At 40.4% G+C, this 72,089-nt stretch overlaps 1 protein-coding gene across 1 annotated transcript; it reads left to right on the forward strand.

Moving 5' to 3' along the window:
- The first annotated feature begins 9,366 nt into the window (after window positions 1-9,366).
- On the forward strand, window positions 9,367-34,371 carry TMEM47 (transmembrane protein 47). Its single transcript, XM_051638549.1, has 3 exons — window positions 9,367-9,851; window positions 23,869-24,009; window positions 30,538-34,371. The coding sequence occupies exons 1-3, from the start codon at window positions 9,626-9,628 to the stop codon at window positions 30,714-30,716; spliced, it is 546 nt and encodes a 181-aa protein (XP_051494509.1). The 5' UTR covers window positions 9,367-9,625; the 3' UTR covers window positions 30,717-34,371.
- The last annotated feature ends 37,718 nt before the right edge of the window (window positions 34,372-72,089 follow it).

Genomic DNA, 72,089 nt, shown 5'->3' on the forward strand with positions numbered 1-72,089 from the left:
TACTCTTAACATTGTCATAGGGATTACAAATTCTATTTTATTGCTTTGACATTTCTGTGGTTTGAGTTTAGCAGTTCAACCTTGCTACTTCTTCTTGCACATTCTGAATACCTCCTTGTACATAGTCATCCATTTTTTGGCATTCCTGGTGTTACATTTTTTTCTTTATTTTTACAATTTCTGTTCAGGATCCTTGACATTTAATCCCCACTCTTCTGCAGCTTCCACTCCAGCCTTCTTAACTTTCTACTGCAGTTCTCTGTATTAATTCTCCAACTTTTCATCAGCTTTCCCAATATCTAGCAGTGCAAAGGGATTTGAGAAGCTTTCCTATTATTATTATTCTTTTTAATTTCTCTGTACTCTATTTTTGAAGAAAAAGACACATAGTTCTGAAGCAAGGAAAATGCAGAGTTCCCGGCCTCCTAAGCATGAAAGGTCAGCCTGATCTAGGAGATTTCAGAAAACCTTATTAAACTTCTGCTGCACGTTACATTGTCTTTTAAAGTTCCCAAATGCAAATGTAACAGCCACCAAAAGCAAGAAAAAATGCGTATGGCTCATTAATATAAGAAATAAAGGATGGAGTGGAATAATACATAAGTGGAAGTCAGTCATCATTTTAAAGTGCTTTGAGATAGGAAGGCCGCTGAATATCTTGATAGAAATTATTGTCTCCAAATTGCATGGCTATTTCTAAATCTCACAACAGTCCTTTGTGTCCTCCCCTCACTGGGAAGTATTATTCTTGTCACTGAATTAATTAATTTGAATTAAGAAATCAATTTGAAAACAAACAAACAAACAAACCCCACATTTTGTTCCTACATTTTGAAATTCACTTTTTTTTTTTCTTCTTTCAATTCAGTATGACAAACCTTAATTTGCATAGTTTTGAAGCCAGGGACATGGAGTCACTCCACCTCAATATGGAGATGGTAGTTTATCATGTTCACATACACTTGCTTATACACAGCACCATCTGATGCTTATGTGTTAAACAGAAATACTGGTGTTAAGCTAAAGTTGTCACACAATTCAGCGAGCCTTGAAAATAATTATAGCACAGACAGTTTGGATCTGATCCAAATCCACAAGGATGTCACACAGTTTACATAAAGCTGAAACAAACCAAAAAAGCCCAAACAAAAAACCCCATAAATGTAAAACTTTGGGTGGTTGTAGACAACAAAACAGAGTAACTTGCTTAAAATAGCAAGAGTGGAGAACCACGGGTAAATACTTTGAAGTTAACTTCTGTTTTCATTGGTAATAGGCAGGCCAAATTCTGCATTGTTTAAAAGCTTGTGGTCTCTGCTAACTTTCTTCTGGCAGCCTGTGAGGCTGGTTTCAATCCTGTTCTCTGGGCAGAAAGAGCACAGAGAGGGAAACATCTCCCTCTGTGTGCCCGGGCACTGAAGACATCTAACCTAAACTATGTGAATACTTCTTCCAGAGTGGGAATCAGTGCTGTTAAGCACAAAAGAGGCCAGACATTCTTTTCTATCAGGATACCTTTATGTCCCTGCACTCTACCAAAACAGTGTGACTTGCTATAGATGAGAAGCTGACCCAGCACAGCTGTAAAATCATTAACATTCACATGGAGAACTTCTCTATCAGGCACACTATTTCAGGAGGAAGGCAGCGTAGTGGGATACAAGCTGATGTAGGCTATAAAGAAGAACAAACTCTTCCAACCAACTTCCATTTCACATCTTTCTTTCACAGTGCTGGGAACTAATTTCTTTTTGGTATAGAGCCACTAGTCAGTTTTTGGATGCCAAATGCCATTTTTAGAGAGCCAGACACAAGATGTTACACAGGCAAGGAATTTGTTCTCCTTGGACCCCAGGCCTGCACTGTCAATCTACAGTTGTTTCCAGGCAAAGGCAAGCACCCAGCACATGGCTCCCTGTGTCCTCATGCTCCTTGTACATTCAGGATCCTTGTTCACCCTTTGTGAATTGATTCCTTCATTTGTCACGCTGATGGGGCTCTTCAAACAGCTGAATCCTACTCAAAAGGCAGTTTCTAACCCACATTTTGGAGTTGGAGGGATGTACAGTGTGAAAGGCCTGTAACAGTCCCTCTCAAAATGTGCCGGGTACCACAGGCATCTGTGCTCAGTGTGCCTCTGAGTTTGCTGTCTACAGCCAAGGCTCCAGCAGCAGGGCAAAACCAGCAGTGCTGGTGCCAGCTGTTGGCTGTCATCCCAGTGTGGTTCCACAAGGACATAAAGCTGTGGGGATTATATAATATTTCTCTAAGTAATAAGGGAAAAGGAAAAAAACCCCAACAACTCAGTGCACCCGTGCACTCCTGAAATTGAAAAGGAACTTGAATTTTTTATTTATTGATTTTAAAAAGCAATACCAAAACACAAATATTTCAAGGGGCTGTGGAGGGGAGAAAGGGGAATGAAATGATGCTGCAAAAAAGGTATGGGATATTTATTCCTAGAGCTTGTTCTGCACCTAGTCTGCATTCTTAGTGTATTCATCTACTCAAATCAATAAGAGTTTGGGGTATGTGAAGAACCTGGGACTGGGTTTAATTTTCATGCTAGTCAAAGTGATTTTTCTTCAATCTATCATATACTGTATTTGACATATATCTTTTCTCTCAATCAGTAATTGACTGGTACATGCTCTGTGCTCCATTGAAGGAAGATTTAATACACTGAACATCAGTGTGAGCTATTTTTGTCTTTTGAAAAACAAATTTATTTTTAGTTTTACTGTACTATTGTTTCTACTAATTTCACATTCTTTACCAGCTCTTGGGTCCTTTGTTTCCTAACTAATGTTTTACTTCAAATGATCAAGGATCTTGAAGACATCAAAGGTGCCTTCACATTGCCCAATAGACTATAACAGCCTCCTTCATTCTCCATACTTCTTAATGTGAGACACCCAGTGAAGGAATAAACACAGGACTGTGACTCATTGTTTTTTCAGTGATGTTACCAGATGATTTCTGTTGCCTAGATTAAGTGGACTAGGAGACTGAGAAATTACCAAACCAGCCAGTGGAGACTCACCTTCCATGAGATCTTTTTTTTTCCCTCAAACTGAATTTTTTGTTCAAACTTAAATTTGGTTTGTTTGTTTGTTTGTTTGTTTTCAGTGAGTTCTAAAACTTAACTTTGTGTGTGTTGTTTCTTTATGGAAATGAAGCACTTTGATTAAAAAAAAATATTTAAAATAGATCTAGAGAAATGTCCTAATTAACATCCACTATCTTCTCAGTCTTCTGAAAATTTGCCCATTTTTTTCCCTATACAAAGCTGAAGCTTTGTATTCGACTGTCTTAAAAATTTATTTTAAGTTCTTAAGACTGCTCACTGAACGCTTTTTTTGGCCGTATTTCTGATTGCAAGCTTCCCTTTACTTTTGTTTTTACTGGTTCTTATATGATTGAGAGAAGCCAAATGAAAATCTTTTACTGGCAGTCTTAATATCAATAACAGCAACTGGAGCTATAGAACACTACTTCTTGGCTAAAAACAAGTGATAAGTGTGCAATGTGGGGGAGGGAGCAGGGGGAAAGGGAACTGCTAGGTTTCAATTTTCTTTTTCTTAAATGTTAAACATGCATGAAGTTAATCTGATAGAAGAGGAGATTAGAAGAAGTATGTTGGGTCCAAAACACCTGTTTGATATTCTCAGGGTATCAAAAAAAACGGCCAGGGTATTAAAACAAAACCAAAAACCAAACCAGCCAGGAGACTGTCCTTTCCCTCATTTAGGAGAATGATCTGAACAATTTGCTTAAAGGCAGTGCAAAGAGTAGCCTACAGGACTGTCCTCAACAAGCATTAGCTTCCCTTGTTCATCTGTTTTTCTACTTAAGGCCAACAAAGAAAGGGAGGAAATGTAAGGAGACAAAAGGGCTGGAACTTAGGAAGAGGGAACTGCAGGACTGCTGCTGGGGAACGTCTTGTGCCTGGTATTTGCCATGCCAAATGCACCACGGGAAGGTTAAAGCCTGAGGGAGAACAGACCTGGGACTGGTCTCACACCTGGAACAGCAGCGAAACTTCCAGCCTTGGCTGTCCTTCTCACCAGCAGGGGAGCTAGATTCATAGTATGGATGCTGGGTAGAAATGGCTTTCTATGTGATCTTCACATTTAGCAAAATAAACAAGGTGCATAGATACAGCACAAACCCTGACTTCTTGCTGTGTTTTGTTATTTCCCATATATCTCATTTTTGAAATGCTGATTTTTGTCATTAATTTTCCCTAGATTAGCACTAACATTGCAGTTAAAGGCGGTCTCTTAACACAACAGAATAAAATTAACCAGGTTACTCTCTCTCTAATTACTTTACCATTTTAAATGGAGTACAAGGAGAAAAAAACAAAACAAAACAGAAAACAAAACAACCACATGAAACAAAACAAAAACTGATGTCACCTTACAAATGCAAAAAAACCCAAAACCCAGCAACATCAATCCAGCCAATGAAAAATGCATTTCTGTTGATGCTTGAGGGCACATGAGAAGTGTTAAAATATATGAGTGAGAAAATGCACTCAGTCAGATGTACAAATGACAACAATTTGGAGAAAGATTCAAAACATTGTGAAAGAAATTCCAACGGGCATCAACAAGCAGAACAAGTACACTTTCTCAGATGTGATGTCTGGGAGGTTTTGCAGTAGCTCATTTGACCATATGAGGTGACAATATATCAAGAGATAACATTTTTACAATCCCAGCCTCTGCAGAAAAAAAAAAAAAAAAAGAAAAGAAAAAAAAGGATAGTAAAATTTGCAGTAACGATGCTCATCTTCTTAGTTTTGGATAAGTTGGTGACATTGAATTTTATGTGTGTCACTATCTTAACCATACATTTCCCTCTGGTATATCTACCACCTGTTGCAAAAAGTAGATTTTACTTAATTTTTTCTTCTTTAATATCTCATACTCAGCTTCATCACAGTCTTCAAAAGGCATTTTGTTTTCTTGCATGGAAATGAAATTATTTTCTAGTCCTACTAAGATAAATTTTTCCCATGCTTTTTCAGAATAAGCCTTATTTGGTTTTTTTTGTTGGTTTTGGTTTTGTTGTTTGTTTGTTTGTTTGTTTGTTTTTCTCAGTGACTGTGCACTTTGTTGCAGAGCCAGTACTAAACCACTACTTAGAAACTAAAAGTTTCCTTCTGCAGCATAGTGGCAGGTTCACTGCGGTTAAGGAGAATGTAGTAGCTCTTAGGTGGTGATGTACTTCCCAGTTTGGGCACTCTTTGGCTTTAGAATCTAATTTAAACCCAAGCATTCTGGCTTAATGCATAATTCAGATCCTAACCCACTTCAGGGAAAGATAACTGCTGCCTCAGTGCTACTGCTATTATGGCAGGGTCTATGTATACTAAGATACTATGTATAAAGGAAGAAGTTCAGGGAAATCCACTTGCTTGCATGGATATTCATTAAAAGGTCGCGAGGCTGGAACCTTCTCAGGGGACCTCCCCCACACAGCCCTTCCTGTTGACTTGGCAAAGGACTAAAAACAGAGGCAGCAGGCAGCTCAGTATATATGGGACTGGGCTTCAACTGCTTGTTACTGCTCACATGTAAAAGTCTTATTCGTGACTGAGGGGACAAAGGCTTGTCTCCCTCTGATTTCTGTAAGTAGAGTCTATCACAATCAGGTCAATCTCTTCAGTTCTTTGACTTGGAAGCACCCTTGTCTACATACACTGTTGCAGCAGCTGTGATTTAGGACTGCATGAGCAGTACTCTCTGCAAATTTGCAGACTGGAGGGGAAGTGCACTGGAGGGCAGAACAGTGATTTTGAAGGACCTGGTCAGGCAGGAACCTCACAAAGCTCATGAGTGCAAATTAAAACCTGGCACCCTGGGAGGAATTATCCCACGCACCAGTACAGGCTGGGCTGGAGCGGACCAACATGTAGGCAGCTCTGCACAAAAAGACTTGGTGGCCCAGGTGGGCAGCAAGCTGAAGAAGAGTCAGCAAGGACCCTTCCAGCAAAGGCAGCCAAAACATTCTGGTCTGTTTTAGCAACAAGGTAGCCAGCAAGGCCAGGAGGGTAATCTGCCGCCTCTAGTCAGCATTTATGAGATTATGTCTGTAGTGCTTTGTCCAGAATGTTGGCTCCTCAGTTCTCATAAAAAAAAAAATGAACATCTCTATTAGATTTGGAGATGGTATGTCTTAAGAGGGATTTCATGTGCAGGCTGATTGAGATTCACAGAAACTGCCTTATGATGTTTAAGTGAAACTTGTGTGCTTTACACATGATATTTGGGAATATTTAAGAAGCTCATATCTTCGACAGTAAAAACATCCTTGTACTTTATTTTATTTGTCAACATGAACTCCACACCTGAATCTGAGTCAATTAGACATTTCAAAAATGCATAATTTGTACAATGGAAGTGCCCGTTGTGTGGAAATGCACACTGACCTGCAACTTATTTCATAAGCAAAGGTCAGGCCTTCATAGTGATGCAGTGGAGATCCTTATTTCTTAAATTTACAGCTCAGTAGCTGTTCCTTCCCTGGATGGATCCCCCAGGGAGACAGGACAGAGACTTTTCCAGTTGATTTCATATCAATTCACTCAAGGAAAAGAGATAGTCCTTAAGTTAAAGATAAATTTCTGAGGCAATGGTGCTTGATGCTTTTTTATGAAGTCTGCTATTTCAGTTTTTCCTTGCTGCCTTTTCCCATTTTGCCTCTAGTCACTTAATTTTTGTTTGTACATTTACAGTCTCTGCCTCCTTTCCAGCTGTCCTTGCCCTCTGTGAAGCTCAGGCTACCTTCCTAGCCCTTGAACCCAAGATGTCTGATGGTGCCTGACACGTGGGCTGTTTCTCCAGTGGAGTGGATGGCCAGAAGGCAGAGGCTGCAGCATGTCCAACCATCCATTTCCTGATACACCGTTCATTTACACAGCAGCTGTAAATAGATGCAGCACACTCAGTACAGGTGAAATCCTTGGAGAATTTAAGATGCAAACACATCTCTCTTGAGCATAGCAAACTGCAGAGCAGTGCACAGGTTGTGGATGAGTTTGGTTTGGGGGGCTGTATGTCAACTTTCTGCTTCTCAGTGAGAAACTTGCTGAACTGGTGGTGTTGTGGGGTTTTTGTTTGCTTGTTTGTTTTTGTAGACAGTGAAAGCATACTTTTCAGACTACATATAACTGAACTTTAGCTGGAATTAAAACAAACAAAAAAATAATCAACTGGAGGCAGGTATCTCACAACTCCAACCCAAAGACCAAATGTTTAATAAAGTAAAAAACCCTCAAGTCTTGCAGAGAAAGTGCTGGCAACATTAACTATAGGTGCCAACGCTATTTCTGTATATAATATCACAAGCTTTCATATATACTGGGAAACTGTTGACATTTTCTTTTCCTTTTTATTAAATACTAGAACAGAACCATGATTCTGTATTTCATACAGTTTTGAGATAGTGTGTTTAGCTTGGCACACTGATGCTCTTTTATAAACGTTTTAACTTTCTCTTTTTTTTTTTTTTTAATTTATTTTTGCTACATTCTTCCAATGATTAATATTTTACAATTGGGAGGCAATAGAAACGTTACTCAAACTAATTGGCCAATGTATTAATGTCTGGTACATACCTACTGAAGCTATAATAGACATTAAAATACAAAAACAAAACCAAACCCAATAACAACAACAACAACAAAACACACACACAAAAAAACCCCTCCACAAAACCCAAAATACAAACATCTATTTTCCTTCCAAGTGGTAGGAGTAACAGGTCAAGGAAATGCATTTCTCCTTCAGGATTAATGGCAAACTGGTGTTAGCTGGTTCACAGACTCCTATGCCTTAGAGCCCTTAGAAATACATCTAACTTCTGCTACCATCACTGTTTTTATACTTACTCTGATATACCTACTACAGTATCAGGGCACTGACCTTTGGTTGTGATTTTAATAGAGGAGGCACCTACACACTTAAGGAGAAACTGTTGCAATATATTTAAGTGTTCTTAAATGTAGCCCCACTGTGAAATCAGGACTAGACCTCGTAGTCTTAACTCCTATAAACAGCTGTAAGAGCAATGCTGTTTGTCCTCGGAGGACCTTGTAACATAAATAACATTTTTTTCTTTCTGTTTCTGCCCTAAAGGACTATGGACAGAGTGAAACAAAACTTGGAAGTAAGTTGTGTAAACCATTAGGATTTAATCATGCACCTTTTGAAAAAAATGAGAAGATTCCCACAGGAAAAAGATGGAGATAAGGAAACAAGGCAAATAATGTTAATAGATATATAATAATTAGTACTTATAAGATTGATGGCTTTCCTAGCTTCCCTTCTCTGTACCCATTTTTTGTAGTTCTGCCTCAAATGTAAACAGCAGCATTTGCTTTCAAATCTGCAAGTTGAATCTTCCTTCTTTTCTTCTTTAATAACCCTTAATGGACATTATCCTCTACCTTTGCGTCTGTGTTTGAGTATCCTGAGGGAGAGCTGTTTTAGACTGAATTATACTAGCACCCATGTTTAATAACCAAAACATTTGCCCTTGACATTCTCAGCACCGCAACGCTAACTAAGCAAAATAAACAGAGATGAAATGAAAACCAAGCGAAGTACTCATCCTTCCTCAAGATTTAATTTGGGATCAGAAACGCCGCTGAACGGGAGAGAGAAGCAGAAATTGCAAGTACATCCGCGCACGAAAAATGAAATGCTGCATTGTTTAATTTATTATTATTATTTTTTTTTCAATCTCCCACTAACAACTTCTGTTTTAAAGGTCACTTGAGAAAAGGAATCAAGGTCGGACACAGCTAATCCGACATCCCAGCCGGACTTCGGTTTCCCGCGGGTCCTCGCCGTAGAGGCGCGGTAGCGGGGAGCCGGCCGCGGCGGCGGCTGGAGCCGCTGTGTCCCGGTGCCGCTGTGTCCCGGAGCCGCTGTGTCCCGGAGCCGCTGTGTCCCGGTGCCGCTGTGTCCCGGTGCCGCTGCCCTCCCTGCCTCGGCCAGGCTGGGACACTCTTCGCTTCACGCGTCAGGCCCGGCCACACCCGCGGGGCTGTGGGGCGCACGATGCCGGATCCGCCGGCCAAACCGGTGCCCGCTCCCCCCCCCCCTCCCGCCGCTGCCGGCGCAGCAGAGGAGGCCGCTCGGGGCGCCGCAGCGGGGCAGGCCAGGATGCGCGGTGATGGGCTCTTCGCGCCGCCTGCGGCGGGGGAAAAGTTCCCCAAACTTGTCCGCGGAGGAGATGCGCGGGGCGGAGCGGCCCCGCTCCCAGTTCCCGCGCACACAGCCCGGCGGCTGCCGCCCCTTCCTCGGCGGAGAGAGGGCCGGGCAGGGCCCAGCCGCGGCCACCGCCTCCCCCAGCAGGGGCGGGCAGGGGGAGGAGCGCGTCGGGCCGGGCCGGGCGGCGCCGGGGGGACTAGGGGGAGCTGCTGCACCTGATCCAGCGGGGCGTGAGCGGCGCTGCCCGCCGCCTGCCACCGCCTCTCGTCGCCGTTAGTCAGCGCTGGTCTCGCTGCTTCTCCCTCCTCCCGCCCCTCTGCGTGGACCTGGGTTCTCGCTCCTGTTTCCCTCGGGGCCGGCGGCAGCGCGTCCTTCTCCTCCTTCTCCCCTCGGGCCCCATGGCTTCGGCCGGCAGCGGCATGGAGGAGGTGCGAGTCTCGGTGCTGACCCCGCTGAAGCTGGTGGGGCTGGTGTGCATCTTCCTGGCGCTGTGCCTGGACCTGGGAGCCGTGCTGAGCCCCGCCTGGGTGACGGCGGACCACCAGTACTACCTGTCCCTCTGGGAGTCCTGCCGCAAGCCTGGCAACTTGGACAGCTGGCTCTGCGAGTCGACGCTGCACAGCGGTGAGATACGGCTGCCCCGGGGCTCGCCCTGGCCGCCCCCTACCCCGGCTCCGCTCTCCACCCGCCGGCGGCGCCTCGACCCGGCTGCCGCCCTCCTCCGCCCCCCCCTCGGCGCTTTCTGCCTCCTCTCTCGACCTCGGCCGCTTCCCGCTCCCCCGGGACCACCCCGGGCGCTGGGACTCACCTCGCTCCCTTCCCGCCCACCCTCCCTCCCCCGTGTCCTGGCTGCCCTGCGAGCATCCCCCGAGCCGCCTCTCCTTCACCCGTGTGTCGTGCAGGACCGTGTCTCAGCCCCTTCCTGAGGTCAGCTCGCCCCGGACAGAAACACTGCCCGGGGTCCCGCCAGGCCATTCCCGCTCCCCCTCCGTGCTCCTCGCCCGCTGCCGCCCGGCTCCACGCTCCGGCCGCCGCCCAGAGAAGTCCCCGGTAGCTTTGTCCTCCCGCCCTCCACACCTCTCCCGTTCCCGAACCGCTGCGTCCTACATCCCCATCTTTCTCATCCTTCTCCCTGCTTCCCCGGTCCCGGCGCTTGCCCTTCCCGGGCCGCCGTGTCCACTGCCGGCCTTCCCGCCCCGACCCCGCGTGTCCCGGCTGGCCGGCTGGGGCGCAGGCGGCGGCGGTCCCTGTTACTCGCGTGTGCTGGAGCGGGGAGCACGGAGAGCCCGTGCTCGGCTCGTCCCTCTGCCTGCGTGTTAGTCTTAAGGTGCAGGAGAGATGGGAGATTGGCTTCTGAGAGCGAAAGGGGTGACTGATTTCCGATCTGCTTTTGCTTTTCCACAAAAGATGCCGAGTTTTGACTAGTTTTGATTATTCCGCCTTGTGGCAGTTGTTCTCATATTATGAGAAGCTCTTAGGGATCAAGGATCTATCACTTCTTGCCGTCCTCCTCATCCCTCGAAGTCACTAGTCCTCGAAAGTTGGGGCTTCCGAACCAAAACCAATTGTTATTTTGTCCTGAGTGAGGAGGTCTGGCCTCCGGCTCTCTCTCCGACCCCCGGGGTGTGCTTGTGGGTGTTCTACTCTAGCAGGTACTGATATTCCTATCGTCTTTCATACTCCTTTGCCTTCTTGCCACATTCCCTGTTTTGCTTCCTTGATGTTCGTTCGTTCTTTGGCTTTCTAGGTCTTTGATCGTAGATTTATTATTTATTTTTAAAAAATGTCAGTTCAGTATTGCTTGGAGTGCTTAAAAAACAGGTTGTGAATGATGTGAACAAGCTGCCTGTTGAATATTTTTCAGTAAATTATTTTGCAGTACTATAATTGTTTTGTTTTCCATGGGTTGTTTTATTTACTTTATGCCTGATAGCTACTTCTGGAGTTCCAATAGAAACAATAGCAAATGAAGCCAGCCTCTTCCCCCCCTCCCCGTTTTCATCACCATCCCTGTCCTCCCCACAAACATGCTTGCATTGCTAAATCATCCATTTGGATCGCTGTGCTCTCCGGTTGGGTAAATCACACAGGGACTAGATGTTTGTGTTGGGAAAGAAGACAAGGGGCTGACTAGATGCTTTCTTTTTCCCTCTCTTCTCTGAAACCCTTGTAGAGGTTTTGGGGGAAAAAAAACCCTGATCTCTGCTTGAGTAGAAATTGCACAGGTTCCTTTGCTGCTCTGCTTTTTTGTGTGTGTATGTCGAGTAATATTTGAGGGTTTGAATGTTGTTTGGGGTTTTGTGTAAAATCACGTCATGCCAAAAGGAATTGTAAAGAAATGTCGCTTTCAATCAGTCAGCGTGGTATCTACACAAACTTTGGAGAGCTTTCTTTTCCTTCTCCAGTATAAATGGAAATTTATGTAGGAATGTTAGCTTCTACGTGTCTCCTTAGCAACGTGAATCCTTTGCCCCTTCTCCCTGTCTCCTGAAATAGTATCCCCTTGATTGCAGAAAGACTTTTTTGATGGCTTGAATGAGAACCTGCTTCAAATCCACACACACACCCCCCTCCACCCCCCCCCCCCCCCCCCCCCCGCCTCTGCACGCACTTTACTGGGCTCCCCTTCAATCCATCTCCCCGCAACGCATGCGTGTGTACACAGATACACACACACACCCTGAGACAAAAGTGGGACATTAAGAAAAGCAGGACAGCTTATGGAACAACACAAAAGGACACTAATCTGTCTCGTTGCTTTATTGGCCACCTGCCTGTTTGTGGGAAGGAAGGTGGAAGATGAATGGGTGAGCATGGATAGGAATGAAATGTGGTTTTGTTAGATGCCGTGTGTTGAAAATTTGCCTTCACCTGGTGCTTTCATCTACCCTGTGCAAAAATTCCTGCCTGTCCAGTTTTATTCAAGCACCTTGAGTGAGCTTTAATCATTTTCCTTAGATACTTTCCAGTCTAGTGGAGCCAGGTTTCACAAGCTACTGGGGAAGAAGTGAATGATTGTTTTATTTGAGGTGACTGGAACAAACCTTTCCTTTTGCTCATGTTTGGCACACAATGCTGCACTCTGAGGAGACCTGAAATATGAGGAACTGTACATTTTTGCCTTTGCTGTCTGCTAGTGTGTTACAATTCCCATTAAAGTTAATGGGAAGGCTCCCAGTAAGTTCACCAATTTGGACTGGGCTCGTATTCAAGACTGTTTTGTGTGCTTGCCTTAATATTTAAATGCACTTTCCCTGTACATCATGAATCTAGCAAGCGGTATATTTGGAGGTAGTGGAGAGCTCCCACAGGGAAAGCTCTTTTAGCTTGCTACCAGTGCAAGCAGTTTTGTAGCTGGCTAGCTGTGAAAAACAGTAGTACACACAGGAAAAAGGCATCTTCACCCACAGTTTTAAGAGATTTACTTCTTCATCTCTTGAAGGAGAGCACCTCAAGTGGCACCATCAAGGGCAAGCTCATGCTAGAAGCTCTTGAAACATTTTTGAGGTTTAATTAAAAATTTCATTGTAATTAGATGTAGGACCCCTGACTGCTATCAAAAGGGCAAGTTAGTAGTGGAGAGCAGAAGGAAATGTACAGAGCATGATTACATTGGCTGTTAGAGCAGGAAATAATTCTTCTTGTTTTTCCTTCAGCATTGCTAGAGCTTGGAGTATGTGCTCTTGCATTCATTCATTCACTGTTTTGAGGGTTTTTTTTATTTTCACAGTTTGCAAGCAATCCTTTGCTCTCATACTGCTTTTAAAGTCGTGGAAGTACTTCACAATATTACTGGTTCAAGTATGTAAAATAGTAAACTTTTTAGTAATCTGAAGATTATAAAATATCTTAATTTAATTTTCTTCTTTTTGAGTCTTCAGGGTCTATGTAAATCACCTGCTCATTTATTTTTTTTCCCTGTAATTACAGGAGCCAGAAAGACATTCTTGCATATCCCTTGTCTCCTTTCCTTGATGAAATTCTAAAATCCCTACTAATAACAACTTCAGGAGCTGAAAAACCAAGTTGCCAGTATGGAAAGATTCATGATAAAATCTTGAGATCCAGCAATGCTGCTTTACATTTTCACCAGCTGTCTGGGCATAAAATTATTTTCTATGATCAAAGCTTAACTTGGCTAATGCACAACTTGTCTTTAAATCAGCTGTATTTTAAACTCATGTGCTAAACTAAAAAAACCCCAACAGCTTACAGGGTTTGGAGTGTTCCTTTGGTGTCTTGAAACAGAGGTTTTGAGATCTCATTTGAAGTGGGTTATGTTGAATTTGTGATGGTTCATTTGCAGATTTATCAGAGTTAAGAGTTATGTATGAATACTTATTTCTATCACAGCATCTGCCTAAAATTAAATGCATCTTATGTAGTACTGCATTGAGTGTCCATGTGTGCACAGATAGTTGTCATCTTCTTGCAGAGTTAGTAAGAGTGAATTTGAATTTATGTGATAAAATGCAGCTGTTATAGTTCTTTAAATCAAAGATATGTTGATATGATGTGGAAGACACAAATGGTTCCATAAAATCTGATCTGCAGGTAAACATTGTGAATTTTGGCTTCAGTACATGTATACGGTATTCATAGAAAACAATAGCTCCTTCACAGCATTTCAATTTATTGTAAAAATAGTTTCATACTGGTTAACTGTATTCATTCAGGGTTTATGGGGGGCCATATGCAAAGTTCAGTTTTCTATCCAATCAAAGAACTGTCCGTGAATGTTTGAAAGACAAAACAATCTCAATGGAGTAAGTGCAACAAAGTCTCTGTGCATGTTTAAACTTAGTGGTGATCAAACCATAAAGGTAAGCTTAACTTATAGCATAGTGCAGCAAAACAACTTGAGTCTAGTTCTATGCTTATAATTATTTTCTAATTTGTTCTTAAAAAAAAAAGACAAAAAAAAAAAAGGCATCAGAGTCTGCTCACTTGATAGCACTTGAAGGGGTTTATCCTTAATTATGCATTAGATGCAAATATCTGAATTAACATGGTTCAATAGTCCTGGATGGTATGTCCTTGCTTTGAATCTAAGGCACTGTTCCAAGGGGAAATTGCTAGCTCAAAAGCAGCTTCCTCATCAGAAGATCTGGTTCATTGCTCAGAGTTGATTTTGACATATATCTGCAAAATGCTCAGCAATTATAGTTTGCTATAAAATGACATAATAATAAACATGATTTTACTAAGTCTAAAGAAAGTGGCTCAGACAATGTAAGCAGGAATTTCTTAAATATTCCTTCTGGTTTTGAAAACTGTAATCTGTCATTTTGCATGTTACTCTCTTTAATAATCATCCCCAACTTTATCTGAAGGTGGATGTAAAATCAAAAGCCATGCTACTTCAAACTCGCCATCTCTTAAGACCCTGAGCAAGCTGATTTAACTTTGAAGTTGAGTCTGACTTGAAGATTGACCCTGTTTTTTTGGGGAGCCAGATTAAATGACCTCTAGAAGTACTTCCCAACCTAAGTTATTATTTGATTTTATGAGAGCTGATAGTCTGTTTATGCCTAGTGTCTACCTGGCTCCTTCACTGTGTTAAAAATGCCTTGAATTTATTAACTACCCCTCACAATAGCTCCAGGTAGAATATTTTAAGGTATTCTTCCCCTTTTACAAAAGGGACTATTTATTTTGGCCTCAGACTTCCCAAGGTCTAAGACACCTGGTTGAGTAGTCTGGACCTTTTAGTATGGTAGAGGCTACTGTTCAGCAACCCTTCTCCAGCTAGCTAAGAGACATAGTTACTGCACATTTGTGTGTTATGTGTGAAGCTTATGTTAGTTTATCTGATCAGATCAAGACAACCATACACCTTATCATTGATAATACTCTTTAATAGTCTTTAAAAAAAAAAAAGACTTCTAGCCAAAGTGGGTTATTGCTACTGCTCTTGTTCATGGCTATTTTAAAGTCAGTGATGTATCCTGTTGTTTTAAGTCTTGTTTATTTAATAAAGAAGTCTTGCACCAGCAGGTTAAAAGATGTTCTTTGTGTTAGGGGTAATAGAAGAGGTTTAAATATTTGATAAGATTTTATATTTAAAATCACATAGAGAGGAACCTTGCCTCTGCTAGTAGTTTGTATCCAAAAATGACCACATCGGTTTCAAGGTAACAAGCACAGTTCTGGCCAACTGTATTGCTTTATGGTTGTTTTTTTTTACTTGTTCCAATTCTGTGATGCACAGACCATAGTTTTGATGGGAGGTGCTCTTTAAGCTGTTTTAAATGCTAATTGTTTTTCACAAGGAACAGTGGAATGAATTTTGGAAATTGCAAAAGGTTGCCAGTTGGCTTTAAAAACATGGGGAACTGCAGGAAATATTTGCATTCCTATTACAAGACAAAGTATACTTCTTCCTTCTTCAGATTGCTAAAATGTAGCAGTATATATGGAGGAGGTCAGAAAAGGTGAGCTTTTCTTAAAAACTTGTGTAACACATCTCCCACACTTCTCTCCTGATGACATAATTCTAAGATTTCCAGGTTTTTGTGAGATTCTTGGAGTTGTGGGTGGGTGTGTTTTGTTTATTTATTCAATGAATGAGTATCCCGTAATTAAAATGGCATAGCAATGAGCTAATCTCAGCAGAGTGCTATGCATCCAATGGAACAAATGCCTGAGTACATGCTGTACTATTCTGTGAATGAATTATAGATTACATGATTTTCTGTAATACTGTGCTTGTCTTGGTCTTCTGCTGGCAAAAGTGATGTGCAATACATGTTGCCTTTAAATAATAAAATAAAGATCTATTTAATGGCAGCATTTAACTCTTAATCTGAAGATGCACTTCATTTAGAGGATTTTACTTTGTGATTTTAGAAATACAGGCAGGCTGTGGCTTAGAGAGTAGCTATACAAAACCCCCCCAAAGTGTAGATATTTTGTATATATGAGGAATGTAAGCTTTAATCTTCAGGAGGGTTTTGTGTCAGTGGGCAGATGAGCAAGCACCTGCTATGTTTCAGGTTGCTTATACATCTGTAACCCCCCTCAGGCATTAGACTGTCTTGGTGTCTTGCAAAATCTGTCTCCTTTGCATGACAGTGGGATTGCTTACCATATCTTTATTGCTTTTGCTGTTCAGTATGATGTCCTGTAGAGATGGTAGATAAAACTTGAGGTGATGTCGAAGCACACAGGAAGTTTTAGTCCAGTAGTCCCTCAAGACCACACATAGTCTGATGAACACGGCACTTGAAATGGAAATAGAAGGTAGATTAATGCAGTCTATATCTTATGCTAGACTGTTGTAGAGACCATCCTAAGAATCACAGAATGGTTTGGGTTGGAAGGGACAGTAAAAATCATCTAGTTCCAACCCCTCTGCTGGGGGAGGGACACCTTCCACTAGACCAGGTTGGTCAAAGCCTCATCCAGCCTAGCCCTGAACACTCCCAGGGAGGGGACATCCCCAGCTTCTCTGGGCAACCTACTCCAGTGTTTCACCACCCTCGCAGGAAATAATTTCTTGCTAATGTCTAACATAAATCTACCATCTTTCATCTTGAAATCAACCCCCTTTGTTCTGTCACTGCAAGCCCTTGCAAAAAGTCCCTCCTCATCTTTCCTGTAGGCCCCTTCAGATACTGAAAGACTGCTTATAAAGTTTCCCCAGAGCCTCCTCTTCTTCAGGCTGAATAACCAGAACTCTCTCAGCCTGTCTTCATAGGGTAGGTGCTCCAGCCCTCTGATCATCTTCATGGCCGTAAAAAGAGAGGCTAAGACCATTTCTGCTTTGTGTGCTGTTGACTTCTCTGGGAACCAAACTGTCCCCCAACATGCTCGGCAGCATCCTCAGGTGGAAGATAGGGGAACTGTGCTAGCCTTTGGAAGATGAATGGAGTCTGTTGCATGGCTGCCTAATGAGTCCTCCAACCCTAGCAAGTGTGTCCTTTCCAGGCTGAGGAGGGTCGGTAGTAGAGCTACCCAGAGTGTCCTGCCAGTGGGCTACTGCCTCGCCTGGACAGAGCTTGACTTGGATTTCTCTCTGGTCACAGTTATCTTGCTGTGGAGAAAAGGAAAGCTGTAGAAGGAGCCTGAGTGAGACGGACAGAAGTCTGTAGGTGACTTCTAAGGACTTCACCCTCAGCACTGAGAGAGTCTTGAGTCCGGGCTGTCTTACAGAAGTGCTCAGGCTTTTTTTGTGGAAAGGTACTTAAGCAACACTAGAAAGTCGAAAGAGACAGGTCAGGTAAGAGGCACTTCAAAGCAAGACTTAAATTCAGATTTCCTTGTGTCTGTTTGTTCACAGAACCTGCAGATATCTAAGTTTCATAATTTTCCAGCATGTGTTTAACAGATGGAAGAGAAGGCCAGTTTCAGTCTAGTGGTTAAGAAATTCTTCTAGGGAATGGGAGCAGAGGTTTGAGTCTGGAGCCAGAGCTGGGAAGCAAAGACCTTGCAGTTTCTGAGAGTCCTCTAGGCCTTGGTATATTGCAGCAAAGGAGGCTCTTCCCTTTCCTCCTTTGTTGGTTGCCATCATTAGTCATCAGTGTTCTGTCTTGGCAAGACACAGGCATATTTAGGTTTGCCCCATTTAGCTGTTTTTAAAGTCATATCTCTGTGCTTGTTTGCTTTTACTTTAACTGGCTGTAAGTGACTCTATTTGGCGTCAGGAGCAAGCTGTCTGTAAGGTAAATGGAAAGTGACTGATGCCTTATGTGGAGCCTTTGAGTTATCCTTAGGAAGCAATTACAGATTTTGACACTCAGCGTAAAATGCTCAAATTTCTGTTTTGGTGTTGTCAAAACCCTGGTGCATTAGAGCCATGAGAGAGCCTCACTGTTGAATGCACCTGTGTCATGGAAGACAGTGTATAGAGGGCTTTATCCCACATGCTGCTGTGCATTGATATAGACTTGATTTCTTAGGGAGTAGCTCAGTACACACATCTACTGTTTAAGAAGCACCAGAGAACTGTTTTATCTCTTCCATGAACAGCTTCTTTTTAACATATCTGTAACTTCACATAGTTATTTCATGTACTCAAATTCATGGCTTTCAGAAGAAAGCCTTGGTTGTAGAGTGTTTGAGTTTTGTCTTAAGGAAATTATGCATTTGGCCATAGCTGCATGGTAATGCTTTTTAAGTGTTGAAGCGAACTGAGGATCCACACACAAATCATCTTCATACTTCAGAAAAATCTTATGCTCCATTCATAAAATAAAAAGAGAATGTAAAAGCCAGAGTGTGTCTGGTCAGCAGCTAGCAGCAGTAAGTGTAGTATACTAATGGACAATGTGTGGAAAATATTTAGTTTTTTGTAACTTTGTACAAGGCTCCACTGTGGAAAGCTGTGGCTATTGCAACTTGCTGGAGGTTAGGTATGGATTCTGCCAGCAAGTGCATCCCTTTGCAGCGTGCAAAATGCTGCAGTCTTGAAAGACTGTACTTGTGGTGCTGGCTGTACAGGGGTGGAGGAGTAACTTCTGGACACCGGGCTTCCCAGATTTAGCCAATATCCGCTTCATCCAGAGCAGCATCATCTGAGCAGCAACCATTATTTTGGCTCAGGTGAGGGTCCAAAGGACTGAATTCTCTGTGAATAATGTTATGTGAGAACTTAATGGTGACTGCAGTACTAATATTACCTCGGTATTTCCACTGAATACAGTGAAGTTTGGCCTTCCACAGGAATTTGTGCATCTGATCATGCTGAAGAAAGAGGAGACCTTACTGATCATGCAACAAATGTACTTTTGGAAACTACATTCTACCTTTGTGTTTTTACATAATCACTACACTTCACTTTCATTGAGTGTTTGATGGCTAAGTTGATGATGGCTAAGTTGATGAATGTTTATAAACTTAGAAATAGTTTTGAATATGAAGCCATTAGGTATATCTCTAACTATCTTATTTCTCTTAGTTGATTGTTATGACATTCAGTGGGTTATATTTAATTTCTTATGTGTGGGTGCCTAAACCTTCTGTACTTTACTTGACATGTTCTTTCGAATTCCTTATTCTTGAATTTAAATGCTATATTACAATTTCTTAAGAATATTTATTGACTGAGGGCAGGTACATGATAAGTAGAAGCTTTGCAATGAATCAGAAAAACTTATTGATAAATGTTTTTCAGTTTTGTTTATTACCAAGGATTCGTTTAGTACTAGAAGGTGGTCAGTAATTACATTTGTCATGTAGCAGTTGTCTGCATGTTCTTACTTTCAGCCTGTATGAGAGGGCTCAGCGGAGAGCCATTGTATAAAAGAAAGGAATACTTGACTGGTTCATCTGCATTATCTGAAAGAGCTATATACACAAATGTTTTGCATATTCCACAATATTTTTTTATGTTTGCTTCTTTTGCTGTAGAATACCATGTAGAAAAAATATTTCATTTTGGGGGAACTTGCTGAAAACGTGAAATCTACTAAAATACTAGCTTTTTGCCTTGCTCTTTCTTATGTTAACAAATGACCTATTTATTAAAATAAACATTTCAGAACTTTGAGATGTTTTATTGTTTTATGGCTTTTCCTGATCTTATCCTAGTACTGAAATATTTTTGTCCAAGAAATAGATCAGATAGAACTGCACTTAATTAAAAATTAATATACAGCTTAAAGCCTTTGGTTGTTTCATCTGGGGAGAAGAAAGGGGGAGTCACACATTTCAGTGTGCAATTAAATTAACACTGATTCCATATCATTAAGAAAGAGGCAGAATTTCCAAAGACCAGTAAGGCCAAGCTGTCCTTAGGAAAAGCACCTGACTTACGTTATGATGAATCAACTGAAAATAAATATTATAATAATGGTTTGGAGGTTTGTTTAATTTTTTTACTGAATATGGTAATTTTTATACATTTTACGCCATCTGTATTTTAAAAATATGTGTTAAGTATCTAGGTTCATGTTTAGATATATTTCCAAATATTGACATCCACTTCCCTAAACTAATAGGCAGATTGTTATAATAAAAATTATGCAAACTGTCGTCACTGTCAGATCTGTAGTATACATTTCTCATAGTCATGAGCATTTTGATGCTTCTTGTGCAGTACAAAAACAAGTTTGGACTTTTAGACTCAAAAATAGTATGCACTGTGAGGCTTTTCTTAAGAATTTTGTCTTTAGTTACTTAATGATTGTCAAAATGTATTAATTCTAGTTTTTTGGGTAGGGTAGGTGGCAGTATCAGTGTAATTCTTTACATTTTATTAAGATCAAGAACACTTAACAGAAAGCAGAATTTCAGATTTTTTGACTCTACAGTTGCAAACCAACAAAGCAACTTAATATGGGCATAGCTGAGATGACAGAGCTTTTTAAAGATCTAAAACTTTACTAAGATTTGTGGGAGTGTGATTTCACTAGTTGTTAACATTTGTCTTATATGTGTAGTGTAGATAAACTGTAGTGGTGAGCAGTGAAAAATACTGATGTGCATTAATAAAGTGTAACCAAATTGTGGTTTGAATCCAGGAAACTTATAATTATCATCTCTAAAGTCCCATTTTGCTCATATTTATGCAAGTGTCTATCTCATCGAGAACAAGCAGAGTCACTGAACTGCCGAGGCTCCTGAACTGAGCATAGTAACTTCCTTGCAAGATTGGTGTGTGCCTAGAAATGATGCAAGCACATTTTGGATGCTCAAAAGTAGGCTTTTGATGTTTATGTTCTGTGTACCAGTAACACTATGTAACAGAGCAATCTGCTGTTCCCATTTTGATGCTGTGTGGTATAAATCACTCCGTGGTAGTCCAGGGAAAACTAGATTTTTATTGTAGAAAACTGTTTGCTGTATATGGTTATATTGTTGCAGCTGTCTAACTTGCAGGATGTTCTTTCTTCAGAGGTAGTGATTCAGTTTTCTTTGAATGTTTAGTTTCTTTTGTATAAAGTCCCATGGCCTGGATTTTTTCTTAAAAATTTTGCTGTTAAGTAGAAAGCCCATGCAGAAGGTTTTTCTTCCTTAATCCAGTAGAAGCTTTATTTTGTCACCAGGTCAAATGGCTGTCAGAATTGAAACTTAAGGTTTTTCTAAGCTGACAAGGAGACTTAAAACATAGTTTAATTTAGTCCAGTATTCTTTGTGCACTAATGTCTGACCTTCATGTTGTTATTTAACCAGAATCCCTCTCAGCCGCAGCTCAGGTTGAAGGCTGGTAGCACTGTATGCTCCTGTGAATGGAGGCTGGAGCTAAAATAAAGCGGCAGCTCCAGACATTGTGGTCTAGAGCACAGGGATCAGTACCTGATCCTCAGCTGGTAGTGAGGAACATCAAGAGCCTCAGTTTTGTCCTGCTGTCAACATCACTATGTGGGTTCTCTTACTCAATAAATTATTTTTGTTTAACTAAGTAAGTTCTTTTTTAGTTGGGAGTGTAGGTGTCTTCCAATACTGATTTGTCCTTTTACCTCCCACTTCAGTACTATAGGAATGTGATATTTTTTATTATTTTTTTAACTAACCTTTCCAAAATCCATAGCTGTATCTGTCCTAGAAGTTAAGCTATATTCTAGTCCCACACTTAAATAATCTTTGCCTTAGTTATTTCCACTTGTTTGTTTGTCTAGCCGATGTTGTTGTGGAAAGCAATAGTATACTTAACTTTTTTTCCATTTATTTGCTACTCCAGTGTTGCACACCTTTCATTTGCATTGGACTTTGTTGTCTGATCAAGGCAAAGATAACATATAATATTTTTATTATTTATAGTGGCTTTCAAAAATCTTATTTTCTGAGTTTTCCCATCTGGTATTTTGATTTATTTCATCAATTTTGTATTGCTTTTAACTTTGGGATTATATGGATTTGTGTCTAGTCTTTGTGTCTGTGTAATTTTCTAGTGCAAGGATTCCTTGATGTTGTTCCAAAGCGGTCCATTCTGTTTATTTATGTCTGTATTTTTGTGTCTGTAATGCATTCTGATTTTGAAAGAATACTCTAAATCATCAGTATGCTAACCACTTGGTGCTTCTGAAGGATCACATCAACATTAAAAGCCACTCTTCCTAACATTCCCATCCACAACTAAAATAGTATTTCCGTCCCAATAATAGTAGAGCAGTGGGACACACAGCAAAATGATATTAGAGATTGCAAGCTGAAGTTAGAATGAGAGATTGTTCTCAGCCTTGAGTGTTGGCCTGGTAGGAAAACAAGGAGTAAAAGAGCTTGGGATGTTGAGTACTTAGTAATTAAAGTATTTGTAAACAACATGCCTGGATTTCGAAAAAGAATGAAAATAAATGTGTGTACTTGCACAAACAAACCTTTAAGATAACTTTATTTTTTAGCAATCCTCTTTTTACTCTTCTGTTCACCTCTTTTAATCTTCTTCATCCTTTTCCATACAATATATGAAGGCTTTTTGGTAATAATAGCTGCCAGCCTTCCATTCCCAAACCCCACAGCTGCACTGTTGGTGGCTTCAGCAGATTGGACCCCTCTTGAAACTGCATGTATTCTTTTTTGAAACACTGAATTTTGCTCTTTTCAGAAAGAGAATGTGGATTTTTGTTGTTCTTATTTTAGCAACCTTAAGGTCTCTGAATTTATTCTGAAAATAATTAGTCTTATAATGCATTTGCACATTTTATTCTGAATATTGCACTGAGTGTTAGTATATGAAAAGTAATGAGAGATTCATTGGATCCACAGGTTCTTTTCCCACAAGCTGATTTTAGGTCATCTTCCTTGATCTACTAAATAGTGATAAACAGTAAATAATTATTTGATTCTTGAAGCCAGTTATTGGAACGAGACAAGGCCTTACACACCTTTTTGCAAAGATAAACTTCACAAAGCCTGTGCCTTTCTAAAATCCTACAGAAGTTCTTAAGTTAGGTGGTCGTCAGCTTGCAAATGGATTTTGCTTTATGTGACAAGAGTGCAAGGATGTTGTTTGTAACTGCATCTACTCTATATGAAAATATCTAGAAAATATGCCAGGCCACATCCTGAAGTTGTTTTCAGAGAAAGAAAAGAAAAAGCGACTCTTTAGGATAACTGATTTTTTAAAATGGACTTCAGATTTGACTAGGTCTGCATCTAATGGCCATTACTGCCTTCATAAAGGCTTAACTTCCACCTTTTGTTTTAGTGTTGAAATTTTAGGGTTTTTATTCCTTTGACCGTCTCCTTCCTTTACCTAAGTTTTCTTATTCGTGTTATGTGGCCTTACAGCTTTCCAAGTAGCAGGTGTGTATGATGAGCCTCTGTGCATTTCTCTTCTTATGTTGCCCTAATCAGCTCAAGCAGGGGTTTGACTTTCACTCTTGTCCATGAGAAAGTTGTGACAGCCTGGGGGTCAGCTAACACATGCTAGCTGATCCTGACCCAGCCTCAATTTCTCATTCTAAATTGGTCAAAACCAGGGAACCAAATTATTCAGTCTTACTCAAGCCAAAATCCCAATGAGGCCAACTAAGCCTCGAAAAAGCATGGGAGGTTGTGGCCCTTTGCTCCTGAGTTGCCTCCATTGTATAAAGGTGTTTCACTAATTAGGAGACAAGAAATCCAAAGCACGGTTGTGCATTTACCCAAGGTTCAGTGCCTGCTCCGTGTTCCTCATATTCTGCTGTTTCTGTCAAGCCTATGGGCTTGTTTTACTGAAATTGTATTGTCTTTTTTCCCCCTCTCTTTTTCCTGCTAGACTGGCAGATAGCTACTCTTGCTTTGCTGTTGGGTGGTGCTGCCATCATTCTCATCGCTTTCCTGGTTGGGTTGATCTCTATCTGCGTGGGATCTCGGAGGCGGTTCTACAGACCAGTTGCGGTCATGCTCTTTGCTGCAGGTAAGGAGATTACTGGCACTGTTATGAAAATTTCATGAGAGCAGCTTCACTTTTGTGAAGGAAGAAGTGTCTCGTTCTGCATACTAATTCAGAGGCATTTGGTTTACTTCTGCGTGAACTCCAATGAGGTTTTTCAGGATATCGGCTCTGCACGGCATTAATCGCTTTTGCAGTTGCACTATTATTGGTTCATAAACAATTATTTATTTGCATTATATTTATTGTTTTGTGAAGTACATGCAGCAGGGGAATCACTACAGGGGATGAATCTCCAAGTACTGTTTTTAGTCTGTGACTTTGTACTGCTTGATGTCCCCGTTTTTATTATTCATGCAAAGCTATTTCTGTTATTTTAATGTTCTTCCTTTTACATTTTAAAACAGGAAAATTAATGCTCAAATGTGAACCCTTGAAGCCCTACGTGTGAAAATAAATAGGATTTTGTTGCAAGGTGTTTATATATGCCCCTGTGCCAAGAGGAATTAATTTCATTGTGTCAGCTTGCTTACTTAGTTATTAATTTAACAAGCTGTCACAGTGCAGTCCCTTGTTTGGTTTTAAAAACATGAAAATGGAACAGTTTATATATACTATCACAAAATCTTAAGGGAGACTTATGAATGTGAATTGTCTGTGAGACTGGCTCAGAGAGGTATAATAACAATATCAAATCATCTCCTTCTGTACGTTCTGGTGTTCTGGGGCTTAGTCAGCACAGATGTTTCTCTTTCTCCTGAGTGTCACCAAGCATGGTTTGCCTTCATCCTGTCACTCGTATCTGCACTGGAGCTAGCAGCTAAAGCCCCTTCTGTTAGCCTATAATGAAGAGGATGACAGAATCTCGTCTTTAGGATGTATTAAGAAAAAAAAAAAAGCTACTTACAAGGATATGGAAAGATGAGTGCAGAATTTACAGGGTGTTCAGGAATGAAGAAAACCTCCTGGGAAGGCTCCTGCTGCCCTCTGCTGCTAATGATAACTTGGTTGAGCCACAGTGCGTGAAGATGCACTTTTATTTGCTCTGGAGATATTGCCAGGTTGTATTTCATTTGCTTTTAGGAGATGAATGAAACCAAGGATCAGATTTCCTGAGCGGAAATCTTGTATTTTTGTTCTATGTTTCTCATTGCTTGCTTGGTTGAATGAGTAAAGGCACTGGTGCCATTTTAAAATTTAGTATTAATTTTGAGATTATAAAGGATTCTGAACAGTAAACTTTGAAGCAGATGGAATTGCTGAATTTCTGCAGTGGAATCTTGTTTGGATTTTGACTTAATTTCTCATAACACTGTGTAGTAACCAAGTAACTGTTCAGCTATACGCTGCCTGTCTTGTTCATTTATTATATAGTTAAGTTTGTACTAAAAAAAGAAAAAAGAAAAAAAAAACCAAAGCCAAAAAATTCCCTAAATCCTGCTTAAAGCCTAATCTCTTTTTCTTTGCATAAAATTAGTTCTACTCTTCACTGCAGAAGTTGTGGGGAAGAAAGGTTTAATGTTTACTTGTGTCAAAAAATGGAAATACATTGGTGCTTCAGGTCATGAGCAGTGTTCACCTCTTTCCTTTGCCTCTGTGTGTGTATGTGTACATGTGCATTTTAAATAGCAGTGACCTGAGGCCTATAAAAAGAGAGATGATGAGGCTGAGACAGCCTGCCCCATTCTTCTTCATTATCTGGCAAATCTGAGGAGAATCCTTTTGGGATTTGACGTTGACATTGTTAGTGTCATTTCCTGCAGATGTTATCTTTGATGTCAGCTATTCTTAGAGGTTAATATGGACTGACGTATGTTGGAAGAATTACAGGAGTCCCCTACTGAAGAAGGGGAAGTTAAGATTGCAGTACAGTGGAATTTGTGCCTTATACAATTTGTTTATGAATTCAAATCTTCACCTGTGGATTTCACAGGCAATCTTTGAGGATAAACCTAGCCCCGACCTGTGAGTCTGCTGACAAGACCAACTTTTCTGTGTGACTCTGGTTAGGAGTCTACCAGCTGCCTGCGGAAGAAGGAAAGGATGAATTTCTCAGAGACATTTAGTGATCTATGTGGGTATCAGGTAGAAACCGTCACTGTGTGGGAGATAGAACAGAATGGAAGAAGTAGTTTCCAGACACTTAAGAGTCCAAATTTTTGGCTCCAGGCTTTTGTTTGTTTGGTTGTTTTGTTTTGTTTTTCTTTTTTTCTCAGCTTCGTTTTTCAGTTAGCAATTCTGTAGGTGAGGAGGAAGATTGGCTGACTAGAACTGGATAGGATGAGAAGGAAAAGGGACAAGAAAACTATAATTCAACCTAGATATTGAGAATAAGCCAGCAAGTGATCAACAGACGAGAATATGTTTAAAACTTATAGTGTCAGCTCTGTGTAGTGGGGAAAGGAAGATGAATACCGCAGGTCATGGAAAAACATGGAGCATACAGAGAGGCAGTTGCAGGGATGCTCTTGCATGGAGCCACCTTGGCTCATACAGCTCTTCTGAGCATTTTTGGTCTAGTAGAGGTCACTAGCTGATGTACTTGATGAGGTATCTTAGTGCCCGTGAGCCAAACTGGCCCTAAAAGCTGCATCTTCCAAGTTGATGCTCACAAACTTCTGTGTCAGAGTCTCATGCTATGGTTACCAAAAAACTGTGTGCTAACCAAGTGTTAATGTAGGGGTAGAAAGAGAAAATGTAATTGTTGAAAGTCCATCAAAGCAAACACAAAAGTTAATTTAACAGATGTTTGCCTTCTAGGGCTATGTTTTAAAAATGTTTAGAAGACTAACCTGCTTAGGTTAGGAAGCTTTTAACGTATTTCATAGGCTGCTTTTAACTGTAAATTAGGGAAACAGTGGCTAAGTGAAAGTATTATAGGTGAGAGAGTAAACAAATTACAGCAGATAATATTTGGAGAATGCTGAGAGGATATATAATTTTATTCTGACAGAGTCAGAGCACAGTCCAGCTGGATTGTGTCCTGAGTTCTGTGCTACTATCTATTATAATGATGAGGAAGATAGAATTAAAGTCTCTTTGTCCAGTTTTACAGTTAAGCTAGAAAAAATTGCAGCTACATTGAAGGACAGAATTAGATTTTGAAAAATTGATGGAACAGTAGGAGGGACTTCAGTAGGATGTAGTGCAAGTTGCTATGGGGTGGAAAAAAAGTCATAGCATCAAAGAAATATTAATAAGGATGATACTCTGTAGGTCATGTAGTCCAGCCTTCTTGTTGAGGCAGGACAGTTGCTAACACTGGGTCAATCAGCTGCAGCTTTGTCCGGACCAGTCTTGAAGAAGACTCCAAGAATAAAGATTCCACAACCTTTCCAAGCATGTTGTCCTGCTGATATGTTTTGCTTTCCTGATGTCCATCCTGAATCTCTGAAACTGAGATTTTTGTCCATTGCCATGATCTTAGGTTGCCTGACAGCACAAAGAGAAGTGTTTTCTATCATTGTTGCATCTTCATTTTCAGGTGACAGCAGGCTCCTTTGAAATTACTCCTTAGCTGTATCTTCATGAGTCTAAATAAATCTAACTCACGCACCTTCCTTTTAATGATGATTTGCTCCAAACGTCTGATTATCTTGGCAGTCCTCTGGACCCTTGTCCTTTGGTTGGTGAATCTATATTCACTACCAATTGCCTCTTTCCTCTGCATGTACTTAGCAGTGGACTCCAAGATGTTCTTGATAATGATTCCAGGGATTGAGTTGAGGCTGATCAGCCTATAATTCTATGGATTTTTCACTTCTAGCCCTTTTAAAGAGGGACAGAAGCCCTTTTATTTTCTGCAGGAAAAGACTAGCCTTTCTGAAGAAAGGTAGTACACAGACTTCCCATAAGCAGGTAAACATAGCATGGAGTTCCTTTAAATTAATTGGAAGGAGATCAGCAGTTGCAGACATTAGTTTTATCATCTTTTTGAGTCATTCTAGTCATTTTTTCACAACTTCACTAACTCTGGTTTCTAGCCTACATAGATCCCTTCCCACTCTACAGGGAGCAACAGTGATGGGAGGCAAAAATAGTGCAAAGCAATAGCGTTATGCAGTGTGGCTCTTTCTGCTGGCCAGTTGCGGCCAGCATCTCCTTTGAGTTTTTCAATAGTGTGGCTGGACTAGTAGTAGCAAAAGCAGGAACCCTCACTACAAAAATGTCTAAAGTACCTGTTGTGAGTGTTGCTCCTTCAGCCATGTGTTCCTCTTCCAGCAGAATGACTGTTTTGTTTTGACAAGCCTAATCTGTAGATTAAAATTCAGCATGCTTCAGATGTTAGATTGAAGGAAGGTGAAGAGCTTCCTTGGTCGGCACTTGACACACACGCAACAGAGCAATTCCTGCAGTGACTCAGCAGAGATGCTGTAGCCCCAGTCTGGGAAGCCACTGAAGACCTTGCATATATCCGTTCATCTTAGGAAATCCTTTTTGACTTTGAATGGTCTTAAAGATGTGTCTGAAAGCTGAGCACATGTTAGTATGGTTTTGGGTGTAATGTTGCCCTCATTATACAGAATTGGAGTGCATAATCTTTTCATAAGAGTAGGCACTTCCCCTAGTGTACCCATGTCAAAATTTCTCCAGTGTTACACAGTATTTTGTGAGCTGGCAGACTAAAGTTATATTAAAATGGAATAATGCAAAGTGACACTTAAATAACTTTAGGATGAAAAAAATCCTATGGATTTTTGTATCCACATCAGAAAATCCACTATCCAAACATTATTCAGATTGTCAGTCTCAAGTAAGAGTTCAAAGACTAGTCTGTAGGCTACGTGGACGAGGAGGGGGAGATAAAATTTCCAATGAGTGTTTTTGTGAAGTGTTACCACCAAGGGTATGTAATGAACGTTCAAAATAATTCCACCATACCAGTCCCCATCCAGAGGACAGGAGAGGGTTAGCCTCCAGGGCTAATGAAAGGTGCCAGTTTGACATCACTGTAGACTGGATGTGAGACTGAAAAGGCAAATGACAGATTTTCAGTGTACAAAGTGTTCAGGCTCTAGGAGAATGTAATTAACATTATTCCCTCCCCCCCCGCCTTGTAATTTCTCAGCGCAATTTTCGAAGGGCTTCTGTCACCCTAAGTAGTCTTCTATTATGCACTGGCATATTATATTGGCGCTGCCTTTATAACAATTCTCTAAACAGTGTTTGTTGTTCTTACAATACCTAATAAACTGTAAAAAATGAGCCAGTCAGTGTTCAAGTAGTTATTATGGAATTAAATTGCATACTGCTGAACTTTCATCAGAGTATATCTCTGGCCTGCAAATACTTAAGCATGTGCTAGATGGTGTAGATGTGCCATCTGTGACTGAAAGGGAGGGGGCAGAGGTAGCTGGCAGGGGCAGTTGCCTGCTGAACTCTTTAAAAATTACCAGTGTTAAGTGCTGGAAAGGAGTATTGCAGTAAGGCTGTATAATTTATTTGAGGGGCAAAAAGGTTGTTTTGTGCATTCTTGTGATGCAATCTATTGTGAATGTCAGAATGAGAGGCCTGAAGAATTGCTTCTTCTTGTCTGCAAACTAAGTGTAATTTTCACCTGCTTACCCTGGAAACTGTTGTCCCAATTTTCTGTTAATAGTGCACCTGAATTTAAAAGAGAGTGAGTGCCATTGAAACCAAAATCTTGTGAAAACTGGGTTTCTTCATCTGTGTATTTTCCTTTTCAGGTTATTGTATGTGGACTTTTTTTGATGTAACACAATAATTAACAGGTTTGCTGAATTCCATTGCAGACATGTGGATCAGACTGCAGGAGATACTGCTCTTGGAGGCAGTGCAGTAGAAAGCAATTATTTTTAAGCTTTATACTGCTGTGGATTTGGTTTGGTTTATTAGCTTTTATTCATCATGAAGCATTTCTGACCCATCCCCTAAATTCATAATACAAGGCAATGTCTTACCAGTTGGAAGTTTAGTGACTGATCAAACTCTATCAATTCCTTGGCATTCTGTGTAACTTTATCATTAATTCTGATTACAGTACAGGGTAATGCGTGTGAAATATATAATTCTCTGGGTCTGTATTTAACATAAATATGTATCACCCACTACAATTAATTTTTTTCTAGGCTAAGTAAATTATTTGATTCTGAGCTGTATTTCATAATAGTCATTTATTCTTGCTTCTCATTGTTTTGACTTACTTATAATAGCTATAAAGCAAATAATCTTAGTTTTGTTGTTATGAAAAGAGTAATAACTGCTAACTAAAATGCAAGGGAGAGACAGAAATGAACTGGGTAAAGATTGCTTTCTCTGTTTATTTCTTGGACATCTGAACGATCATTGTTATACCGCAGCAATAACATTTGTTCATCAGCAAGGGAATACAGAAGAACTGCTCTGTTCTCTGTGGGTGAAATGAAGGTGATTTTTTTTTATTTTTTTTCCAAAAAGAGCAGTACTTGCAAGCTAAAAATGCACCAAGAACATTTTAAATATGAAATTCAGTTCTGTGATGCTTTCCTTGTTTTATGGAAATTAATTAAGGCTGCTTCTGACATCTGTGTTTTGTTTTTTTTTCTCTTCCAGTTGTCCTTCAGGTGTGCAGCTTAGTCCTTTATCCAATCAAGTTCATTGAAACGGTCAGCTTGAAAATCTACCATGAGTTCAACTGGGGCTATGGCCTGGCTTGGGGTGCAACTATATTTTCATTTGGGGGTGCCATTCTTTATTGCCTGAACCCCAAGAACTATGAAGACTATTACTAGAATCATTTAATGAAAAGAAAAATAACAAAAGGATTACCCCATCTTTTCTAACTCACAGTTTTTTTAGAACACTTGTGGAGCGCCACACAGTCTGCTCTCTCTTGAGAAAACAGCCTTTGCCTTTTGGGTGTGAACAATCTTACCACCTTTTACAACCATTTAAAAGAACTGCAAACATTAGGATTGCTGATATTTCATAGGCAGATGCTGCAAGCTGCTGATACATAAGCTTCATTTTTCCTAACAACAAGCAAAAGGATCTACATGACAGCGATCATTGTGAGAAAACTAGTTGGAATGAGAATGCAATGCCAGCATCTGCTGTTGCCTTCAGGGGAGCAGCTGGTATAGGCTCCATTTAGAAGTCTCCCTGTATCACAGAAGATTCACATGTCTGTTAAGCAGGCAATGGCATCTTGTACAATAGGCTGTGTTGGCCCCTTGTTACTTGCTCAAAAAAGCTCTTAAGGAATTAGTTGCAAGTGACTGTTGAGGGCACTGAATGTAACTGGTTAATGACTTGTCTGATACCTGCATTCAACAGTCTTCTGCAAGAATAACAATAATAATAATAATAATAATAATAATAATAATAAAAAAAACCAACACAAAAAAACCCCAAAAAACCCAAACAAAAAAACCCAAGCAAACACAAAATACAACAAAAACAAGCCACCAACCACACTGGATTTAATGAATTGGTAATCAACATCACTGTGCCAGCTGTAGCAGATTGTTGAAGGAAGTCCAAACCTGGAGACATGTGTTTCTGCCTGTGTAGTTGGAAGTTGTTTCAGCTCTGAGTATTTTGCTGGGAGGGTGGAGATAAAGGGGAGGAGAAAAAGACCTCATCTGTCCCTGAGGCATCTAAAATGCATTAATGAATTGCAGTTGTCGTAACCCCTTTTAAATTCATGAAAATAATGCATATGGAACAAGTTCAGTTATATTTTTGAAAGTTATTTGTTAGTATAAATGCATATATATAAAAACAAATATAAATGCAGAGGGAGAGAGACTGTCTCAAAACTGTAACGAGCTGTGATGCAGTGGTTAAAATACTAACTTTGTACACATTCTTGAGAGTCTTGGATTGGTACCCCCAATTTTGGCTGCTATTACAAAATAAACATAACATGGTTTGTCTTCTGTATATGGCCTTGTACAAACTTACTTGTGTTATGGGAAATGCTTAAAAGTCCACATGGAGTTAAGGTAGAACTAGGCAAAATGACTACTTGGTATTCCATGTGTAATCTAGGACTTACTGAAAATAATTTTCTGTGGCTGTTGCAAAGAAAAAACTGCCATTTTAAAAAATCTATTTAGGCTGTGAGTGTCTCTGATCGTCAAGAATACAGCTGAGACCCCATCATGTCCATATTAAAACATTAGCACTGCAGAAGGTAATCTCATTTTCAAAAGCTGAGTTTATAATGGACTGGCTGGTGATTATGTACATCTAATTACCCCTTGCTTAGTATGTTTCCCACTTAAAACATGCGGAGACTGTACATGTGAATTGAAACCCAAGATAAAATAGGGACAACTTTTACATGAATTTAATCTGCATCACTTTTATTTTTATTTACGATTTGCTTATTTGAATATTTTCAATTAATTATGAACATATTTTTATACAACTCTAATCTTTAAAAATAACTATTTTTTTTAATGGAGAAATTTAAAATATATTCTATGTGGGCCTCTGCAAAAGCAGGTGTGCTGAGGTTGCACGTCCACCTCTATACAAATGGTTTTGCTGGTTCCACAGGAGAGACTGCTGAATTACTTGATGTTAAGACAGCATCTACAGTGTTAATGCTTGTGCCACCTCTGACAGAGCATGAGGTTCCGTAGTGACTACAGGGCTACTTCTAGGAGGTTCTTGCAAAAGTATTGCTGATGTACAGAGGTGGTTTATAAAACTCTGTGGCTCTCTGGAGTAAAATCTTTACTACCATGGCAGAATATTCTGTATCAGCAGTCTTTCTTGAACGAGTAGTGACTGATTAGATTAGACGGAGAAAAATGATAGCTTGACTGGGAAGGGAATGTATGGCAATGCCCGGAGAACAAAAAGGATGGGAGGAAAAATTATGTCCACTTGTTTCACAGGTGCCAGAGAGCATTTGTAACTCTGTTTTTTTCCTGAGACTGACTTGAGGCAGATACTCAGTGTATGATTAACCCTGTATCTTTCTGAACAGCTGCGTAGTTCTGCTCTTATTTAACAGCATGGAGAACATTGTAGTTTGGCATGGGAGTAAGATTAACACTGAGATTTCTGCACCTTTCTAGGAGAATGGTGGTTTGGTGCTGACATTACGCAGCACTTTGCAAATGCTGACAAGACGGAGCAGTGCTGAGCCCATATCATATCCACTGATTTCTAGAGTAGTATTTCTTTGTGTACAGTTGGAGCAAAAACATGTCAGGCCTAAGGCATATGCAAATTAATGGCATGAGCTCTGAAAGTCACCTGGCTTGTAATACGAAAGATGTTCAGGCAAAAAATCTACAAAGATGAATTCCTAAAGACAAGGTTCTTCATCCATATTTGAGTCAAAGATCTGATTTTCAGTCTGAACACCTGTTTTTCCTCTTGAAGACAATGCAATCTATTAGGACACACCTCTCAAAGTCCTCAGGTCCTTTGCATTTGGGTACCTACTGAGTGGGTTTGAGTACCTACTTGTAACTTATGTTGATATTGCCTTTTTTTTTTTTTTTTTTCCCTTTACCAATGCCAGTTTTGGCAAGTATTCCATTTCTCAGCACTGAACTAAAAAAAAGTAAATACAACACTGTGCTGATTTTTTTTTCTAGCCACAAAAAGTATATGTTTGTGTCTTGAGTATATGTATGACAATTTAATCATTTTGTATGTTGTGCTTGTGTCATGCCACCATTATTTCAGTTGTTAGGCTTTACCTCACTGGCGGAATGATTCTTTCACACAACAAATCCATTTTTTTTCTTCCAAATATATATGAATACATATATAGAGAGCAAACTTGCAAGCAGGGCTAGTTATTGGTATTTTTTAAGCTTAAAGTATACCGTCTGGTGCTGACAAGTACCTAGCACCTCTTCTGGATTTCTTGCACAACTTCATTTAGCTTTTGTAAATTTTAAAAACAAATATAGAGAGACCTATGTGTTTGAAATATAAATGATATATATGGATTAGCATGTAAATGTATATTATTAAACATGCAATGATTTGAATGGTAAGTGAAGTCTAATCTTATGGCTAGCAATGTAATTTATTCAGACTGTATTTTTGTACAGAGCAGTGCACACTAACCTGTTGCCTCTGTGTCCTCTATAAAGCCTAAAACTGTGCCTAGAAATTTCATTTCTGTCTTTAAAGGAAAAAAAAATACAACTAAATGCTTCATGTTGTTGATGGTTTTCCTGATGTTGTTCTTTATTTATTTTTGAGAAGTGTATGGTATGTTTATTAAATGAATTCATCAAAAATGGTTCATTTTAAATGGTCATTGTTAGCAGGGGAAGACACATTTTTTTTAAATCAAGACTTTTAAGTTTGCAGTTTTAATACCATTTCTGCGTTTCACAATTTTTGTAGCTTACATAAAGTTATATGTGAAAAAGTTAACTGAAATAAATAAAAAAAATTGTTACACTAGTTAAATGTGCCTGTGTTGCTCCAAGTGGAATATATATGTACACCGCTGAAACTGGCCTGGTTTTCTGTTAGGCAGGCTGAGAAGGAACAGTTTGTTCAGGCTAATGAATATGCCTGGGATTCAGTTACCATACTAAAGGAGTCTTACCAAAATATACAGAGAAAAGAGAGAGGGAGAGATGCAGGATGGTGTAACCCCTCCATCTCGCCTGCCCATAGAATAAATAGCACAGGGTAGGAGTCTGGATGTCACACGGTCCATAATGCTTTTATAAAAATGCAATTATGGTAACATCAGAAAACCAAATTGCTTTTAATGACAAATAGCAAGGCCATGTGTTGAAATGGAAATCAATACTGAGCACCTGGTGCCAGCAGGGAAATTTTATTCATTATATACACACTTCTTTTTCACACTTCCAATAACTAAGACTTATTTTCCATTTTTATTCTGAATGCCAAGTTACTTTTCACCCTTGGAAAAAAAACAACACTGTTTTTGAACCTGAAACATGGTGTTAGAATAATGGAAAAGCATGTTTAAAACAGTGAAGATGTGATACTGTGTTGTTTCTGATGTTTGATAATGTACTGCCATCCTCTGCATTGCTGGGTACCTCTCACATGAGCAGGCAGCAGGGTGAACAAGGGGCTGCCAACAGAAAGCAACAGGAGAACTCTGCTTGAGCCTCTGCTTGAGCAGGCTGCTGCAATGAGCAAGTACAGGCAGAAGGGTGGGGTGCACAGGGTGGAAACTAAGTAATGGAATAGGAATTTGGAGCAGAGAGTGAGTATGATGGGCAGCAGCGAGAGGGGAAAGGATGGGAGGTGTCTGAAGATTTGTTTTCTTTTGAGCTGCAAGTACAATGAGGGAAGGAAGTTCATAGGGAACCATGGACTCACAGCCACTGGGGAGCAAAGAAGCAAGTCTTGAAGTCTGCATTAAAATTCTGCTTGTAATGGGTGTGGCTTTAGGGGGCATATTGCCCAAATGTTTAACCCGTTTCATGCTCAAATTTTAGATAATCTATGTGCTGTCTATATGTTGCCACTGGGTCAGAGGGACCTTTTCCCTTTTCAGACCCATAATATGATACTATTGAACTATCAGATTTGATATGTAAATTATTGTGTTAGGCCTGCCACTGCAAGGGAACATCTAAATGCACACAGCTAGACAGCTGGTGTTCATGGCAGACAAGTGCCAGTTGCTTGCTGTCACTGATGATGGGTTCATCTTGGAAGCAGTGTATCCTGGAACAGGTTAATGGAGACCTCTGTGTTTCATGATCAGTATCTTGAGTTGGGTTGAATTCCCAACTGCAATGCAGATCCACTGCCTTGCAGCCTCCTCCCCCTCACCTAAGAAAGGTAATAACTTGGCACCTTTGTGTCAGAGTTGCTGAAGAGTGATATGGCTGAAACACCTCAAGTGTGAGTATTAGGCATCAGAACTTTTCTGAGGCACACTTGTGCATAAGGTTTAGAGTTCAGGGTAAAGCGAACCAAGAGGGAGTGAGAGCATGAATGAGCAGTAAACAGGGAGTCTGTTGCCCCATGTCAATCTGAGGGACACCTGGAAGAAGTGACATTCCCACCTGTAGAAGAAATGGACCCAGAGCCAGAGCAAGGGTGACAAATCCTGCAAGACTCCCAACAGATCTGTAGAGTAAGTTTCAGCTTCCTGAGAGGTGTTTGTCTGCAAAGCAGTCAGCCCAAGCCCTGAACACATTCCCACTGAATGTAGGCTTCCTGCGATGCTTATGCCCTTGTTGGTGCCTTTGGCCACTATGTACTTCTGAGCAGCTTCTGTGTACTGTACTATGCACCATAACTAAAACTCTGTCCTGAAGGGAGATGTGGCCCACTGTGCAATGAAACTTAACCTGGACAGGACATGGTGGGATTTGGGGAGGTCCTCAGCCTTGCCACAGTTCAAGATTAGATGCAGACAGCTGTGTCTCTCAGTGAATATGAAACTAGCTGTAACTGAGATAAATTCTAACAATGCAGCAGGGTACAAAATAATTTCTGCAGTAGCAGACAAGCCTTGGTATATAGCAATGATGAATGGATTTATAAATCCCTTCCTAAATAAGAGAAATATTTTCCAAGTGACTCAGAGCCGCTGAGGGCCTAGATACTTACCTTAGTCTCCAGGTTGCTGTTTTAAGAGCTGTTGCAGAAGGCAGAATCAGAGCCATTATCTGAAATTCTTCTCATTGAGAACAAGTAATGTTATTTTCAAGATAATTTTATAGTATTAGAGTTATTAAAAATACTTACATGTATTCTGTTTCTGAAAGTTTAACTCTTTAAACATAATCTCTTAGCTGCTATGTCTATTTTAGGTTTTGGTTTCTTTTTTCCTTTCAACTGCTTATATTTTTCTCATCAGTAGGAAGAAGAAAGCTAAAACATTTGAGCCACTTTGAAGTTAAGAGAATAGGAAAGCAAGGCTGAACATTATAGTTATCTTGGAATAACAGGACTGGGGGGGGACTAATTTCAGCTCTATCAGCTGATAGCTCAGTAATGAAAATGTCTGAGAAAATGAAATTAATAGCAACTGGGAACTATGGCCCCTCTTTCTTAAGCACACAAACTATTACTATCTGTTCCGATTTCTTCCCTTGATGCTACAAAAAATGAAGCATTTATTTCAGGATTTGTCCTGGTTATAATCTTTTGAAGTAAAGCTGTATAATAAAGTACTTGTTAAACTAATATCAAGAATTTCTAATGGAAATGTTTAGAATACCTAATTTCCAAGGCCTAATTGGAAGCAACTTAAAGTATTACATCAATAAAATTTGCTTGAGGGGAAGCCAAAAGGAATCTATGTAATTAAATATGAAGCCCTAGCTAGAGAAAATTTTTTCACTGCAGAACATCTGAAGAGGTTTGCAGCTGTTGGGTTAAAAGAAAAACTACTGAATTATTCTGAATTTTTTGTAGCACACCGACATTTTAACATAAGAGACCACGCAACTTGCAAAAGGAACAGGCCAGGAGACTCTGAAAAGCGTGTGAACAGATTGCACTCCATTTATTTGAAAACAACCCTTACCTTACTGAAGTGCAATGCCATTCTACTTCCTTCCAAACATCTTGTAATTCTAACACACTTATTTTTATGGGTTTATTTAAAGCTGTAAGAGTGTGACAACATGGTGGTTTAGGCCTCAGATTTTAAAATGGCAGTTCTCTTGGGAACCAAAGGTGCAAATCCAAACTACACTCAGCTCATGCCTTCATCCTGGCAAAGTGTATTTGATGCTATCTGTAGCCTGAGATTCCTTAGTCTCTTGGCGCAAAGCTGAACACCCAAGATTTTGACTGTTCTGTGTCTATACAAAATGAGTCTTTGCGGCAGATGTGGGAAGGGAGAACTGAGAGGGAGCCATTTCAATTTTATTACAGATTCTGCCTCTCTCCCTGCAGTTGTACTCAGTCCTGTGTTTGTCTGTGGGCACTGACGCTCCAAATCAGAGGGGCATGCAGTCCTGCAGCACTGCTACTCAAGGGCTTTGGCCAGCTGCTCTCACAACAGCTGTGAACTAAGGAGTATCTTACTTTTTTTTCCTGCTTCAATCTCTCAATATTTCTGTGCATAAAATGTGAATAAGTAAAGGTATAACCACCTATTCTGGTGGGTGACCAAGCCCCAACCTCCTTAAAACTGCACAAAATGTCACTAAGTGAGCAGTGCTTTGGTGCGGATGTGTCTCTAGCAAATGACCTACAGTCACACACTGAAGATGATGAAGCTCTTTGCACAGGCAAAATTTTCTCAGAAAATAACATATATTATAATGTTGGCAGGGAAAGATATGTAACTCTCATATCCTAGACCTATTCTATATACAGAGAAATAGAATACCATCAAACATGCATTCAACGTATGAACTGAAAAATTCAGAGTATATATCAATGGAGAGTGCAGGGACACCATTCTAGGATGCTATTCACACTATTACTTCTCAGCAGAGCTTGACAGAAAACAAAGTAGGTGTCCAATTTGGTAAGACATTAAGAATGGTGAGGAAAAAAAAATTAGAATCTCACAAAAAAACTAGCAGGCTGAAGGCTTTGGTATTCATAGGGCTGCACATCTCAAAAAAAAACCCCTAGCAATTAGTGAAGAATCACAGAATGGTTTGGGTTGGAAGGGACCTGAGGATTGTCTAGTTCCAACCCCCCTTTGTTTTCTCAAATTTGTATTTAAATGAGGACGTTTTCTTGCTCATCAGGTAAAGTTTACAGCTAATGCTGTTTTGCAAACCCTGTTTTCTGAGAGATCTGAATAGGTACAGGTTAATTGTAAAGAGCTCTTCACACCTGATTCAATTTTGTGGGTCTCCAGCAGCTGAAGCTCCTGAGAATAGTTACAGTAGTTCTCTAAAGATCTCATTTTCAGTATTGCACCAAAAGTTTACAAAAAAGTCAAATCAGCAGCCTCCGCCTCCCAAAGCAGTCCCATATCTGCGGAATTCAAAGCAGGGTTCTCTAGAAGCTGCTAATTGCCTGTCAATCATCTGGCACACTAGCAGTTCACACATTTTTGCTATCGACCTAGCAGATTAATAGTATAACCCAAACAAAGGAACAAAGGCTAAACTGTTCAATTGGGAAGGGTAATGTGTGGTCTTTTCAGGCCAAGATTAACAGAGAAACAGAAAAATGGTGTTCTTTGTAAAAGTAAAGCTGCAGTGACCTTAACTCTGGCAAACAGACTGAATGAGTTCAGCACTATTTGCCAGCAAAACCTGAAACAGCAGTGCCTTTTTTGCCTTTTTTTTTTTTTTTTTTAAGAAAAAAGAAAAGCAAAGCAAACCCCCAAACCTCATATTGAAAAATCATTCCAAACAAAATGAAGTAAAATTAAAATTAATTTGGTTTCACTTTAGAAGTCAGCAGCATAACTAAAATGATTCATAAGCCAGTGCTAGAAAATGTTGACCATTATGCCACAGGCTTCTGCTGAATATATTTTTAGGATCTGTGCAGATCTATTTTCAGGACAATACAGCACTGTTTAAAAAAGAGTTTAAATTTTCCTCTGGTATCTTTGGGACTTGTATTCTTGGATTGAGGTCAATCAGCAGAAGGGTGCTATTATTACTGAAATTAATATTTGTATAGTTATTTGATTATAAATCATAGCTAGGAATTCCAAGGCTAGGACTCCAGTGTGCTAGCACCAAGCCAATGCCAAAGGAGAGCCCCTGAAAGTTTTCATTCCTCTATACTGCAGTTTTCAGTCAAAGCTTCATAATTAAAATTGCAGTGACATTTGCCCTCCAAGTACAAAAGTGTTGGATTAAGAGAGAAAAGTGACTTTTGTGTGGATTGACTACTTGAAAGAGCATTTTAGCTAACTATTGACATTTACTTGGTATTAATTAGTTATCATCTGGAAAAAAAAAAATCCTTTTAGATTAAAAAAGAAAATATACAAAAGTAGTCTTTTGTCTAATTTGATTTCTTCAGTGCATATTTCGTTTCCAAGGCTGTAATTACATAAGGTTCTCCCTTACCTTTGGCTTCTTATTCCTGCTCACCATACCCATGTCCACAACCTCAGTTGTTCTAATACAGTATTTTTCCAGGACTGCTTGATAAATTTGAGCCACTGAAGTGATCCACTACACAATGAAGTGGCTGGGAAATATTTTCATCTCAAACCATCTCAGCAACAGATCAGCAGGGGTGAGAACCAGCAAGCAAGCAAGGTAGAATTGGCACCAGCTACATTGCTGCAGCCAATGCATCATACTATGTCATCCTCAGTCTCTTTATTATGACCCCTTACTGAAGAGAGGAGATACTGTCTTCATGGCAGCTGTTGTCAGTCCCAAATCACTGAATCACAGAATGAAAGGGGTTGGAAAGGACCTCTGGAGATCATCTAGTTTATCTCCCCCCGCCCCCCCCCCCCCCCCGCATCTACTTTCCAAGACAGATTAATCAGAAGCCCTAGGAAATGTTAAAAAGCAAAAATCAGACAGTCTAAAGCAAGAATAAGCTATTGTGATATACTCTGACCTCCCAACAGGCCCAGAAGGCTCCCCCAGTAATTTCCACAGCAATTGCTTTAATCTAGTTTGAGCAGTGCCTCCAGCCTCTGCATTGCTCTCAGTGGCTTTGGCTCAACCTTGACACACCTTTCTTGCTTGTAATCTCATGATCAACTTAGATCTTTATTTGCTGTCAAAGAGTCAGTTCCCATCAAGCAGTAGCAGCATGTTCAGTCACCTTCTCATTTTCGCATCCATGCCACAGTACACTCGGCATGTTGTGGTACCTAGTTCCAGAGAGTATGAAACACATGGTCATCAGATTTCAGCAAGGCTCCTATTTAGGACGAGTCAAGGCCTGAAGTCAGTGTGAAAACACATCCCTAGTGTCTTAAAGATTTGAGTTTTGTCACAGCCAAATGAAAGGAGTACCAGGAGTGGCAGCTTACAGCTAGGTGAGGAGCCCAGTGTTTTACAGGTAGTTTCCTCAGTTGAAATTCTTCATCCCTGCATGTGACTGCCTGAAACACAGCCCTTGTAAAGCAGCAGCATTGGGAGTTTGTAAGATGCCTGTAGTGACTGTGTGAATTGTCTGCAGGAGTCCTCATACCCTCCTGAAAGCTCCACACACTTCATATGGAAATCTGTCATTTTCTTCACTGATATCCTGTTGTGCTGGTTGGGTTCTGGTATGGTGTTGATAGCAAGGGAAAAGCCTCAGGAGTGTCTCCTGTAAGAAGCTACTGAAAGCTCCCCTGGCTGAGGTAGCCAAGGCCAGAACCATTAGGGAGAAAACAGATGCAGCTCTGCGATTAACACAAGAAAGTAATTATGTAAGGCCTGGGCAGAGAGCAAGCAGAAGAGCTGTGTTGGAGAGCTGAAATCACTGCAGATTGCAGATCCCAAGGCTGTCGAGGAGGAAGGGGGAAGAAGGTGCCCTAGCAGAAGTTCCCCTGTGGCCCATGGCAACATGGCAGGCTGTCCACCTGCATTCTTGAAGGAACATGATGGAACATTCCCTGAAGGCACCAGGAGGGGCAAATGTGGACTTGCAGCCCGTGGACTTGGATCATGCAGCCATGGAGGACACTGCACCAGGGGAGGTGACTGTTCCCAATGCATCCCGTAACTCTGTGAAAGCCCTCACTGGAGCAGTTTGCTCCTGACCTCATGGAAAGGGCTCACATCAGAGAGATTCATGGAGGACTCTCTCACATGGGAGGGACCCCGTGGAGAAGCAGGGGAGGTCTGTAAGGAATCCTTCTTCCTGAGGAGGAAGGAGAGACAAGAACCACCAGCCTGTGAACTGACTCTAAACCCCATCCCCTGTTCCCCTGTGGGGAAGGAGGGAGAGAAAAGAGGAACAAAGGGATTTGGGCCTGGGAAGAAGGGAAGGCTGGGGGGTAAGTTATTTAAGCACTGTCTTTTGTTTTGTGTGTGTTCTGTATGCATTTAATTAGTGTTAAATTATTTTTTTTTCCCCAAGTTGAGTCTGTTTTGCCTGTGACCATAAATGGTGAGTGAAACCCTCCTTGTCCTTGTCTCGACCCATGAACTTCTAGGTGGCCTTTGTCCTCCCCACAGTGTGTTTGTGTGGGGGGGTGAGTGAATGGCCATGTGGCTGGTTCTTTGTTGTCATGTTAGACCCAAGCCATGGTATCTATTGTATTGGTGACATCCACAAACTGTACAGTGGATGAAAATGTGGAAACTAGCTTATCTTTCAGAATAATTAATAATTTTTGTGACTGTGTGTTGTTCTAAAGAGTGCAAGTCAGATGGATATCCTGAAGGTATGGCTTTTAAATTTTAAGATAATTTAAATTACCTGCGTGACTCACAGTGCTGCCATTTTCATTCCCTGATCCAATGCACATAATTCACAGAAAGGGATTTTTTAAATGCAGCCACAAGGTTGGATTCAAGTTTTGTTTTCTATGAATATTCTGTAATATTAATTAAAAAAATTTCATTACTAGAGATACTCAATTCAGTAAACTAGTTTATTGGCCTATGAATTCTTGATGAGTTATAATGTATTCACCCTTCTTTAGTGAAGGATGCAATTAACACTGTTTCATCTTATAGTCATAAAAAAATAGGGAACTTCCAGCCTGGAATCAGAGCTGGGAGCCTTTCAACTGCAGTCAAAGAAACTGAAGTAAGAGCATATATTAAGTGCAGGTAGAATGATACTTCAGACCTTAGAAAATCAACTGAGAAGCAGTGAACATTGATGAACATATAAAACTTGCAGAAAGTCTCATTTATTCATTGTGAGTTTCAATAAGGGGTATCTCATTTGTCTGCTACAGAGCAGGAGCAGGATGGATAACCCTATATAATGAATATTTTGGTTCTGGGTTTTTTTTCTTCATCTTGGAACAACACTTCACAGTTGTGGGTATAACCCTTAAATTCCTGTCACCTTAAATGCTAGTCCAAATTGTACCAAATGTGTTGTCTTGGAGTAGCAGAATTCAAGGGTATAAGTGAAGAGAAAAACACAGTTTTTGAAGATCAAGCACTGGATGCCAGGAAAGAAATGAGGAAGGGGTATCGTTTGCTCTTATGACTGAACTGGTTGGAACCTCTTCAACAAGCAGAAATTTCCTCTTCTCAGCCTCCCCCATCAGTATCTAAAGACTAAAGGTAACTAAAACGGAAGGAAAATAGTGACCTCTCATGTCAACATATAAACAATGGAGAATGGATGCTCACTCTGTGGAGACACTGTTTTTAAATATCTGGGTTCGATTTTTTTTTTTTCCCATTGATACTATAAGGCAGATTTAAAAAAAAAGAAAAAGAAAAAGAAAAAAAGAAAATGCAGAGTAACATTTGGATGAGCTACTGAACTTTGCGCCCTGTTGCATCTGATTCTGACAGGCAGTATCTTGAATCAAAATTGCAGACGCTTTTTTTGCAAAACATGCACTCTTTTCCCCCTTCTTTCTTTCAAGAAATGGAAAAATTCTCAGTATCCCAGAACAGCAGGACAGATTTCTCCTGATACTTTAAGGGGCATAAAGAATTGCAGATGTGATACAATTTGGCCTGAAATATCAGAAAAATAAGACCAATACTTTGTGTGCTAGTGGCAAATTTATTACAAAACATTAATACATCACAAAGGCGTTCTTTGTTCTCTCATGTTGACAACTGCAGTTTGCCTTTAGTTACTTATGATGAAATATGTTAGTTTGAGGTGTTCATATGCATATTTTTAAAACCCTTTTGAACAAGCATTAGAACTCTCACTATGCTATTTAGTCTTTGCTGAGAATTGATGAGTCCTGCTGAGCTTTGCTTCAATTTTGACATATATCAGAAGAGATGTGCAATTTGTTTTAGAAACAGATGAGGTTTCAGAAATGCGCTATTTTTGGAGGGAGTGTAAATTAAGATGGTTGATGAACATGTGGCTACTTGTGCTTCTGCTGTGTAACGCAGTAGAAATGTGCTTCTGGGAACAATACTGCTGAATGGGCTTGTAATGGTCACTTAATGATAAGGAAAGAGAGAAGAAAGGTTTGGATTACTGCAGAGAAAAGGATGCTTTTGGCAAGGCAAGTGATTGCATTTCAGAGCTGGTTTTCAGGGGGACAGTGGGTGGCACTGGCAAAGCTTTTCACAGAAAGACAGGACAATGTCTTCTATTCTGATTCTGTTGCTGCTCCCCTTGCCAGGGCTGCTGATAAAATAGAAATATGGCTAGATTTATACAGCCTTTCAGATAACTGCATGTTATCACTTTCTTTTGTCCATACAGAAGCCCTCTGCTGGCTTGTACCTTTCTTCCAGCTCAACTGCCATCAGTCTTGCAGGGTGAAAGTTGAGGTCTTGGTATGGTAGATTCTGGACAGCCTCATCAGACACGAGAGTCAATGAAAGTCCCTTACTTCAAGAATTAATTTGGGCTTTAAACATAAGCACTTGTAAATAATCCATTTTATTAATTACCATTGTAGGCTACAGCCTGGCCCTAGATTGTCTTTCTCTTTGATGTTTCTAACACTGACAAAAAGACCAAACCTCTAACTCCCTTTCATTATGTATCAGAAAAATCAGCCTTATGTAGTTATTGAGTATTTCATAGTGTCATGGTGGATTGGGCTTGCAAGGTGTTGGTAGTAGGGGTGCTAACAGGGGTTGTTTCTGTGAGAAGCTGCTAGAAGCTTCTCCTGTGTCCAACAGAGCCAATACCAGATGGCTCCAAGATGGACCCACCACTGGCCAAGGCTGAGCCCATCAGCGATGCTGGTAGCACCTCTGGGATAGCATATTTAAGAAGGGGGGAAAAAAGCCTGCACAATTGCAAACAGAGAGGAGTGAGAATATGTGAGAGGAACAACTCTGCAGACACCAAGGCCAATGATGCAGTAGGGAGAGGAGGTGCCCCAGGCCTAGAAGCAGAGATTCCCCTGCAGCCCATGTGAAGACCATGGTAAGGCAAGCTGTCCCCCTGCAGCCCATAGAGATCAACAGTGGAGCTGATCTCCACCTGCAGCCTGTGGAGGACACCATGCTGGAGCAGGTAGATGCCTGAAGAAGGCTGTGACCCTGTGGGAATCCTGTGCTAGAGCAAGTTACTGTCAGGACCTGTGGACCCACTGAAAGAGCTCACCCCGAAGCAGGTTTTCTGGCAGGACTTGTGACCCTGTGGGGGACCCAGTCTGGAGCAGTCTGTTCCTGAAGGACTGCCCATGGCAGGGACCCACGCTGGAGTAATTTGTGAAGAACTGCAGCCCGTGGGAAGAACTCACATTGAAGTTCATGAAGGACTGTCTCCTGTTGGAGGGATCCCAGGCTGAAGCAGGGGAAGAGTGTGAGGAATCCTCCTCATCCTGAGGAAGAAGGATCGGCAGAGACAACATGTAATGAACTGACCACAACCCCCATCCCCCATCACTCTGTGCTGCTTGGTGGGGGGGAGGTAGAGAAATAAGCAGTGAAGTTCAGTCTGGGAAAAAGGGAGGGGTGGAGGGAGGGTGTTTTAAGATTTAGTTTTATTTCTCATTACACTAGTCTGATTTGATTTGCAATGAAGTGAAAGAATTTGCCCATGTCGAGTCTGTTTTACCCGTGACAGTAAGTGCTGAGTGATGTCCCTGTCCTTATGCCAATCTACCAGCCTTTTGTTTTATTTTCTCTCTCCTGTCCAGCTGAGAAGGGGAGTGACAGAGCAGCTTTGGTGGGCACCTGGCATCCTGTCAGGTTCAGCATGCCACATATAGGCTGCATCTGTGGATCTACAACTGTTTTTAAAATTTCCTACTACTACAGCACACAATGGATTTCTTGGACTTCAAATCTTGAAAGAAGCCAAATCCTACTGCTTCTTGGCATGTTCTATAAGTGCTGGATCAGAAGAAAACTACTATCGTTTAACCGCTTTTTAGTTGTAGTCCAATAGTTACAGTCAAGAGAAATGGTAAATATTATATTTGACCCCAGATATTGTAAATGTCTCTAGTAATTTCAAATAAAAATATGCCAGCAGTTGCTCAGAATATCTGTTTCTGGTGTCGACTGCATATTCTTTTTCTGGGAATGGGAAAGAAAATTGTCTTCTCCATAGGTTTCTATGGTACTAGAGTGATTTATCTCCTTTTCTTTCAACATGCTAGAAGACTGTGAGATCCTGAACCATGCCCTCAAATGAGTCCTAATGAACCATGTGTACAATGGAGCAGTAAAAGCAAGGAAATCAGGGAAAGCAAAGGAAATTATTATTACTGCCTTCTATAATAATGATGATGACTGCCAGAGCTAGTTACATGTCTTTAGTATAAAACGTCTCCACACTCTTCCCACAAATTTCTCACATCCTAAGTGGGGAGAATCATTATATCTGCATCTTTTCTCAACATATAACAATTGTATCTTTCAGACAACAGAGATATCACAGGGATACGTAATTCCAACTCACAGGGATACGTGATTCCACCCCATACAGTCACATTCTGGAAATGAGATTAAATGGACGAGGTAAAACATTAATTTCCATGAGTTTTCTACTTAATTACCATCCCAAACTACTGCAAGATCATCAAGCATGACGAAGAATAAGAAGAAAAAAGTTGTCTTTGGTATTTTACATTCAGCAGCAGCCACACTACACTTATCTACAGTAAAAATGCTTGCACATCTGCTTTCTTCCCAAGGCTTCAATGCATACTAATTATTTTCTCATGTATATTAACTAGGACTTTATAGCTTTTGCTGCTTTATGCACTGTTTCAAACCTTTATCCCATAGTTTTTCTGCTAACTTGCTTGCTTAGAACTGAATTTTTTTTTTATTTTTTTTTTTTCATAAAAGTCTGGTGCAAATTCCTTTTTGGACATGGGCAGAGTCTTGTAAGTTTACTAATACTGCATAGTATTAAGATCATATTCTTTAGCAAAACCTTACATTTCCTTGTGTGAAGCACTGAAGTATACTAAACTGAATTTCCTTGTTTCATGATGTTTCATTTGCCACCAGGTCCCTCTATAAAGTCCAAGAGATTTATTACAAGCCCCAAACAGATGACTAACCTTAACATCACACATACTTGGTACAGTTTACAGATGCTACAGTTATTTAAAGGAGAATACAGCTCTAAGTTTTACACTTGTTTTCCTGGTTCCACTTCCCACAATTCCCTCTCTCTGCCTTGTTTTACTTGACTTTCTAGTAAAACATCATCTTATTTGAAACAATTCACCAGTCTTTGATGTATCACCCTGATATTTATTGAGATTTTGGTCTGCATTTTTATATTCAAGTGAGAAATGTGTATTTTTTCCTGTTGCTCATAGGAAGAGTAACATTCCTTCAGCATACAGAGTCATGATTAAAGTCAGCAGTTTCCTCTTCTCTCTTCCCATTTAGCCAGCACTGGAAATATCCTTTTCTATATTACTGCTTGACCTAAATAATATGTAATTCACAATTGGTATTAATGCTGCATCTGGCCATTACACCTTGCTCTGCTTCACTAGCTCTCTCCATGGTCCAGAGGTTGCCTTTATTAGCAGGTCAGCCTGAGAAGTGAGCCTGCTAAGAAAGAACTGCAAATAGGATTCCCAGTCCCCTCCTAACTGTTCTGACATATTATCTAATCTTTGCAAGCCCATAAAACTTTAAGATGAGAACTACCTACACATTTAACTTTATGATACAGTCACACTTTGCTGATTTTGAGCTTTCTCTCCACGTACATATAACTCTACCAGATCCAGTTTTTAATTTATTGTGGGAATCAGAGGGTGAAGATAATATATTCCAGGTAATGCACTCAAAACATTTATCATTGCTAGTTAACAGCTAGAACCTTATTGTATTATGTGTTAAAGAGCTTTTCACATTCTCTTGTGTAGTGAAAAAGATGTGGCCTTTTGCAGGGGACTGTATGTGCATTTGGCTAGGCCAGCTCATCCCACTGAAAGACAAAATCAAAACCCATGGCTTCTGTTTTAAAACAGTTACACTCAGTCCATGGCATCCTACACTGGTTCACAGATTCAACATGTAATGCTTTAAATAAAGCTAGACTCCAGAAATTGATTCTATAAAAGGGTAGTATGGGGAGTTTCCACATTTGCAGTGTCATTATGGCACTTTTTCACTTTGCTTATGCATTATTTTTATTCCTGCCTTCCATTTTCCAGCCCTACACCTGCACCCTGGTCAGGGAAAATTACCTCTTCCTGAGTGATTTGAGGGAGCTGTGGGTTTTTCAGAAGTTGCTTTACCTTTGTAAAATTATGTCCACTACCACCAGTACAAAGAAAGAACACCTTAAAGTTTAAGGTTACTCAAGTGATTATGAGAACATCCCTGAATCTTTTCATGTTAGTCTTCCTCATTTTTACATTGAGGTGACGGTTTGTTAACTTTCTGCTGGAATCACAGAGTTGTAGTGATCATGTGGTTTGGAGGGGCCTCTGAAGGGCAGTCCTTACTCAAAAAAGGGTTAGCTAGGCAAGGTTTTCCAGATGAGATTTGAGTAACTCCAAGGATGGAGTTCCCACAGTCTCTTTGTTCATCACTGGAACAGATCCCTGTTCCGGTGTCTGACCACCCATTTTCCTTGTGACCAACTTCCTGTGTTCCAATTTGTCCCTAGTGCCTCTCATCTTTCCACTGCACATCATTGAGGAGAGTTTGTCTTCTCTACATCTTGCTATTAAATAGCTGTAGACACAGTATATCCCTTGAACTGTCTTCTCTCTGGGCTTGTCCCTAGGTCTCTCAGCTTGCCCCCATATGACAAGTGCTCCAGCCCCTGGACCACCCTGGCTGTCCTGTGCTGGACATGCTTGTATATATTTCCCCTAATTTGGCTATAAGACTGCTGTGGGAAGACACATCAAAGTCCTTACTAAACCAAAGAAAACCAACATTCACCACTCTCCTGTCATCCATGCTACCAATTATTTCTTTATAACTCCATCTGGCTATTCCCAGTCACCTTCTTAATCTTGATGCAGTTGGAAGCAAATAAGAAATTAAAGCTTTACATCTAGTTTGAGTAAAATCTGAGAAACTGGTATCAAAGTGACAAAATCTGGCTGAATATTAATGGAGAAACCCCTAGAATCATAAAATGTTTTGGGTCAAAAGACACCTTAAGGATCATCTAGTTCCAACATCCCTTCCATAGGCAAGGAAATCTACTGAGCTATTTCAGAGTAGAACCATATTTTGCTTTTAACATTGCCCAGGCTTATCCAGCTAGTGTAAAAAGCCAAAACAACACCACATGCTTTTTGTGGTAGAAGGAGTCATATGACTACAGATAGAGCTGAAGGCTTTGGAAACAACTCCAGTATGAAAAAGTTTATGCTCTTCATACATGTACAGTTGCCATACTATTGATTGGTCTGAACAGATTGTATTAGATGAGATCTGCTGCCTTGTATTCAAAGCTTGTTATATCTGTACAGTTATTGAATTTCCTGAAGTGTAGGGATTGCAAATAATTTAATTTCAAACTGCAATCCATTCTTAATCTTAACTGCTTTCTTAGGCAATTTAATTTAATATTCAAGACTTTAGATTCCTTATAGAATCATAGAGTGTCTAGGGTTGTAAGGGGCCTTAAAGATCATCCAGTTCCAAATCCTCTGCATGGGCAGGGACACCTCCCACTAGACCGGGTTGCTCAAAATCCCATCCAACATGGCCTTGACTTCTTCCAGGGATGGGGCGGCCACAACCTCCCTGGACAACCTATTCTAGTGTCTCACCACCCCTACACTAAAGAATTACTTCCTAATAGCTAATAAAATCTACCCTTTTACAGCTTAAAACCATTACCACTCATCCTATCACTACACACCCTGGTAAAAAGTTCCTCTCCAGCTTTTCTGTAGCCCCTTCAGGTACTAGAAGACCGCTATAAGATCTCCTCAGAGCCTTCTCTTCTCCAGGCTGAACAACCCCAACTCTGCTTCAGCCGTCTCATTATCTTTGTGGCCCTCTTCTGGTCTTGATCCAAGAGCTCTATGTTTTTCCTGTGTTGAGGGCTCCAGAACTGGACACAGTACTCCAGGTGGGGTCTCACAAGTGTTGAGTAGAGGGGTAAAATCACTTTCCCTTGACCTACTGGCCACACTTCTTTTGATGCAGCCCAGGATATTGTTGGCTTTTTGGGCTGCAAGTGCACATTGCCAAGTCATATTGAGCTTTTCATCAACCAGCGCCCCCAGGTCCTTCTCCTCAACGCTGTTCTCAATTAATTCTGCACCCAATCTGTATTTGTGCTTGGAATTTCTCCAACCCAGGTGCAGGACCTTGCACTTGGCCTTATTGAACTTCATGAGGTTGGAATGGGCCCACCTCTCAAGCCTGTCCAGGTGCCTCTGGATGACATCCCTTCCCTCCAGCGTGTCAACCTCACCGCACATGTTGGTATCATTGGCAGTCAATGCCACTGTGCATGTTGCTGACAGAGATGTTAAACAGCCCTAGTCCTAGTGCTGACCCCTGAGGAACACCACTCATGACTGGTCTCCACCTGGATATTGAGCCATTGATCACTACTCTCTGGGTGCAATCATCCAGTTAATTCCTTATCCATCAACTGGTCCATACATCAAATCCATATCCTTCCAAATATAAGACCAGGATTTCATACAGGACAATGTCAAAGGCTTTGTACAAGTCCAGATAGATTACTTCAGTTGCTTTTCCCTTGTCTACCAATGCCATTACCCTATCATAAAAGGCCACCAAATTTGTTGAATGTGATTTGACCTTGGTGAAGCCATGTTGGTTGCCACCAACCACCTCCATGTTTTTCATGTGCCTTAGCAGAGCCTTCAGGAGGATCAGCTCCATGATCTTGCAGGGCACAGATGTGAGACTGGCCTGTAGTTCCCTGGGTCTTCTTTCCTTCCCTTTTTGAAAATGGGATAGTGTTATTTCTGGGTGAATATTTTTTGAGATAACTCCTGCTTGCCTTGCCTCTTTAAAGTTGTCTAGCACATATTTAGCTCAAGAAAAGAAAAAAGAGGAAAGGGAAGGACCTTATAAGTATTCCCATTTGCTTGGTAGAATTTGATCACTTTGTTTATAATTATCTCTACTTTGGAAATGTCAGTGTTATAAGGTTAATAAGTCCCACTTTCTGCAGCAAGTATGTTTGAAGGAGACTGAGTGGAAGGAAAACCCTTCCATTTCCCTTTAAGTTGCTAAGGTGTTACAGGCTGCTGCCAGCTGCACCTTATGAAATACTAAGAACACCTTATTAATTACTTCAGTTTTTGCACTCCAGTTTTCCTCCTACATGACTTATGCTAGGGATTATATTAATGTTTAATCTAAATGTAAAGGCTAATTAACAAGAATTCAGTGGGATTTATTTCTGTTTATACAATTGGAAATAGCAGTGAACAGTTTTGCTGCTCTTTCATAAGAAAGGCATGCATAGCTAGGGAGCATTCATTCCCATTCATTATTGGAAAATTATTTCTCTTTTAGATTATTGATTCTTCTTTTCCTAATGTATTTTTAGAATTTTTCTTAAGTAAAAATAACTCCACTGCTATCTCTTTAGGCATCTCCAGGTAGAAAGTCTTTAATTTTCTGACACACCTTTGTCATCATAAATAAATGCCACTGTGAAATGCAAATGCTCGGAGTGAGGAATTACCACTTAGTGAAAGGAAATACATGTGTATGATTTTGTTTGTAACGAATTAATAGCAAAGTTCATACATTTGCTCATCTAGGTCTGTTAATATGGGTAGACCTTTTCTGTAGGTACCCAGTCCTGAAAACTTGGGATGACAATTTTTCATAAGTGACTCCAGTTATACAAGCTTAGAAGCGTAACTGAAGAGATCTAAAGAAAACCCTCTTTTTAAAAAGAGAGAGATGATTTTCTCTGAAACTCTCAGACTGATCTCAAGCCGAGTGTCAAAAATATCATAGGTGTGTTAGGAATAGTCACTGTGAAAACTCTTTGTTTTGATGTAGACTGCTTTATAGAAGCAATGATCTATAGAAGGGCTTCTGTTGATGTAATATCCAAGAATAACACTCCACCTTGACAAACCATTACCAGACCTCTAGTGTGGAAAGAGAAGGCTCCTCTAATGAGCTGGAAATGAAAACACCTGGCTATTATTCATTAAGAGCTTCTCTATGCATCAGGTGAAGCTTTACACAGCTGCCTTAATAACTACAAGGTTTCATTCTTACATTTACGGCTGCTGGCAGACGTCTTTTGGTCATTTTGTAGTGTTTTAACACTATGAATTCTGGGACCTTCTTGAAAGATCAGAACTACGTAAGGTATGCTTATATATATTGCTAGAAGGATGTGAGCTGTCTGAACAATCAGATTAAAACCACAAACAAAACTGTGTAACTGCTTATGAGATGACTTGATAAAGTATTCCATATAAATTTTTTTATATGCATAGTCTCCAGCTTGCCTTTTTTTTTTTTTTTTTTTTCCAGATGAATGCAATTACAAAGGCATAGAGGGACCTTTGCTAGCTAGTACATATTTCCATTGTGAACAATTTTATATGTCACTGTTACTCTTCTCTATCATGGATCTTCCTTGTGCCTCCTTCCACTGTAATCCTTGAAAACCCTCCAGCATGCTCATCTCAGTCTTCAAAAATGTGTTGACTGTGGTCTTCTAACATGTTCTCCCTTGCCATGCAGTACATAGAGAAGGCTGAGGTACTTAATGACTACTTTGCCACTGGCAAAGGCTCTAGTCACACCATCCAAGTTAGAGAAGGTGAAGGCATGGACAGTGAAAAGGAAGATCTCCCCACTGTAGGAGAAGAGCATGTTCATGATCACCAGGTCTATGGGACCTGACAGGATTCATCCATGGGTCCTGAAGGAACTGGCTGAGAAAGTTGCAAAGCCTCTGTCCATCATATTTGAAAAGTCTTGTCAGTCTGGAGAAATCCTCACTGACTGGAAAAGGGGAAACATAACTCCCATTTTCAAGAAGGGAAAAAAGGAAGACCTAGGGAACTATAAACCAGTCAGTCTCATCTCTGTGCCTGGCAAGATTGCAGAGCAGATCCTCCTGAAGGCTGTCCTAAGGCATGTGAGGAAAAAAACAGGTGTGATTGCTAATAGCCAACATGGCTTCACCAAGGGCAAATCCCACCTGACTATTTTAGTGGCCTACAATGGAGTCATGGCTTGGGTGGATAAAGGAAGAGCAAACGTAGTCATCTACGTGGACTTGTGCAAAGCCTCCAACATTGTCTCATACAACATGCTGTTATCAAAACTGGAATTGTATCAGCTCAATGTCCACATGGAGACCAGTGAAGAGTGGTGTTCCCCAAGGGTCTGTGCTTGGACCAGTGCTATTTAACATCTGTCAGTGACATGGACAGTGACATTGAGAGCACCCACAGTAAGTTTGCTGATGACACCTAAGTGTGTGGTGCACTTGACACACTGGAGGTAAGGGATGCCATCCAGAGGGACCTGGACAGGCTTCAGAAGTGGGCTCGTGCAAACTGCATGAGGTTCAAAAAGGCCAAGTGCAAGGTCTTGTACTTGGGTAGTGGCAATCCCAAGGAGAAATACAGGTTGGGTGCAGAATGGATCAAAAACAGTCCAGAGGAGAAGGACTTGGATGTGATAGAGGATGAGAAGTTCAATATGACCTGGCAATGTGCACTTGCAGCCCAGAAAGCCAATGATGTCCTGGGCTGCATCAAAAGAAACATGGCCAGCAGGTCAAGGGAGGTGATTCTCCCCCTTTACTCAGCTGTCATGAGACCCCACCTGGAGTACTGTGCCCAATTCTGGAGCCCCCAACATAAGAAGGACATGGAGCTCCTGGAAAAAGTCCAGAGGAGGGCCACAAAGGTAATCTGAGAGCTGGAGCACCTCTCCTATGAAGACAAGCTGAGAGAGTTCAGGTTGCTCAGCCTGGAGAAGAGAAGGTTTGAGGAGACCTTATATCTGTCTTCCAGTGCCTCAAGGAGCTACAGGAAAGCTGGGGAGGGACATTTTATCAGGGCTTATAGGGAGAGGACAAGAGGTAATGGATCAAAACTGGAAGTGGAGAGATTTAGGTTAGACAATAGGAGGAAATTCTTTAGTGTGAATGTGGTGAGGCACTGGAACAGGTTGCCTGGAGAAGTTTTGGAAGTCCCATCCCTGGAAGCATTCAATACCAGGTTGGATGGGGTTTTGAGCAACCTAATCTAGTGGGAGGTGTCCCTGCCCATGCAGGGGGGTTGGTACTAGATGATCTTTAAGGTCCCTTCCAACTCAAACCATTCTGATTGTCAGAGTAGTACAGAGTCCTGCTTTCATGCCATATGCCAGTGGTTTCCCTAAAGACAGTGATAAAGTTCCATTGCCTCAAACAAAATTCACAGACGGAGCTTTTTTCTGAGAAAACATTTTCTTTTTACCAGTGTTTTGAGTTTTTTTTCCCTTTTGCCATGAGGTTGCAGAGATAAAATTTCATTCTTAAGACATTTACTTTTATCTATAGAAGCCAGATCATATCTGATACCACCTTTCTAAATGCTGAACAAACATCACTTGCCTGAAAGAAATGTGCTTGCATATTTTTTCCTCCTTTTAATCCCAAAACAGAGGAGATAATATTTAAAACTGCAGCCAGTGGCTGTGAAACACAACAAAGTAAACTCAGCTTTGTCCAGCTTCCTATTTGTCCAAGTCTTCTTTTAAAAGAGAAGGTCTCTTCTACCTCCCTCTTTTAAAAATTATTTTCTTGCATACCCTGGAATATCTTGATCTTCCAGTCATCCTGTAAAACCCATCTACTGAATTTGTTTTAGGAGAGAATGTGGGAAGGAATTCTGGAATTATGGTGTTTTTGTGGCTTGTCAGATGAAGTGAGTTATTAATCTGTACCAAATATTTGTTCCTTATTGATGCTAGAATTATGATTGTTGTAAATTGATGTCTCATAGAGAAGGATCTCGAAAAGACCATCTTTACTCTTCAAGTCTGGCTTACGGGTGATTTGTGATGACTTCTCAGAAGTTTTCCATGTAGTACAGTTCACTTAATTGGAAGCAGTAAAAATTTCACATAGGGGAATACGCCTGGTACAGGTCAGTCTGGTACTCTTACTAGCTAAGTGGCATGTCAGAATGTAAAAATCAATTGAAATACTGGCATTGCCTGCAAGTTGGAGTACTCTACAGGTACAAAGTGGTACTTTAAAATTTAATTCTGGTTGTGGTGTCCTCCATTTGTCTGACTCATTCTTTTTTTCCTGCTCTGCTGTGGCTATTAAACAAATCAATCCTAACTCATTATAGATCCTAAAGCATATTCTGGAAACTTATTTTAAAATGGTTAATAAAACAAAAGGTAATATACAGCATATCAACACAAAGTTGTCCTCTGAGCCAGTGGTAATAACTTGTAATAACTTAATAGGCCTTTCTGCCCCTTCCACTGATTCATGTTGATTCTCCTGAATTTAAAAAACAACAATAATGGGAAAAAAACACTTAGAAAACCTCTTTTTTTCCCTGGGAATCCCCTTTTCATCATTAATTGCTTTAATTTGATTTTTATCCAGCAATTCTTGCAAAATTCACTGTGTTTTCAGTCTTGTATTTCTGCTAGCAAAGCTTAATGGGCTCTTAATTAGAGAGCTGGCCTAATTACGGATACTTGCCTCACCAGCTCTACCTCCAAGTATTACTTAAAAGTAAATGTAGTGATTTGTCCCTAATGTTCTAATTTTTCTTTAGGCTGTGCCAAGTAACCCACAAAGTTATGGATTCATTTATTTAATCCTTGCATTTACTGTAGTATGTCAATGTTCCTGTCTGGATTGTTCAGCTCTGCTGTTGCTGTTAGTTTATCATCATGCACAACAATTTTGGGGTTTGGTACTGTTGCGCTTTAAACAAGTTTCACAAGAACCCAGTAGCAATTTTCCTGTGTATTTCTATTGCGTATTTGAGTCCTAACTTGTGGGGTTTTTTCCAGCATTTCTGGTTTTTGAGAGCTGATTTGGAGGTCCCAAAAGGTCTCTGATTTTAACAGTCCTTTGCTAAACACCTTCTGCTGAACAAGTTCAGCCCAGGGAAGTGGTTAAGTCAGCATCCCTGGGGGTATTTAAAAGATGTGTAGATGTGGTGCTTAGGGACATGAGTTAGTGTTGGACTTGGCAGCGTGTGAGGTTAATGGTCAGACCTGATGATTTTAAAGGTCTTTTCCAACCAAAACAATTCCATGATTCTATGATTCAAGCTTGTCTCAAGTTACCTCTCTGAAGCAATGACGACAGTACAAGGGGCTAAGCTAACTTTCAACTAGTTTCCCTGCTGCTGCTACCTCTGTGCTGATAGATCAAGGCGTACAGTTTGCTATAAAACCCACCTGAGAAGCTAGGTGAAGTCTTAGGAGATTAGCTCATGCTGAGCTCTTTACTGCTGTGGTTATGATGACAATGAGTGCTTAGTTCAAAGTGTGGCTACACGATCTCCTTCACTACAGTAGCTGTGGGACCACTATGCACTACAGCAGACAGAGGAAGCACAGGCTGAAATAATTAGCTGCTTTGAGTCTGTCATACTGATGTATTTGTTTCTCACATGAGAGCTTGCCTCTACTTTCTCTTATGTCCAGAGTTGCCTCCTTCTATTTTCAGCTGGTTTTAGGGATATAGTTCGCTACAATTCAGATACTAACACTTGTAAACAGCCACCTCTCCTACACCTTGAGTCCCTTGAATGGTTAGTTTTGTTTGAAAAAAAGGTACAAGTCCCAGTATAAATTCTTTCACCAGTAGTATCTGTCCTGGGTCTTAAAGACATTTGATTAATGTGGGAAACAATGGAAATGCTGCTAGATTATAAGCCACAAAAGTTTTTGATCCCTGTTTGACCATACTGGATTGCTTTAGCTATTTTGTTAGGTGAAGGTTTTTATGGGAAAGTCTACAAATAGATTTTTATTAGTTAAGAAAAGGGACAAGCTATGAGTAGACAAATGTTTCCTCAGGTCTAAACCAGAACCAACAAGCTTAAAATACATTAGGGAAAAAAAATGTTACTACTTCCTTGTGTAAATCACTTCACCTCTCTCTTAATCTTTTTATCCTCCCTATCTTTGTCTTGGCTTTTTAGGTCATGAGCTTTTCAGGAAAAGATATGTTCTTTCCCTATATGTTTGTATAACCTATCACAAGGAAGTCCTTTTCTTGACTGGTGAGGATGTGGGCACCTCCTTACAATACATTTTTCTCTTTATCATTTGACTGCCTGAGTGTGGGCAAGTTCCCTACCTGCCATTATGTAGCACAAAAGGCTCTTGGAGCTCTCATTTAACTGTCCTGTACCTGTGTCATACAATTAAAAAATGCAAAGCAAATACCTTGAACTATTTTTTTCCCCACTCTTGAAGCAAAAGATGTAACATAAGAAGCTTTGACTATTTAAAGGAAACATCCTACAAATTCTAGGTCTGGAAGGCCAAGTACTGTATCTGAATACTTAGGGAATAATTTTATTAGGTCATAGAAGATAAAAACATGGTTAAAAAGCCTCCATAATTCTCAACAAGAAGACCTTCCATTTTAGTATAGAAAAGGAATTACTTTTGTTGTAGTATCTGTAAACTTCTATGCTGTCCTGTGTTCAAACAGCCTCAGTATTATGGGGCAAAGGAAAGCAAAATTCAAAGTAATGTTTATTATGGCATTATCCATGCAATTTCTGCAACATACTGAACATTATTTGGGATATTCCTACTCTGTCCGAGTCCTAGCTTTAAACACAAATGGGTAGTAAGAAAACTTAAGGGAATCTAATACTATTAACTCTTTTGTATTCTTCACTGCAGTGTAATATGTTTCAGATTAAATGGGGTATTATAAAGCATCTAAAAATATCTTTAAGAAACATTGTCAGTAGATGTTTCATGTCCTGGTTTGAGCCAGGATTAAGCCAATTTTTCTTTTCACTGATTTTTTTTTTTTTTCCTTCAGTAAGCTTTCTTTTAACTAGCAACTGTGTAGTTTAGTTTTCAATCCAGCCAAGTCTCTCTCTTTTTCTCTCTCTCCTTCCCTACCTGGGTGGGGGGGGGAGGGGATCGAGAGCATTGTTGTTGGACCTGAGTCAAACAAAACCTGTTTACAGATATTATTTATAGTTTTGGAGGTAAGTGGTAACTGTTGTTTACTTGCTTATCTTAATAAATTGTTTTTCCTGGAGGAAAAAAAAAAAACAAGCCAGTACCCATTGCAATTGCTGAACTACTCATAGAAGATGTGCTGAGTCACTGATAAATAATTCACTTAGGCCTGAAACCATCCTACAAGCCAATTTTTATCCGATGCAGATACTTCACTCTTTCGTTCACCTGCCCTGCTTAGGTTACTAGGGGCACAAAACAAGAACAAGACTGGCAATCTAGTCTAATGGAGCGAAAGAAAAGAAAAATTCCCTCCCTCCCTGAGAATTACTGACCTATCAGCCTCACCTCTGTGCCTGGGAAGATCGTGGAACAGATTCTCCTAGAAGACTTGCTAAGGCATGTGAAAGACAAAGAGGTGATCCAGGACAGCCAGCACAGCTTTACCAGGGGCAAATCCTGCCTGACCTAGTGGCTTTCTACAATGAAGTGACTACATCAGTTGACCAGGGAAAATCAGTGGATGTCATCTATCTGGACTTCTGCAAGGCCTTTGACACGGTCTCCCACAACATCCTTCTCGCTAAATTGGAGAGATACGGGTTTGACGGGTGGACTGTTCAGTGGATAAGGAACTGGCTAGATGATCACATCCAGAGGGCAGTGGTCAACTGCTCTAAGTCCAGATGGAAAACAGTGACAAGTGGTGTCTCTCAGGGGTCAGTGCTGGGCCCAGTGCTGTTTAATATCTTCATTAATGGTATTGATGGTGGCATGGAGAGCACTCTCAGCAAATTTGCTGATGACACCAAGCTGGGTGGGTGGTCGACATGCCAGAGGGACAGGATGCCATCCAGAGGGACCTGGACAAGCTGGAGAAGTGGGCCCAGGTGAACTTCATGAGGCTCAACAAGGCCAAGTGCAGGGTCCTGCACCTGGGCCGAGGTAACCCAAGATATGAATACAGGCTGGAGGAGGTCACACTTGAAGCAGCCCTGTGGAAAAAGGCCTGGGGGTACTAGTGGATCAAAAGCTGGACATGAGCCACCAATGTGCAGCTGCAGCCCAGAGGGCCAGCTCCATCCTGGGCTGTATCAAAAGAAGTGTGGCCAGCAGATGGAGAGAGGTGATTCTGACCCTCTACTCTGCCCTGGTGAGACCTCACTGGGAGCACTGCATCCAGCTCTGGAGCCCCCAGCACAAGAAAGATGTGGACCTGTTGGAGCGTGTCCAGAGAAGGGCCACAAAAACGATCTGAGGGCTGAAGCACCTCTCTTACGGGGCCAGGCTGAGGGAGTTGGGGTTCTTCAGTCTGAAAAAGAGAAGGCTCTGGGGGGCCTCATAGTGGCTTTCCAGTACCCAAAGGGGGCCTACAGGAAAGCTGCGCGAGGGGGGGAGGTCTTTTTACAGGGGCTCGCAGTGAGAGGACAAGGGTTAATGGTTTTAAGCTGAAAGAAGAGAGATGTAAGTCAGAGATCAGGAAGAAATTCTTCAGTGTAAGGGTGGCGAGACACTGGAACAGGCTGCCCAGAGATGTTGTGGGGGCTCCATCCCTGGAAGTGTTCAAGGGCAGGTTGGATGGGGCTCTGAGCAGCCTGTTTTAGTGGGAGGTGTCCCTGCCCATGCAGGGGAGTTGGAACTCCCCTTAAAGATCATTTCTTTAAGGTCCCTTCCAGCTCCAAAAATTCTGTGATTAAACTGCCATAGCATTGGATTGTTCCAATTACAACATGTCAAGCTACATTATTTAGCATCAGGAGACATTTCAGTTTTACTCTTCTCAAACAACTGCATCCCTTTTTTTAATTACTGTTGTTGGTAAAGAGCTTGGGAATAATATAAAACTTGAAAAATTAGTAGTTGATTTTGGATGTGCTGTCATGATTTAGATGTTGACATGGATTTCAAGTGAGCCACACATTGCACAGAAATTGCTGGGAAGTAGAGTCTGTTCCAGGCATTTGGTATTTGAGTTGAACTTGGCAATAGATTTGGTCTCACCTGCTAAGCACACATCATTTTCCCAGCCATGCCATAGTAGTACTGTTGACTGGATCTGGTATGACCAGATATTTTGAAGAAAAATGAAAGAAGCAGTAGGTGATCCTGTGCAACTGGCCTGAGACTTCCAACTTGTCCAGGACACCAGCAGCCATTACTGTGAAGTGCTGATGCCTGAGACCTGCTGTTGCATCATCCTGGGATGTTCCTCCCTCATTTGTTGTGCTTCTTCCCTGCCTGAGGTTATCTGCAGGTTGCCCTTTATCTCCCTCTGTTCTGGCACATCACCTGTTTCCCATGAGAATATGGCCATTTTTGAGTGACTTTAACCAAAGAGAGAAAAAGTGGATGTTTGGCTGCTGCAGCAGACTGCTGCCTCTTACCCTAAAACATCTGATGTCAGTCCCATGAACTGGTGCCAGTTCTCACCCTAATTTTCCCCCTTTGCCTTATCTGTCATTTGCATGTCCTTGCAAGGTTCACTGACTGATGCCAGTTTCCAGATGGCAGGTGTTCTTGTGTTCAGCTTTCTGTAGAACAAAGTATCAACCAGTGAGAGCCCAGACACCTTTGCTTCTGTAATTTAAATGCACTAAATATGGCACAGAGTCTACCTTAATGCTCACAATATGGTGTTTTCTTTTAGGAGCCTACTAAAAAGGTGGTTCCCATGTGCACATTGATGAGAAAAAGAAGTAGAAAACCAGACTGCAGTATGATTTTTCCCCTCACTCTATCTGTTAATCAGTTGTTAGGCCACTAATGGTGGTAGAGATTTAATCAGAGTCCATAATTCATATGGTATCTGCTCTTTAGTTTGCCAGCTGTTCATGGTGGCTTCCATGATGTCATTTATTGTGTGTTTTTCTTTCTTTGAGAAGGTCAGAAAATGGTGGAAAAGGAAGGGAAGGCATGTGAGTGCCCCCTCCCTCTGCCTTCTTTCCACAGTCTTTGTTTTAACATGAAAAATGCTTCACATTTGCTATACCTCCAGTTCCAGTAAAGTGTTTTGGGGAATCAGCACGGTCTGGTCTTTTCCAGTAGGGGAAATCATGAGGCCTTAGACATGGAAGGAAGTCACATTATCAAAAGACACTTGCTTTAAACATTTTCAGGGTTTGGAACAAATCAGCTGTATTTTCGTAACTAAAAATATATGTAGAGTTCAGGAAAGAAAATCAGCTTTGATAATTACTTGTTAACTGATTTTACCCAGATTTATGTCCTCATGGTATTTAGTATGATTTTTTCCATGTTTGTGGAAAATATCCCTTTTTAGAAAATTAAAACATGATCTGCTGTTGTATTGACAAAGGTGTAAGGACTTAGTTGCCAACTTGTTCATTCCAGTAAAAGTAGTTGTGCTTTTGAAACAAAAGTAATATTTTACTAAATTAATTGAGCTTTTGATGAAAAAAAGTTATCCTGAGCTTCATTCAAATGCAGGATAAATGCTTCTCAAGTGGTCCATTCTCAAGTAATAGCTACTAAAGTTGAATGTGATATGCTGTATGGAGATTTTTTAGCTGCAGAATATTTTCATAAAGCAATCTCAGGAACCAAAAAATGCTATATGGGAATATTTGCTCCAATTAACTGACTGAAAATTCCACTGTCTTTGCTCCAGGGTGCCCATATTTCCATAATACAAGCAAAATCCTGTTCTCTCAGTTTGGCCTATAATTTGGCATAGGTGGAAAGCTTTAATTGCTCAATCAATTTTACTGTTTGTTTTAGGTATTTCTTGCCTTTGTCTTAGGCTTTGTAATTTTTTAACTTCTTGTTCTTTTCATGATTTAGGAGTCTCTGTCCTGATGACTTTTAAGTAAAACCTGTTTCAAAACAGTGCAGCTGAAAAATATTTTTTTTTACTCTATTAAGCTAGGCTCATTTAGCGTATCTGTATATTGCTGAAAGTTTCCCTGACTTCTATGCACACTTTCATTTTTTCTTTATTTTTTCTTGCACGTTTTCATTTTTTCTTTATTTTTTCTTTTTTTTTTTTTTTTTTTTCATAGTTGTGATGTTTCAGGTGTCTCTTACAAAGGTATAATCATACCAGTCATCTGCCAACAGTTTCTGCAGAAATTTCTTTGTTATCTTTGTGGCTAGTGAGTCAATTGAGATCAAGTATATTTTCACCAACCTACACAAGGTCTTTTGTAGCTCTGATATCAGAGGTTGTCTGAGGCGGTGGGAGCAGAAGGTATATTAACTGATGCTGGTTAAGCATTAAGCACAGACCCAAGGGTATACTCTAAGCTGTCAAATTCACACAACTATTTCTTGCTGAAGAAGAACTTCAATATAAGTACTGAGAGCTCTGTAGAAAATAAAGGTATAGGAACATTTTTACTGACCTTCAAAGGAAATGGCTACCTTTAAGCATCTATGCTAAACGTAATGGAAGGCTGACTAAGAAAAGACCTTGTTAAAAAGATGTAACTAAACATCTGTTCCATTACTGGTAACATGAACAAAACACTGAAGCTGAAGGAAAAAAATCTGTAAATCTGGTCCATCGGAAGAAAGAAAAAACATTTAAGCATTTTTAAAATACAAACTTTATATGCCATGGTACTGCTTATGTTTTCTTGAATATTGGATTCATCCGAGAAACCAGCTTCCGAGCAGTAGGGAGGCTTCTGAGTCGGAATATGTTTTGTTCTATTGATATTCAAGCCAATAAAAGAGCAGCTCCACAAAAAAATTCCATCATGTGAGCTACAGCATGCTCTTGGTTCTTCATTTAACCAGCACTGGTGAATAGATCTCTAGACAGTCTCTAATTTCAGAGCTACCAAAATCCCTCATGGAAACTGGTGGAAAGTTACTTGACCATTGAATCCCTGGACACAGATTAAAATTAAATTCCTGCAAATACTAGAGTGAGTCTTTCTTTCTGTTTTGCTATAATCCATTCATTTAGGAGAAGTGAATCCTGGGCAGAAGTCTAATTCTAGCAACGCGTCTCCTTTTGATGTATCTTATCCTGCTGGGAACTCCCTCCTGTTCTTAGTGCAGGTATGCTGATGTTCTGCTTGAGATGTTATAGGACAATGTCATTTTCTCCTTGTGGCAGTACTATGTTACGAGATTTATACATTCCCTTTGGGTAAAAAGTTGCCTCATACAAAAGATTTGATTCCACAGTATAACATTAATCTAGCACTTAGGACCAAGACCACTGCTGAAGGCAAAAACCAGGAGGAGTGGATTGCAGTAAATCCTGCCTATTTATTCAAGCTGAGAATTTAATCAAGAGACTGCTATAGTGACCAATTTTACTGGGTTGACTTGAGAATAAAACTTTTTATTTTTGTATTTCTACGTTAGTCTGACACTTGCTCACTTCTGACGAGAAAGAACCTCTACTGGTGTGCTGTGTTATTGTATACCAACAGTTTCTCAAACTCTTTTGTACTTCAAGTTAACACAATACCACTATACTAAGGGATATTTAGAACCCCCTTCCCTCTAAGCTCACACCCATCATGATACCAGAGGGGTTAGAAATTAAATTCCTTCCATAATGTTGTTGAGGACAGGTACTGAAGGTGTAAAATAACTGTGGCAGTTCATACGTGTCTGTGAAATGAAAAATCACGGAGCACAGAGAGAATACCTGAAGTACTCTGCAATTGCTGTAATGCTTTCTATTATCCTCAAAGACAGGCAGAAGATCATTTCAATGCTATCGTAATTTTCACACACATACCAATAAAACTGGTTCTTTGTAGAATGTTTTACTAAAAGTAGCTACTTCCCCTCACCTCTTTCAGGTAACTGTATTAAAATTTAATATTTGACTCTGGTAACTAGACATTTAAAATGGCTTCAAAACCATATTGATGAAACTTAGTTGCCTGAGAGGTTCTGAAATAGCTACTGAATTTGCTGACCTAAAGGCTACGTTTGTAGTTTGTTTTTGAACCACCTGAGCTAATTACCTCTGGTAGAGGGCAAGGCTAATGAAGATACTCTGTCTCCAGTACTCAAAACTCAAATCCAGAGACAGCTCGGCATCACACGCAGGTCATCTGCAAGGGTAAAGACAAGTGTGAGATGATAAAAAGACAGTAACTTAAAAAAATAAGCGTATCCTTAGTGCTATGAGTCAGGATTAAGCTTACTTATTTAAGAGCTTTACAAAGTAGATTCTCTTTCAAGTTAAAGGAAATGAGGGACATTTTCTGGGGCCAGCTGGTCTTACTTTAGGCATTTAGGACTACTGCCCTAAAAGTTTTGCTGCAAAGCTTTACAATTAATCTGATGCATCCCTCCTACGACATCTAAATGCAGAGTGTGTTACACATTCCTTTGTAACTTCTAAAGCAGCTCATTAATATTAAGAAAAGGGGTAGCCCTGCATGTATTCATCCAACATGTTGCTGTTCAAAGCTCAACAGACAGCTGTAAGAATGCATGGAAACTTCATATGCACACAATAAGTTTCCTCAAAACCCGTAAAGGTTTCTTTTAGTAAATAATACTTAGTGACACTTTCTCTTACTGTCACTCTACAACACTTAGCATGTAACTGTCACTGGGCAGAAGCTTTTGGGAAGAGGATAGCACAGAAGAGGCCTTGTGTGTGCAAACATATGGCAAGAAGTTATCCTTTCTCCAGACAGCAGGAAGAAAGCATCTTGCCTGTAAATGGGGGGAACAGTTTTGTGAAATGCTGCACATGATGTAGGGAATTGCTGTGCGACTCATGGGTGCCTCCACGGATGCAAATTGATAGATGGAGAAGGCGAGGTGAGCTTTCTCTGTAGAATTTCAGATAATTTTTCTTTAAATTATATAAGTGAGTGAACATTTACTTATCTCTCCAGGACTGAGTCAGGAGTCTGCAACAGAGATTACTTTCTGTTTCTTGAGTGCCTGTGCATGTTCAGAAGACTATATTCAGAGTATTTTCCTTTGAAAAAGTGGCTGTATTGAGTTTGCATGCCTGCTCTTTCTCTTTGAGGTGGTCATAAAACCACACAAGAAGCATTACAGAACATCTTTACCATCGAGTCCTTTCAGCTGGCTGTAGGGAAGGCAGTATGCTCATACTGTTGAGGTCCGTATATGAAATGGTACCAAACTACTATACTCTTCACATCCAGATCATCTTTGATTAGGGACTTGGCAGTTTTTAAAAAGCATGGTTGTCCTATTTTATTTTTTTTTTAAGGTGAACTGTAAAAGGTGATTGTTTACTATCCCCTCAAACAAAAAAACTCACCCTATTTAATAAGGTAGTACACATAGACTTGCATTGCATTTACACATCATTAGGTGGGATGTATAAGAATTAACATGCAGCTCACCTTTCAGGACCTCGGTGATAATAATTGTCAACAATTGCCATAGTAATTGTGAGTGAAAATTGTGGACAATTAGAAAGCTCTGGTCTTGCATTCTAGTTTGTTTATTTTTTCTTTGTAAGGCAACTTCCTCGCTGACTTTGGATGAGAACAAAAGCTTACTGACTGAGATCAGTGATCTTGAAGCTGGGGCTTCCAGTATTGTCACAGATCTATTTATCCGCTTTTAAAGTATGCTTTGTCTTCCTTTACTGATATGGAATAAGGGGTAAAATGTAGTGGTTTGAGCCATGGCAGAACAAAATTTTATTTTAGCAATTTTAATTTTCAGTCAAGTATCTTCTAAGTAACCGCATTTTCTGAAATTAACAGCGTGTTTTTCAGTCAGTGTCTGTTTCTAGAACTAATAATCCTCAATTTATACAGTTATTTCTGGAGAATGGTATGCAGAAAGGCTCTTACTTATAGTTATTCCTATGGAAACCAAGGTCACTGCCTGGTTCTACTAAACGTCTTATATACTGGAAATGAAAGGGAGGAAAAAGGGTCACGCCTGTGACACTCCTGTGAGGCGGAGTAGACCGGACAGGACGCTCCATCTCTCAACATGCCTGTCTCAGTTTCCCTCTATGATTCGACTGCTTTTTGTCTCTCAGTTTACAGGCCCAGGCCTGGAGTGGAAAGATTGCCATGGGAAAGGAAAGGGCCTAGCTAGCTCTGAGCTATTAACAACCCTGAAAGGTACAAACAGAGGCCAAGTTGATGTTCATAACACCAGCTTCTCTACGGTGTTGAAGAACACAGAGCTCAGCCTAGCCACAGCTAGGCCTGAAACAGAGACAAAATAAGAATGAACAGATAAACAAGAGAGTTTGCTTGGTGAGAATAGGGTCTTCTTGGCTTTTCCCACTGTTTTATTGTCCCATGAGAGATTTTGAAGGTGTGGCTAAATAGTTAAATGACAGCAGTAAATTCACTTTATTCTATAAAAGCCTGGTCCCATCTTTGATCAGAGAGATTTCTGCACACTTCTCCAGGAGGTGTGCTGGACCATCTCCTCTCCAGCAGGGAGGCCTACCAGAGAGATTAATTATGGAGAATTAAGGACAGGGACAAAGGGACACCCAGCTGTGGCCATGTGAGGGTGAGAGATATTAACTCCCTTACTGTGTTTATCAGTTAATTTGACATTAAGCAATCTTTCATCGTTTCAGATGTTAAGATTTTAGGATCCTTTTAAAGTGGTAGTCAATGTTCTAGATGTAACATAAGACTTGTTAATAAGTAAGTTGCTAGCTTTTAATTGGTATAACTTTTGTTGATTGATTTGACTATTAATGGTACATTTTATTTTTATACCTTTTGCATTATAGCTTCAACATTCTGTTCTGATCTCCCAAATTACCCATAATTTGATTGTGTTTGTGCTTTTTGCTTTCAAACAGTTAAGACCCCAGTGGTCTTTGCAATAAATCTTGTTCTGTGCAAATACATCTCATCTGCTATCTCGCCTTGTTCAGGATAATAGGTGACCCAAAATTGATGAAACAAAGTATTCCTACCCATGTACAGCATACTTGGTATAAATTTGAGGAATCATGAGGGTCAAGTTCTCTTCCTCCATGAATAGCATCCTGGGAGGAGTCCGTCAGTTCTTCGGCCTTTGATCCTGACCCATGCATTCCTGAATCCAGCTCCCATCTGCCACTGGCTTCAGGAGTCCATATGAAACTTCTCAAGGCCTGTCCTGCAGCCTCAGTGGTAATGTGAGCATTATTGGGGGGGAGCATAATATTGATTGTATTTGTACATATTTAATTATTTTCTTTCTTTTCTGTCTTCCTTTTCCCTTTCCTTTTTCTTTTTTCAGTATATATGACTATCATATAATTTAAGCTGTTCAGTTTAGTTTCCAATGTGTAAATCTCTCTCCATTATTCTCTTTCCTTTTCTGGAAAGCGAGAGTGGTCAATTAGAGAGCATCTGTCATTTGTTTGACTGCTGGCCCAGTGTTAAGCCTTGACATACATAAAATTAGTTTATCTCTGCCATGAAAAAGAAATGCAGGGAATCCCAACAATGGCAAGGAATTGTACTTTTGTATTTTGCCTTTACTTCCCCACTACACGATTGTAAAGCCATTTACAGTCACTACAAGAAGAAGTAAATTTTAGCAAAGGATAATTTACTTTACAACTTTCTTCTGGCAGATTTTCCCTTACTCAGAGGAAAAAAAAAAAAAGTAAACATTCAGAGACTGCATTACTATCAGCTATGCTGCATCATGTGGCCATTTCCCTTCTGTTTTGGACACACACGAGAATTGTGCTCAAGAGTACAAAAGTAACATACTCAGGATTTCCTTAATGAGAAAAATGGCTTTGGAACCATACTGGTTGCATAAAAATTGAACTGATGGATCACACGTGAGCTAAAAATTCTTGTTGTTTTTATTTCTTTTGTTTTTGCATCAGTATGAGAGTGTGTGTCAGGATGGATCCAGTGAACAGAGCTGAAATCTGTAGGATTTGCTGTTTCCCAAAACATGAGCTTTCCTATTTATCTGCAGAATTATTTTTTTTCTTCCCTTAACATGTCTTCTATCATCTCATAAAATTATCTTAAAAGGAAGAAGAAAACTGTTTTTCTTCTCACTATGCAGATCAGATATCTGAATTTATTAATAGACTGTGGTGATAATATTTCAATTGAACAGGTCAAAATGGGACAAGGTGGTATTTTAAGTTGCAAGCACTCAGTTGTGAGCCACAGGTTGTTTGTTTTTGTTTTGGGGTTTTTTGGTGGTTTTGTTTGTTTGTTTTTCCATTTTCAAGGTGTTTTTAATTGAAGCTGAAATGAAAAGTGACAAGACCCTGATTGCAGTTACTTTTTCAAGGTCATACTGTAATCCTTTAACTTCATTTTCTTTCGGGTCTTATGGAGCTTCTCTCCCTTGGGAAATACAGAGTTATTCACTTGCTGAGGGAAATAGGGAGGATGTCGTTTAATATTTTGTTTTGTTTATACAATGCCATTTGAAACATTTCAAGGTTCTGATCGAACTAGAGGAAATGACTTTATAACTGGAGTTTCTACAGGCAATATATTCTGGGACATGTGCTCCAGACCTTCTCTGCCTCTAACAATTTTGTAAATAACTCTAATATGCCTGTGAATGCCATAGCTGTGTATTAGCTATCTCTAGAGCATTGTTCAGGGGAAGGAAACGGAATCATAGAATCCTAGGGGTTGGAAGGGACCTCGAAAGATCATCTAGTCCAACCCCCCCGCCAGAGCAGGGTCTCCCAGAGCACATCACACAGGAAGGCGTCCAGGCAGGTCTTGAATGTCTCCAGTGAAGAAGACTCCACAACCTCTCTGGGCAGCCTGTTCCAGTGCTCTGTCACTCTCACAGTAAAAAAATTTTTCTGATATTCACCTTAAACCTCCTATGCTCCAGTTTGTATCTATTACTCCTTGTCCTATCACTGGTCATCACTGAAAAAAGCTTAACTCCATCTTCTTGACACTCACCCTTTACGTATTTGTAAACATTGATGAGGTCACCCCTCAGTCTCCTTTTCTCCAAACTAAAGAGACCCAGCTCTCTCAGCCTTTCCTCATAAGGGAGATGTTCCACTCCCTTAATCATCTTTGTGGCTCTGCCTGTACTCTTTCAAGCACTTCCCTGTCCTTCCTGAACTGAGGGGCCCAGAACTGGACACAATACTCCAGATGCGGCCTCACCAATGCAGAATAGAGGGGGAGGAGAACCTCTCTTGACCGACTAACCACACCCTTTCTAATGCACCCCAGGATGCCATTGGCCTTTTTAGCCACAAGGGCACACTGCTGGATCATGGTCATCCTCCTGTCTACCAGGACCCCCAGGTCCCTTTCTCCTACACTGCTCTCCAGCAGGTCAGCCCCCAACCTGTACTGGTACATGGCATTTTTCTTCCCCAAATGCAAAACTCTACACTTGCCCTTGTTGAACTTCATCAGGTTTTTCCCCGCCCAACTCTCCAGCCTGTCTAAGTCCCTCTGAATGGCAGCACAGCCTTCTGGTGTGTCAGCCACTCCTTCCAGCTTGGTGTCATCAGCAAACTTGCTGAGGGTACATTCTGTACCCTCATCCAGGTCGTTGATGAAGATGTTGAACAACACCAGTCCCAGTACCGACCCCTGAGGGACTCCACTAGTTACAGGCCTCCAACTAGATTCTGCCCCATTGACTACAACTCTCTGATGAAGAGAACATTGTGAACAAGCTCCTGACAAAAAATGCAAATATATCCTTTTAATGGATAGCTTCTATTTCTTCAAGGTAAATAAACAATGAAATAGAAACCTGCTATTGTGAAATCTGATATTATTATTAAATTCCTTTTTAGGTAGTAAGCTATGGTGATGCAAAAATCTTGGATCACTCACTGTATCTTGTTTAAATGAAAACTGTATCTGAAGTTCCTGAAATCATTCTTCTCATGCTGAAATGTTAGCACAGTTTAGACTAAGACATATTAAAAAATCTCTCACTTCATTAAGAATTTATTAATAGATTTGGTGTAACCAGTCATTTTGAAGAAACACAATGTCATATTTTTATTAGCAGAATGTGAGAATTTTACAAGTAACATTCAATCAGAAATAAGAGGCACTTGGAATTAGTATGAATAATAATTTAATACAAAGATTGGCAAATTAATTAGGCTGGGTGGGATTATTTTTCTTAATGTTCCTCTCATTGACAAAGAATTAATGACATTGAAGTTGGCTGGGGGGGCACAGTAAGGAAGCTTGTTGACACTCCCTCTTCCCAGGTTACAACACCACAAGTAATGGCAGAGAGGTCACCAGAGATCACATAGAGCTGGCTCAGCTCTTGGGATGGTGGAGGCACTGTTAGGTAGGTGCATCAGCTTGTTGGCCCTGCCAATGCTCCTGGTAGCTGCAGCAGCCTGTGGCAAGACTGGTTGTAACGGTCTGAACTGATGGGCCTGCATGAGCTGTGCCTTCCTGGAAGTCAGTGAGCTGCTGGATTTTGCAGATTTCTGTAGGAAAGGGGGGGAAGAAGATGTGGGGAGGAAAGAGAGAATGGAAACAGTTAAATGCACACAGGACTAATTATAACCAAATCCTGCCAGCATGTCAGGGGCTACGTGTGCCAACGTTTATTTTGAAGTTCTAGAGGAATTTTTGCTAGTTTTAAATGCCACTCCAGACAAACTGTTTGATTTAGCAGCTGGAAACCAAACAAATTTTTTTGTGGTTTGGGAGAGAAAGGAGAACCATTGCTGGTATGAGTGCCAGCAATAAAGAGAGATTCTTCAGCCAGCAAAAGTGCTGAAATGCAATGCAGCAGATAGCTATCTGATTTTCTCAGAAGCCTCTGAAAAAGCTAGGACATTACAGTGAGAACTAAAATTGGTTCAGAACTGTTCTATTGTTCTTCTTTTTTAGTTTTTCAGGTTTTCTGCTTGGACAGAGGTCTATGAAACAAGCTGAGCTTAAAACTTTGGACTCTACATGAACAGTTGTATCAAAATACATAATGTAAGTGAGGCTGGTATGCACAGGCCAGAGATATATTGCACTGTATTCAAAACAAAGCACAGAATTCAGGGATGCTTGGATGGATGCTATGTAAACTACCAAAATTAAATCAGTCTTCTGGGCATATTCCAGACATTTGGCCTGATGAAATGGTTACTGGCTACAAGCAGAAAATGGAAAGGAAGGCTATAATGAAACTAACACTTCAGTTTTAAAGCATAGCTGTTGCCACAGCAACCTCTGTAATGGACACATTTAATCCTAAAATTCAGCACTGCATCTGAACTGACCTGGACAGTAAACATGATGTCAGTGCTTGCAAACCATTTGACTAACTATGGAGAGTTTAGCCTTGCCAGTTGAGATGAAAGGGGTACATGTACATAAACTGGTGACGAAGGATATTGATTACATTAATGCCATATAAATTTTCTTTTTAAGCCATTTATTTGGTTTCATAAGCCTAACAAATATAAGCACAGCGTAAATGATATTCTGAGGAAGATACTAGGCTTAGATAGATATTTTTGGAGACTTTCAGTCTTCAAAAGCCCAAGGTTCATGCTAACTTACTTCTATTTACCAGCCCTTCCATCATCGTGTTGCAAGACAACTGATCTGTCTGTGATTTGAGCCCAGAGTCATATCTGGTTTAACATAAAATTGTTTTTCACCTTGTTTTAATCCTCCATCTGCTTTTACCAGAACAGAAAAATGAGATGACACCCTGCCAGTTTTTAGGAAAAGTAAGGATCTAACTATTTCTGAGGACAGTGTGTCTCACCATAGGTTCATTATTCTTTCTAGACTCTGACTTAAAGCATAAATCTGGTAAGTTTTATAAACCATTAAGGAGGCTATGAATTTCATTTTACACAGTCTGAAACTTGTTTCTTTTTGGATCCCACTATGATGTGGAAGGAACAGAGAAGATTTAAAATGGGCAATGTTGTGACTGAATTATTTCATATGCAGCAGGTATGTCAGATCTCCATTCTTATAGATGTTATTGTTTATGCTTCAGATAATGCAGAGGCAAGATGGTTTAACTGTTAACTTTGCTGCAAAATTTCTACTGTCAGAGAGAGCTCTGTGAATCACAGTTGTTTAAGACTCTCTCTTTGTAGCTTCCAGACTGTGAAAGGGATTGAAATAATACAGTCATTGATTTACACTGTGGCTGATTGCTTCATAATCTCTTTTCCTT

Source organism: Apus apus, chromosome 1 (assembly GCF_020740795.1).
Source record: "Apus apus isolate bApuApu2 chromosome 1, bApuApu2.pri.cur, whole genome shotgun sequence".
NCBI lineage: Eukaryota > Metazoa > Chordata > Aves > Apodiformes > Apodidae > Apus > Apus apus.

Excerpts from the sequence above, each read along its gene's own strand:
- TMEM47 (XM_051638549.1), top strand. The coding sequence starts at position 9,626 with ATGGCTTCGGCCGGCAGCGGCATGGAGGAGGTGCGAGTCTCGGTGCTG. Across the intron at positions 9,852-23,868 it reads CGAGTCGACGCTGCACAGCG|ACTGGCAGATAGCTACTCTT; the intron begins GTGAGATACGGC and ends TTTTCCTGCTAG. Across the intron at positions 24,010-30,537 it reads GGTCATGCTCTTTGCTGCAG|TTGTCCTTCAGGTGTGCAGC; the intron begins GTAAGGAGATTA and ends TTTCTCTTCCAG.